The sequence below is a fragment of the Perca fluviatilis genome, chromosome 20 (assembly GCF_010015445.1).
Source record: "Perca fluviatilis chromosome 20, GENO_Pfluv_1.0, whole genome shotgun sequence".
In the NCBI taxonomy this organism is placed as follows: domain Eukaryota; kingdom Metazoa; phylum Chordata; class Actinopteri; order Perciformes; family Percidae; genus Perca; species Perca fluviatilis.
The window spans coordinates 12,794,417-12,865,241 of record NC_053131.1 but is presented as its reverse complement, the minus strand read 5'-3'; the positions used below and the strand labels follow the sequence as shown (position 1 = coordinate 12,865,241).

The window sequence follows — 70,825 nt, the reverse complement described above, 5'->3', positions numbered from 1 at the left end:
CAGACAAACACACACCCCTATTCAGATCATAAGGACACATGTCCAGACACATCTGACCCATGCTCTGTCTGGCCTGCACAATGCCCCATGGTTTCTGGAGAGAGCTGCCTGACAACAACACAATGAGCAAGCCAACTGAACAAAGAAGCCAAAAAAAATAAGCAACTTAAACAAAAACAAAAAAAAAAGAAAAAAAAAAAAAAACGGTGACAGCCAGCCGGTGTATTGCTACTGGCGTAGAGGAAGCTCAATGGAGTTTTTTTTTTTTTTTTTACGAGATTGTGATGGGCTCATCACCTGCTGGAGCTGGGCACGAGTGATGCGTATGACAGAGGGAAACTTGGCGTTTGCAGCACCCGCCGGGATGGCCGGCAGTTTCCTGCGACTGGGTGAGCGGGTGCCGGGGGCAGGGTTTGGTGGCAGTGGTAGGGAGGCGTGGCAGGAGGAGGATGAGGAGGGGCGCTCCTGCTGCTGCTGGTCGGCCGACAGGCTGCGCCTCATGCCCGGCGACTGGCGCAGGTGCAACGGGTCCGACAAGGTGGTCAGGAGTGTGTGAGGGCTGGGAGAGCGCAGAGGGATGGGGCTGGATGTCCGGATCACCACCTCCTCAGGCAGGGACGGAGGAGAGGTGGGGAGCTAAGAGAGGGGAAGGAGAGAAGTGGGAGGTAGAAAGAGAGGAGGGGTTGTGAGACTAGTGAGGAAGTGAGAAGATGGAGGAGGTATGGTGGAAGTGCTGTGAGGTAGGACAAGCAGGTGGGGAGCACGATGTCGAGTTTTTTTGAACGGGTAAAGCAACGAAAGGATTTTAAAAATAAGTGGATGATCTTAGGCTAGGGAAGGAATACAAAGGCTAGGTAGGGCGATTTTGGGAAGGCCGTGTACATTATTTACTTGGAGGCAGTTGTTCTGGAGGTAAGAGAGAATGAGGGGACAGTTATTCCTCTTGTAGTGCAAAAAAACACAAATTGTGTAAAAGCGGTTTATGTTGAACTTGTAGATTGAGCAGGATTCCGGTGGGCTGGTTGAAAGTTATAAAAAGTAAAAGAGAAAAAAAGTAATTTAAACTAAGCATAACAAAGTATATTTATTTAAACTAAGCAAACCGAAGCATGTTAAGAATTTCATTTATGAAGTAAATAAAACCAACCAAACACATTGCAAATGTCGGCAAATAAGATAAAATGATGCATATCTTACGCAAATCAAAATGTATTTCAAAGCCATAAGCTCTCTTGCCCCCCCCCATGCTGTGATCTGATAAAAAAGCTCTGCATTTGTAACACAAATATCTTCTTATTCTAACAAATAAACACAAGCGAATAAGCGAGAAAACATAAAGCAGTAACATTTAGCTTCAAACTACAGCAAGATGCAGCTGGTGGAACTCTGACTGTTGTATGGTATTAGCATTGACGTTCTAAAGCTAGAACTCTGACTCTGTACAGCTTTTTAACTTTGTAAAATGCTGACTACAGTCAGTATCATGTATGCCATGTTGTGAGATGGCCTTCAAATGAAAATGGCTTACCTGAGTGAGTACTCCCTCAGCCAGAGCTTCCGCTGGGCTGGTTGGAGTGACGGGGGGCAGAGCCCCTCCAGGTCCCACGCTAAGCTCCAACTTGTCCACTTTTGCACTTCCCTTGGAGGAAGCCACGCTTTCTTGTTGAGCTTTGCCAGAGTGAGGGCTTGGATTGCCCTTTTCCCATCCAGGAGACTGATCCCCTGGCTGGAGCACCTCTGGCTCCTCATCCTCCTCTGAGGGGCTGGTGGTAACCTTGGCTCCTGGAGAGCCACTGGGCGGATCCACCATCACCCACTCCCTTGAATCAATGTCCTGCCTCCCAGAGCTCAGATTGAGGGCCACAAAGCCCCTGCAGCTGGCTGCCCCCTCTCCCTGCTCCAGAGATCCACAGGATACTGGCTTGGGAGAACCACCACCAGACAAGAACTCCTCATCATAGTGCCAGATCCTGTCAGGACGCTCCCCGCCAGGTACAGCTGGACCCTGAGTGACTGGGATGATTGCAGCCCTGTCAGCCTCCTTCTCCTGGTGCTGGGTGCTAAGCTGCTGCTTCCCTGAGCTGTACAGACACAAGACAGTTGCAAACAATCTACTCTCTGCTCTATCCTCAGGAAAATTTAGGAAATAAATGATGTTAACATACCTGGCCTCCAGGAAGCACTCTGGACTGGGCTTGGACTCTAGGCCAAGCCTCCTCTCCAGCTCAAAACTGTGAATGTTGCGTAGCTTCCTCAGCAGGGGGGCATCACGGTCTGAAGCCACCACCTCAGAGTGCAGTTTGACTGGAGAACCCAGGCTTGGCCCAGCATAGGGGCTCTGGTGTCCGTGGTTGCCCTGGTTGTTGCTGTGTTCCTCCTCCGCCTATGGAAAGCAGTCGGTTTTGTTAGTGACTGATTACAATAATAATTGAGGTATCAATTCTCTGAGAGCGCTTGAGGTGTTTTATCATAGTCTACCTTCCAGACTGCCGTCCTGATGCGGTTACGATTGCGGTCCAGCTCCTCCCACACATCAGCCTCCTGGTTGCGGTGCGGGTGGAGGGGAGAGCCCGGCAGGCGCTCCGGAGCAGGGTTGTTCTCCACGTCGCTGAGCTGCTCGTCCTGCAGAACCTCGTCTGTGTTTTCCCTCATCAGGTCGCCAGGGATCAGGGAGGCATTCGCCATACTGGGGCAACACAGGGTACAAACATTATTTCATGTTAGAGGCTATAAAAGACAGAGGCAAGTGTGATATTGTCAACCATAGTTATCTACAGTATTTAATACAAATAACACCTACATTTAATTCTACTAAAAGTGTTTAACGTACCCCATGTGTGCCGGAGTGAGGCGGGTGTGGTGTTGCGGTGTTGTGGCACTGGCACTGATTGTCAAAGTGCCATCAGTGCCGGTCCGCTCCCAGTCATAAGGGTCATTCTCCACAACATTGTAGGTCTTCATGCTGTTGTCAAACACTGACATCAGCAGCTGTAACAACACGAAAATACGTTATTAACCTTTTTTTTTGGTTTTTTTTGTATTCAGTGAGATTCCACAGGAATCCACAAAAAGAGGGTTTCGAACAACAGGCAGATAACACATATGGACTTCTAGATCATGCACTGCACACTTTACTGAAATGTCAAACTATATCATCACTTGCTGAAACATGCTGCACTTCTATGTAATCAGAAAACACTCTTTAATACTGTAAATCCAAATCAGAGCCATGTGTCACCTGGTAGTCAGGCTTAGTGAAGTAGTCGAGGCTGGAGATGTGTTCCAGGAACACGCCAAACTCTGCCGGCAGGTGTTTGAGCATCAGACGATGGTCGTAAGTATCCTTCAGCTTCCCCACATGTTCCTGGGAGTGAACAAACACACACACACACACACTCACATACCTGTCACATCTCATTACTTGCAGCTACCTGGACAGGGCTGTTTAGGTTCCGTGAAGGACAGCGATTACTGGTTGTACTTACTTTGTCCTTGATCTTCCTCCACGGCAATTGACCGACCAGAAACTCCACCAGCATGTAGAAAAGAGACCACAGATCATCGTGACGACCCATCTCCTGCAGGATTACACCAGGGTTGAGTTCATCTTTATCAATTACTGTATATTTGATCATTGACCACTCATGACAAAAAAGTGTAAAGGCCATGAATGAACACGCGTGGGACAGCACATCAGCTGCAGTAAAGGGAAGATGGATACTGACCTTATTCTTGTGTGCATTGACAGATGCATAGCGGACTGTTCCCCTGAACCCTGCCACTGGACGGGGCTGAAGAACAAATACAGAAACAAATGCTGATATAAATGTATTTTAATTAAAGACGTTCAGCTACAAATAACACCAAAAACTGAAAAGAATTTTCACCAATCGTTCATCTAACCTCCATTAATCTGTTCCAGTTGCGAACAGCTCAACAAGCAGAACAATTTTGAAATCTCACATCATTTCACACCAACAAAAAAAACTAGGCTATTATTCATCAATAATGATAAGTGTAGCTTGAAGCTCAGTATATACTCAGTAACAAAGGAGGGCTCTTACAGGTCGGACCTCCTGGCAAGAGTTGGTGAACTGACGAGCTAAACCAAAGTCCAGCATGTAGCAGGTTCGACAGGTACTTGGGAAGCGGCCCATTGCGAAATTGGACTGAAGTAGAAAAACAGGAGGCAATGGTTAAAAGAAGAATTAAATCACTTATGTTTAAATGCAATATTTATGTAATAAGGTATATTTATATTTGTGTAGCGCTGGCGGAAATAAATGTGTCCCTATGGAAGAATATAATTAAATACAGCAGCTCAGATGACAGAAGATGTTTACATCCAGCTACATTTTGGACGTTTAGCCAACACACACAGTGAGCCAGCTTACTGCAAGTGCAACAATATACTGAATCAGCAACAACACTAGCAGCCAGTTATAAAACAAAAATGCACAGTGTCACAAACACTACCCAGACAGCAGAAATAAAAAATATTCTCATCTGTCGGGAATATGTAGAAGCTAGGTAATGAAATGAGAGCCAGGCAGAAAATGTCCGCTGCTTCACCCTGCTAACTGTGACTCACCGGTTTGATGTCACGATGCAGGAAGCCGACAGAGTGGATGCTCTCTATGGCCTCCAGGATCTGCCGTCCCAGACGCAGGGTGGTGCTGATGCTGAAGGTTCCCCGGGTCATACTCCTCCTCAGGTCAGCCAGGTTACGACCCTGAGAGAGCACACGTACCAGATCAGTTAGTCTGATATTAAGAACACAGCAGCTGTTGATTCCATGTGCAGAAACTGCCTTTTTTTTGGAGTATTACCAGGCCATTGCATATTGGGGAGGAAAATAAGAGGTGGTATTGCCTTTGCATCCTTATTAGCACGTAGAAGGATATTGTTGGAGTGGAAGTCACCATTTTCCTCCAAAGCTTTTCTTCATGACTCAAAGACCTCATATGTACTATCTCTGGAGAAAATTAAATACAGCTCAAGGGGGTCAGCGGGAAAATTCAAGTCCGTTTGGGGGGACACTACAGAAAGGTCACTACAGGATGAAGGCCATGCGCAACACTGATTCCTCCTAAGTACACTTGAAATCATTTTAAATGATATATGATCTATAGCGCCACTGCTTTGCATTCTCTATTCGTGTACCATTGCCTATGTGCTTTAAAGACAAGAGAGGGATTTCTCATTTAATTTTCCTTTGCTTTTTTATTTTATTTATGTTTCTTTCTTCTTTCTTTTGTATATGTGCATAAATGTATACATATGCACATATGTGCATACATGTGTCCTCCTATATATTCATCTTATTGCATTATGTGTACAGACGTATGTGTGTGCACAAAAAATTCCCACTGTTGTTATACTTGCAAAAGTTTATATGGGACCTGGGATTGGGGTGAAAGCATAAGGAAATAAGTCCTTTATGTTTATTGTAAAATTTTCTGTGGAATCATAAAAAAGATTTAAAAAAAATAAAAACTGTCTTGACACACATGTCATAAAAAACTAAAACGTATTTATCTAGTTCTCTTTTGGAAGCAACACACAGTAACTGGAATAAAAATAAAATCACTATTACAAGTTTTACTGGCTGAAATGTTTTGACAGTGGCGAGTGACAGCCAAATATGTTGAGTGGACAGAAAACAAGCCAACAGCGAAACAAAATTCAGCTGCACCGATCACCTATAATTAAACACATGGTGCGGTCAGGAGTTGGTGCTGTACACGAAAACGTACCATTCCTGTGGGTATGCTTGTATCAATCAAAACCACACCACACTTTCAAAACATTTAAAGCTCAGATAAAGTATTGGTTTATTTGTGCCCACACTGAGATGTCTGAAAATGATCTGAAAATTGTGCCAGTCACAATTTTTCAGAGCATTTTTTGACATGTATACATGGCTTGAGGAGTTCCTGAACCGAACCTTATAAGTATGGAAAAAAGCAGCTTCCTTATTGGTATATCCAGATGGGGGTGGGACATTGACATATATAAAAAGGGGTGGGAATGGCTTATGGGCGTCATTCCTTGACTCACAACCCAATCCTAATTTTAGAAACTGGAACCAGCAAACGTTTGGCATTTCTTCTTACCAAATGACCTAAACAATTCATAATTTATCAAATTTGTTGACAATAATTTATTAGTTTGATGTGTCACACTGGGCTCGAAAGAATCTGTTAAAAGTGAGTGCTTATTATGAGGCATTAAGTCCTCTGCATTTAGACCAACCTGAAGCTCCATCACCACGTAGTTAAAGCGGTCGTTGCGGCCACATCCCACAAATCGACATACGTGGTCTTTACCTAAGAAATAAAAGGAGGAGAAGCGAGTTTCAGGGTACTTTCGGAGGAGAAGATGAGGTCACTTCAATAGTCACCTGACGCCGGCTGCATCATTTGACGGTGCTGCTGTGTGAATCATGATGACATGCACGTTCATATTTCCCTGCCCTTGCCTCTCTACAGCTCACTGCCTACCCATCACCAGCGTCCCTGTATGACTACCCTGCTGATTTACACGCTATAGCACATAACACCAGGTCTACACATGTGCATGAACTGCCTTGTGTGTTTGCGCACACGTGTGCGTGTGAGCAAATGCGCGTGTGCTCTGGACCGGTCTCAAAGGACATTGCTGCACTGGCAGCTAAACCGCAGCCACACCCCAAACCCTTCAGAAAGAAAGAGTTACTAACAAAACCCCCAATGTTAAAAACACTACTTTTAAGATTCACCTGATCCTTATAAAATAAATCAAAATAAGGATCCAAATCAAAAACAAAAGAAGGTATTATTATCTTGATGTGACCCATTAGTCTTTTTATAAGGCCGTGGGACGATGTTAACTCCTTACAGCTGGGCGGGTCGGCAATGTTTGGCGGGGTAGGGGCTGGAGTTCAGTCCGTCTCAAGTTACATGCTGGTTCCCTGAGGAAGCAACAAACCCGTGATGCCTGAGGACGCAGCTATTAGACCGCAAACATGATCTCAGCCCATTGATTTTCCTCTCAGAGGGGAGAGGGGAGAGAGAGAGAGAGAGAGAGAGAGAGAGAGAAAGGCGTAGTGGTCAAAAGGCAGGAAGGGAGAGGTGAGGGAAAAAGACAAGGTTAAAAAAAAATACAGAGAGGTGTAAAACTCCCCCTGAAGGAGCTTTCTTGTGTTGATCCCGTGTCTCTGCTGTGAGACGTTGGGAGTGTCCAGGCACACAAACATATACTTCCTCTCGCGCTAGCACTCGGTCGCTGCGGTTTCTGTCATGTGTAACTTTTACATTCAAACTCTCAACACGTAAACCAGGATTAAAACGCGATATGTCAAATGATTTATCTGCAGAAAGACATTGTGTCTGGCACTGCAGAGACTGAAGCAAACTGAGCTGAACCCCGGGACAAATTGTGTTTTCAGATGAGTCGGATGATCTATATCTGGTCTCAGAGAGGTAGATTTTTTTATACTACGCTAATCGATGCACAAAGGCTATCCCTGCATGACGTTTCCTGGATTGCTCTGCTTCTTTTACGTTTGTTTTATCAATCCAGGAGAAATTATTGACAGATAATGTTTCACTTCTCTTAAGCATTCGCTTTTTTTGTTGACAAGAATGATGCGCCCAGTGTCCTGTTTTCAATAGGTCGCACGGTGCCGGGGAGGATCAATCAATTCCAGAAATGTAACCAAATCCACTGAATCCATTTCGACTCACCCTGGAGCTTCTTGAGCACGGCGACCTCCATCTTGAGCACCTGTTTGGGCTGCTGGGCAGACTCCACCTTCAGCGCCACGCTGACCCGCGTCAGCAGGTCCACCGCCTCGTAGATCTCCCCAAACCCGCCACCCCCAATCTTCTTCACCTAGAGGAAGACAATGAAATATTGCATAAGAAAAAAATAAAAGATTTACAGTCTGTGCATGGACAGTGAGTTTATAAAACATAAAAAAAAAAAATGTTGGGCATTTTAGGCCTTTATTGGATAGGACAGCTTAGACGTGAAAGGGGAGAGAGAGGGGGAATGACATGCCGCAAAGGGCCGCAGGTCGGAACCGAACCTGTGGCCACTGCGTCGAGGACTGAGCCTCTGCACATGGGCGTGTGCTCCACCAGGTGAGCCAGCCAGGCGCCCATAAAACATTACATTTATAAAAACTATGGAAAAAATGTCAGCAGGGGAGAAGGCTTGTCATGTAAAGGCTTGAAACTGTCCCCACTTAGCTCCCCCATTGAGGTTTCAATGAGGTTAGATAGCATTATCAATATGAAATCTCGTTTTTTTTTTTGTTTTTTTTTTATTTGTTTTTTTATTGAAGGAAGTACAGAGTGATGCATCACATACAGAACAAATTTAACAATACTCCTTGTTTTTACAGTTTTTTCCACTTTCCCACAACCCACCCACTGAACAGAGAAGAAAAAAAACATAAAAATAAAAAAATATATAAAAAAATAAAAATTTAAAAAAAAATTTAAAAAAAAGGGGAAAAAAGAAAAAGAACAAAGTTCTTATGTTGCAAACAGTGAGAAAATAATTGACAACATTGTTAGCCAAATGTGTCGGATTACCTCATCCGATCGAATGTATACAGGTCTTTTGATATCAATAATTATATTATATTAGTTTGGGGGAAGAGTTGCATTCTTTTCAAAATAAGAAATCATTGGGGTCCATACAGAATAAAAACGTTTGGTGGAACCTCTAAGAAAATATTTAATTTTCTCCAGTTTTAAAAATAGCATCACATCACTAAGCCATAGTGAAACTAAGGGTGGTTTACTTGACTTCCAATCAAGTAATATTCTTCTGCGAGCCAAAAGACATGCAAAAGCACATGCGTCTTATGAAATCTCCTTTGATGACAACACTGTCACCATGGCATTAATTTAGGCACTGTGCAATACCTATGTATGATACCCTATGTGATTATGTATGCATGCACTGTAAAACTAACTTTATTTTTAACCATCCACACTTATTGCAAGGTTTTTTGTATCGTTTGTAGTTATAATAAACCAAAGATATTATATTTATATACAACTTAAAGTGCTGCACTATAAACTACTCTATGTACCCACTATGTAGAACTGTAATATACAGTGTGTACTGATAGATTAGACTTGGACTTCAGATATTGTGGTCAATCATTTTCAAAAAGAACTGCCTGTTGTGATCCGAGTAAAATACACAGGCGACTATTCAATTGAAAACCTTAAAAATATAGTGTGTTTCAACCTTCAAAGCAGGCAGTCCAACAGTGTAATAAACTCTTAAAATCATTATGTCCAAATTCATTACAAAGATCAAACAATCAAAAATAAAATCAGAAGTGCTCTGTAAAGCAGTACAATTTAGTTGTGTGCTGGTCAAATGCAGGCAACGCAAAAAATGAAATTGGTTGAGTCTGTTTTGGTGCACTGCATGTCAAACCTAGTCATTTTGTTATAATTTAGGCAGACCTACCTCTTAATGGTGAAGAGTTAGAAATATTCTTGCAGTTTCTCATTGGGAATGCAGCAAATATTGAAATGTCAAAAGAGGCCACTGCAAAATTACCTCGGTAATGTTTATCCAGATAGTTTAAATGAGAATCTCCAGATTGCACTTTTAGGAAACAATGAGAGAGATTAATACAGACTGGTGTAATAGAATGGGCATGGGTAATGTAGGAAGCTGTATGTGAAGTCATTTGTATTTTCTGAGGTTTAGAATATCCTGGTAGGGAGCAGTGTGAAATATTGTTCTTATAATATTGTTTTTGTTTTGACTATATTCAACGGTGACATCAATATTTATTAATGAAACTACCTTTTTTTAGTTGGTTAGGCTGCAACAAAGATTATTTTCATTACAGATTAACTTTGACAATTATATTCTGAACGCATCATTTGGTCTGTAAAATGCCAGAAATATGGTGAAAGATGCTTATCACAAGGTGACATATTCACATTGCGTGTTTTGTTCCACTAATAGTCCGAAACCCCAAAATATTCCCTTTACTATCTACTACAAAAGAGAAAGTAGAAAAGAAAATTTGCAGAGCTGACAGGAATAAATGGGACTAGGTAATTCGCTCACTTGTGAATAGTTTGTGTACCTGGTGCTGATAGCATTTGCACTGATAGAGGCCTAAAGCAGGGCAAAATGGTTGCATACTTTTCTCAATAAATATGACACCAAGAAGTATGTGATGAATTACCCAATGCTCTCTTCTTTATTTCACTCTTTCAAATTGCCCCCAACAGTTTTACTGTTTCCCTCTCACCTCTCAGTACTAGTAGAGCTTCTCCCACGTGTCTTTCACTGTCACACACACACACACACACACACACACACAAAAAAACACACACACACACACACACACACACACACACACACACACACACACACACACAGTCTTGTGTCGCACTAGGAGCTAAAATCGTGGGATAAGCTGCAGCATTCTTATGTAACTCTGCTCCGTAGAAGACAGGAAGTGGTGCCAGGCTGCCAGTAAGGAATAACAGCCTCACATGGCACCCAGGCTGGCACAGCAGTGAGAGACATGAGCCCTCAGGGAGCACTGCTGCTGCTGCCTATAGCACACTGCACTGCCACAAATAGCTTTACAGTCTATTTTTGGATCTCCCATACTGCAGCCCTACCTGGTCAGAGAGATACACGACCCCAAACTGTCCGAGCCACAGGTGAGATACTTTAAAAAGGAAAGCAGGACTCACAGGCAGCGGAAAGCATTGTTTGATGAACAAGCAGTTGTTGTTGGGGGGGGTCAGAGGGTGAGCCAGGGACAGGCAGTGATGGGGCTGGACAAACACACTGCCTATTGTTTCTGAATAACACGTCACTTACCACTTTCCATCGTTCCTTGACCAGGGAGAGCACGCTTAGGATGTCAACTTGCTCCACTCCCCCGCTCATCCCGTCTGCGGACCAGGGACGCTGTCCTCACTGCTTCCCCCTCGATCAGCAGGCCTCAGACTGGGACGGGCATTTGGGCCTTGATGGAGAACCCTATGGAAGCCCAAGAGGCACACAACTGTCAGAAACTGAGGAATAAATGAGTTGAATTCTGGTTATTTAGGCTAATCTGCAGTAAACTGATCATCTTGAGATAATGTTGTTGGGTGTTTAACAAGGATGTTTCATAGAGTTGAATATGAATAAGGACTGGTTGAACTATATGTGAAGGTTTAAAAGTCTCCCCAGTTGAGAGACAGAGTTAAATGCCTGGCTTAATGGCTGGAGCTTTCTGATCCTCGGCCATCCCTGCAGCTGCCACACCTGCTGCCAGCAGCTGCCTTTCTAGACAAACTCACCCCACCAACTCGCAGACAAAAGTCCTGCATCTTAAATTACAAAAAGGCTTCATCTCAGTATCATTTTCCCAGCCATTTATCTTCCGTGTATGACAGCCAAGGAGCAGGTCTTATAAAGAAACTATTTGTCTAATTTTGCATTAGCTCTGGTTGCATAATAGGGCAGACACAGTTTGCATCATGGTAAAAAGAAAGCATTATTTTGAACTAAAACAATATCTTATCACTCACACATACAGCAGCATATGTTTTGTATAAATACATTGATGTTCATCATATTGAACTGTATAAAGTTGTATTAATATGCTTCAGATAGCATTTTGTTGAGTTTTTGATAGAGTTGTACTTGTATTCCTAATTTAAGGTTATAGAAATGTGTATCACAATAACTCAAATTCATCATAATATAATTATTTGAAGTGAGGTTACACTGTACCAGCAGATTTTTGATTTTTTTTTTTTTTCAGATTGTGAAACCCCAAATTCACAGATGTAAATTAGTCAGTTATGCTAATGCCCCCGTATAAAAGGTTTATAAGTTGGCTTACTGAGCTTTTTTAATTATTAATGGTTTATGAATAATTTACTTACAGTTTATAAATCAGTTATATATAGTTATTTGCCCCACTTTATATTTCTGAATTATTGTGTCCACTAACCAGGGTGAGATCACTGGGATCTGCTGACCCAGGTCTTCTGGTTGTCCCGATGTCTAGGCCTAAAACCAAAGGGGACCGCTCCCACCCTCGGGAATAGTCTTTCCCTAGTTATAAAAATTGCAGAGTCAGTCGATGGTTTTAAGAATCTGTTAAAAACTCATCTGCTTAGTATGCACTTTGTTCTGTAATGTGTGTTGTGCCTTTCTGGATGGTTTTTATTGTTTAACTTTTGTTTGCCTTTTATTTTATAGTTTTTATTATTAGCATTACTTTGTTTTTATATTGTTATCTCCCGCTTTTATAACTTTCTATTTTTAATAAATGTTGACTAGTACAGTACTTTGTAACCTTGGTTTTGAAAGGCGCATTATACATTTATAAATATAAATTACTTACTTACTTACTATAAGCAATGTTTGGGTTGCCAAATTGGAAAAAATCTTTCTTCCTATCCTCTAAGAAGCCACCAAGTCTGCAGTTATACACGTTGATAAGTTGTAAATACCATAACTTGCAGGTTTTTCCAACATGTGAATAAATTAAAGAGCTTAAAACACAATTGTCCTGCTGGAGGGTTTCTTTGCTTCCTGGACACCTAAAAGTTGATCTTATTTATGGCGTATAACTGATTTACAAAACAGTAGTAAATTGTTCATAATAAAAGCATCAGATACAACTTGCAAAGCCTTTAGGAAGGGTGACTTATAAGAGTTCTGAACACATGTATTGCCATGTTGCACAATCAAGCTGTCTGTACAGCAAGAATTAAATGGAGTTTCCCCTGGATAAAGCTGTGTATACACTCCTGTATTATACAACATCTATGGAGAAGCTTTCCTCAGGAGAGCACACGCTGGTGATTTCCTTCAGTCTGGCTTCAAACACTCGCAAAAAGCAAACCTCATTTAAATTCATCATTCTGCACACTGCGTGCAGGCGTCTACTGTTATGCAACGAGCCTTCAAAACACTATTTGGTTACGGGGCATGATCCTCACATCAAGGAGGCAATCAATCCCATCATGCACCAGGAGGAGGTTGGAAGATGAAAGAGGGCAAAGCGTGATTAGACTTAGATAGCATTGAAATGACAAGCATGAAATGTGACCCAGGGTTGAGAGTCAGCAGTTAGAGTGGACTCTAACACACAGACGACACTACTGGACGTCAGGTCTCAGGTTTATAAATCTCTTCTTAAGACATATTATTCTAATAGCCTTTGAACTGTATTCTATTAGTATGAAGTTAATACGTATTACCATTGCCTATCATAATGTCTGGACTTATGTGAATTACTATGAACACTGATCAAGATTATGATAACATTTTTATATACTATAAATGTAAAACACACAATCTATATCTATATTTTCATGGATAATAAAATATCCCCCTCTTAGTGCAACTTTATTAAGATAAAAAAAAAAAAATGCACTATATGGTTGAACTGAAAAGGGAGTTTAAGAGGAGACCTTGAGAACAGTGAGCCTTTTTTTAACCATTATGAGCAATCCACAGAAAAATAACACACAAATGGTATTTTCCTTTCGAATCTTATGAAGATTGTGTGCTTAAAAATGAGCAATACTTATAGTCTACAGCCATGCTGTTGGTTCTGTTAGTCTACTTTAGGCACAAGGCTGCTTTGAGCTAAATGCTAACGTCAGCATGCACAAAATAATGCTAACATGCTGATGTTTAGCAGGTAATGTTTGTTAACCATGGAGGCATGGACACTGTTTAGCGTGTTAGTATGCGATCATTTGCTGATTCGCAACGTTTTTCACATCCCTAAACATTTTTGCACATCCCGCACTAAACCATTCAGCCTCTTTCTTGTGTTAAACAGCTATTTTGTATATATTTGTTTCTGTATTTATTGTTAATTTCATATTAATGTTTAATATGTTTATGTATGTACCAACCACCAAGGCAAATTCCTTCTAACTGTTACTTACTTGGCAATAAATCCTTTTCTGATTCTGATTCTGAAACAGAAAGTACAGGTGAGGCTGAGGGGGATATCATTAGTTTTGTAGGTATTTTGGCAAATAAACCAAAGTACAATTATGACCTGATGGCATTTGATACAAAGTCAGGGGTCACCAAATTTATTACAGGTCATCCTATGGGGAACGTGGGGGTGTGTGTACCAAATGTCAGGGCAATCCATCAAGCAGTTGTTGAGACATTTCACTCTGGACCAGACCAAGTGGTGGAGCGACCGACAGACATCGCCAGAGAAAACAAAAGGGAACAGAAGTTGTATTGAATTAAGCTTTTGGGCCGTGTTTTGTGCAAATGCCTCTCTTTAAAGCCATACTGGCCAAAGCTGAACCAAACTATAACAGTCTCTTTCTGGCAACATAAAACCCTGTATATTCTCCTCATGTGTAGCATCTGCAAATCTTTTTATACACACAGAAACCAAGTGAGAGGGGTCTTGTTAAAGGTCCCATGACATGGTGCTCTTTGGATGCTTTTATAGACCTTAGTGGTCCCCTAATACTGTATCTGAAGTCTCTTTCCCGAAATTCAGCCTTGGTGCAGAATTACAGCCACTAGAGCCAGTCCCACAATGAGCTTTTTTTTTTTTTTTTTTTTGTAGGAGGGGGGAAGGGGGGGGGGGGGGTTCCCACTTTGCTCGTTTGAAAGCCATGATGTCTCTCTCTCATGGGTGGGTCAAATTCTCTGGGCGGGCAAAGCAGAGTAAGGGGAGGTAACCTTCCAGATCGGCCCATCTGAGCTTTCATTTTCTCAAAGGCAGAGTAGGATACCCAGGGCTCGGTTTATATCTATCACCATTTCTAGCCACTGGGGGACCATAGGCAGGCTGGGGGAACGCATATTAATGTAAAAAATAAAGTGACATTTTCATGTCATGGGACCTTTAAAACACCAGTGGAATTCTTGATATTAATGCCAATCGGTGACCAGGCAAACACCTGGAGCCCGCCATAAATACCATAGAAGATACAAAACCCTTTGAACCACAGAGGGATGAGAGAGACTCGCTGTAAACACTGATTAAATAACCTCTGCTGCGAGTCTAGTGTCAGGACTGCAAGGTCACCCCACCTTCTAGTGTTTTCCTTCTTTCATAGAGAGAATCACTTGTTCTATCACATCACAACTATCGTGCGCAAGACATTTCTTTATTTATAATCACAGTGGGATGAGTGGGTAATTTGGCAGAGATGGCTGACATTTAACCTTTACAGCTTAAGAGTGTGAATGTGAGAAAATCAGAAGCTTCTGACAGAGGCGTGGAAGATATAGGCTTAGAAGAAACGATGGATGTCTTGGTAGTTCTCTGCTACCTAACAACCTTTACAACCTAACCTACTGTATACTTTTAGGTGAAGAGTCTGGAGATGTCTAAGCCATCTTGTACCTTTTTTTGAATCCCTCAAAAACAGCCCAGGTGTGTCAGAAAAGCAGGAAAGATACTGGGTCGTAGGGAGCACAGGGACACTACCTGCCATTCAGCCCCATAGACTGCATATAACAAGCCACTTTGCTAACACACATGACATGTTCGTACACACATTGCATAAGCACACACGCTTATGCACACAAGGCAGGCTGCCTCCCGCTGTGACTAATCTCACACCTCATATGGCTCTGCTCTTCCTCCTCCTCCACCATACAAACCACCATCAATGAATAAAAAAAAAAGACTTTGGACCAAAAATTAAACCAATCTGTGACAACCAGTTCCAGTCTCATCATGAATCACACTTCCTGACCCCCGCATCTCCACGGAGACGATGGTGCAGTGCCATTTTCATTTGCTGACTGCAGCTTCTCTCGCCTCTGTCCTTTCGGTCTGCTACGAAAGCTGCAAGTTTTTTACGGCTTCATAAAAGAATCATGACATGCCAGTGAGTGATCCCACCCACAGAGGATTTCTCCTGCTCCTCCACTCAAAACTGAATTGTGGAAATGTTTTGTTGGTAAATATTGACAAAAAAAAAGAAGCAGTAATCTACATGTCCAACACACATGACTGGAGTGAGAATAACTTGACCGAAAATCAAACATCTGCTTAATTTTCTGTCTAATAGGTGTGTGGCCTGGCTCAGTATAACAAGACAGGGAGACCTGTCGAGCTGCTGCTGGATGAAATAAGTGTCTGGTCAACTCTGTGCAGGACAAGCCCTGGAGAGGAGCCAGCGTGGGGAGGCCCTCCACACTCAATCACAGCATGGATGCAACTGATCCAGTCTGAAGAAACAGTGAAGGATGAGTGTGTGGATTTATATGGCATAATGGCTCCACTGAAGCCATCAAGAATGCACTCACCTAAAGAGCAGTAGGCCTACTCAGTTTGGGTTATTGCTTTAATGAACAGTGCCTCAAATCCTTCATTTTAAGAGCAATTTGTGCAAAACAGAAGCCAAAACACAAACCTCGGGTACGTTGTTTTTAATGGGATGTGACAGGTAGCAAGCTGCAGCAATGTCCCCCAACACATTTGTCAAGCCAGCTGTCATGCTGGTCTCCAGAAATCAAACCAACCAACCTCCCCGCAGTGGACTGACTGACTGACTGACTGACTGACTGGCTGGCTGGCTGGCTGGCTGGCTTTGCTGTGGAGAGCTGTTGCATAGCGAGTTGGTTGCCACAGCAGATTACTCAGGCGCGTCCACGCACATTGGCCGTCCACACAGGCCACGCAACCTCATCTTGCCTGGCGTGTGGGAGGTTATACTGTAAACTCTGACAACATGCAGAATAACAAACTCAACGCATGCAGCGGCACGCGACAACGATTTTGGGTGTCAAGGGGTGGTAGAAAAGGGACGAAACCGAAGAGGGAGAAGCATAGCACGGCCTCTTGATTTCTGAATCCTCTTACCTCGGGTCTTTTGCTGCCAATCCTTGATCCAAAGAAGAGCCGGGTGTGGTTACAAAAAATCCTCTACGTTTGGAGGCGGCGGGAACGACAATGAGCGGAATCCCATAGCGAGCAAACCGTCCATGGAAAAAAAAAGGTGGCGGCGGTGGTTAGAAATAAACGAGCGGAGGGTGAAATATGTCTGAGTGTGATCGTCCCTTTTCTCCTTCTGCCTGTCACCTCAGCATCTCTATCGGGTCGCTGCGGATCCGTGACGTGACGAGTCTCTGTGATGATCATCAACCTTCCTGCGCGCGCGGCCCCGATTCGATCGCCCCTCGCAACAAGCTCGGGCGCGCGCACCGGGGTCTTTAAATGCTCGTTCGCGGTAACAGTCGACGCGCGCGCCGTACACAATCACAGATCAACGTTTTATTTTTTTACAGCTTTCACATTTTGTCGAGTATTATACCATATACACGTCGTGCAACAAAACCCCCTAATGTTTTAGATATCAAATTAAGCTAAAAAATCTAAAAACAAACAAGTAATCTCTGTTGTGTTTGAGGATACATGTTTGGAACACGGCCACTGAGGAAAAAAAAGACACTTTTCGCTAATACCACTGGGAGGCGACATTAAATCAAAGATGACGTATGTAACTGATGGTTATAGTTAATACATCCATTCACACAGCGATTTAAAAAAACAATCCCTCACTTTGCAGTGTAAATTTTCTATTCCTCAGTCAATTTTAAAATTTTAAAATAAAATGCATAGCCTATTTTAACTATGGGTGTTCAAACTGTTTCAACTTGGATGCAGAAGCCTAACAATCTCACCACTTTCCCATTAGCACCAATAAATTGACATGACATTGACATTAATGGCTGAAATATGTTCAAAACCACAAAGCTAAGAAAATGTGTATATCTTCCATTTGATAAAAAGCAGTGTCTGACAGACACATTGTAAAACTCAATTTCCTAATAATGCTGATTTGTTTTTGGAGCAGACCTCTATAATCAGAATCAGCTTTATTGTTAAGTTGGCTTGGTTTTTTTTGTTGCTCTCAGTGTACTTACACAGAAACAGACATACAGCTAAAAAACAAGGACAACAAAGCTGGACAAGGTAAACATAAACATTTGACTACTGTGTACATATATACATATAATACATATAAAAAAAAGAAAGTATCTATATATTAAAAACAACAACACAATGAAATTTGTAAACAGTACGACATTAGTGCAAAGGTGCAGAGTGTGCAAAGGGTGCTGGAATAAATATGGAATGATTAATGTAACAGGTTGCTTTATATACATGATGTGGGTTAATATGACAGTGTGTACAGTGTATACAGCATGCTTGGATATATAGGCTATTGATATGCCAAGTTCTTTGGGAGTTTGTTTCAGATACTGGTGCATATAAATTGTGTGCTGCATCTCCATATTGCTAATAATAATATTAATTGGAAATACATTGTACAATAATAGGGCCACACTACTGTAATACACTGACTGAACATTAGTTCACAAAGGTAATATTGTGTATTATTATAGTAAGGTGCTGGATTGAGTTTGCATAGATTAAAATCAAGTCAACAGTAGGTGGTGATGGCGCAGTGGATATGACACATAGGCTACCTTTGGTGTGGGAGATTTGGGTTTGATTCCCACTTCGTTACATCAACCAATGTGTCCTTGAGCAAGACACTTAACCCATAGTTGCTCCAGAGGCTTGTGACCTCTGATCACCTTTAAGATTATTAGGAACACCTGTAAGATTTCTCATTAATGCAATTATCTTATCAATCAATCACATGGCAGCTTCTTCAATGCATTTAGGGGTGTGGTCCAGGTCTAGACAATCTCCTGAACTCCCAACTGAATGTCAGGATGGGAAAGAAAGGTGATCTAAGCAACTTTGAGCGTGACATGGTTGTTGGTGCCAGACGGGCTGATCTGAGTATTTCCCAATCTGCTCAGTTACTGGGATTTTCACGCACAACCATTTCTAGGGTTTACAAAGAATGGTCTGAAAAAGGAAAAACATCCAGTATGCTGCAGTCCTCTGGGCGAAAATGCCTTGTTGATGCTAGAGGTCAGAGGAGAATGGGCCGACTGATTCCAGCTGATAGAAGATCAACTTTGACTCAAATAACCACTCGTTACAACCGAGGTATGCAGCAAAGCATTTGTGAAGCCACAACCTTGAGGCGGATGGGCTACACCAGCAGAAGACCCCACCGGGTACCACTCATCTCCACTAAAAATGGAGTGGGGGATGTTTTATTGGCACACATTAGGGCCCTTACTACCAATTGGGCATTGTTTAAATGCCACAGCCTACTGAGCAAATTGGTTTCTTGAACAGGACAATGAGTTCACTGTACTAAAATGGCCCCCACAATCACCAGATCTCAACCCAATAAAACATCTTTGGGATGTGGTGGAATGGGAGCTTCGTGCCTTGGATGTGCATCCCACAAATCTCCATCAACTGCAAGATGCTATCCTATCAATATGGGCCAACATTTCTAAAGAATGCTTCCAGCACCTTGTTGAATCAATGCCACAAAGAATTAAGGCAGTTCTGAAGGCGAAAGGGGGTCAAACACGGTCTTAGTAGGGTGTTCCTAATAATCCTTTAGGTGAGTGTATATACCAATTGTAAGTCGCTTTGCATAAAAGCGTCTGCTAAATGTAATGTAACAGTACATGAAATATATATGTGATGTAAAGCAAAAGAAAAAAGATAAACAAACGCTTATTGAGCTATGTGAGATAGTTCAATGGAGATATATATATATATATATATATATATATATATATATATATATATATATATATGCCTATATATATATAGCCTATATATATATATATATATATATATATATATATATATATATATATAAAACATTCAAAAAAATATATAAGCTGTTAATCAATTCAGAAATCAAATTCTTCTCATTAAAAAACAGAAATTACTTAGAAACCCACCACTCCTCAGGATGTGAGAGTGACTGTTCCGTTATTCCCAAAAATCATCGCGATGACTGGTGCATAAATATTGCGGGCGATTCTGCGGTACTCGTAAAACACTCAAAGTGGGAGCTCTTTCTCTACACACTCTCTCGGTGACGTTTTCACTTTGCATCCAACCATTCAGAGTATTTTTTTTCCCCAGGATGGCGAAGGGCTCTGGTCCTGCCCTACTCTGTCTTACTCTGCCTCTGATTGGCTTACCCTAACATTCTTACCCTAACCCTAACCAATACCATTCATCTTGACTAAACCTAACCAACCCAACCAACCACGACAACACGTACGAGCCAATCAGAGGGAGAGTAGGGCAGGTCATACTTTTCCGATGCCTTCGCTATCCTAGGAAAGAAAATTGGCCGACCGGTCAGTATTCTGTGTTGGTAGCTGGTAGGTTGCAAGCTAACCTGCTGAGTTTCCGCCTCTGAAGGCAGCTGAGCCGAGCCGTGAATGAACCCCGCACCTCAATGTATCTCCCGTGGCCGCGATGGCAGCGACAGAAACGGTCTGAGTCTAAAATCTTAGCTATGTAGCTAAATGGTTCATACTACCTGTAGTTAATGTCAGTGGGATTCGTGTCCTTAGCTATTTCCACCAGTAGCTAGTTTTTTTCTTTCTGGGACACACGGCGGCAGCTAGCCCCCTCTCTCGCCACTACAGGAGGATGCTGAAGCTGTTCGGTGCACTGGTTATCCTCGGACTGGTCCTGGCGTGCATCACCTCCTGGGTGCTGGACAGCTATGACACGGCTTGGCACCCGAAACGGAGCGTTCAGCACCCGACTGTCCGTGATGGGGATGACTCTAAGGGGAGTTCGCCACCATTTCCCGGCGGCGAGTTGAGCAATATATTCTGGTTTATACAGGTAGGCTTTATTTCATCTCGCTAGCTAGCTTTGTTTGGTCTTTGGTCATTTACCATAAAAGGAACGATGAATTCCAAATGTAACCAATATGTCAATTTTTAATATTACTTACATTTAACATGAATGTAGAATACCTACCTTTGGCTTTGCAGTGTTGTCATAGGAAGCTAGCGGCGGTAGTTAACCCAGTGAACTCTCTCTGAATGATTGACAGAAAGAGGTCACTGACCACAGAAGTGTGTAAATGTAAGGTAAATGTTTGGTAATAAGGTGGTTCAGCAACACATTAAGTTGTAGTCAGACGTCATACCTTTTTGTGTTTTACAGCTCTCATATTAATGGAATAAAAAGGCAGATTTAAGACCCTTTTTAGCCCCTTTTTTATTTTGTATAAATCTATCCCTGATTCAGTTTTTTATGTCTGGTTCAAGGTGTCCGACATTCACATTAGCCGATTTCATGACCCAAGACGTATTCCAGATTTTGAAAACTTCTGCACTGACACAATTGAAGTGATTAAGCCAGTTCTAGTGCTTGCAACAGGTACAGTAATCTTCCCCATCTTTAACTAAAGCTATTATTATGTATGGTATGTTGTTCAAACTGTGTGTGTGTGTGTGTGTGTGTGTGTGTGTGTGTGTGTGTGTGTGTGTACGTGCGTGTGTGTGTGTGTGTGTGTGCGTACGTGTGTGTGTGTGTGTGTGTGTGTGTTTTTGCACCATGTTTTTGTTGTATTTTCAGCAGACCCTGTATGTGTCCAAGACAAATTTCCAATGAAGGCTATCTTATTATTATCTTATTATTATCTTATTAACTCTTGTAATTGAGGCCGACTGGCTGTTGCCATGTTGTTTCTCAGATGTATCTTTTCCACCTCCACAGGGGATCTGACAGATGCTAAAACAGAGAGTAAGGTGGGTTCCCTCCAGCATGAGGTGGAGTGGCAGGCTTACCACAACATCCTGAAGAGGTCACGTGTGATGGAGCGCACTAGGTGGATAGACATCCGTGGAAATCATGGTGATTAACCACAGCATTTTGTTATCTCAATGCTCTCTTCATGCTCAGTGGTTCAATGGAAACATCCCAGAGTACAATTATCAATTATCTGATGAATCCATTAACTGTGGTTCGCTTTCCCCTCTGTTATTGGATTGTAAGCTATTAGATGTGAAAGAAGATATCTTTAATTTGTAACTGTCAAAAAAAGAGGAGTGCTAATGTATGGATCTAGAGCTCCTCTGACCGCTATTATTGATCGCAGTTGTTGATGTGTGTCTTGTCTGTTTATCTGGTTCTATGGCAACAACATATTTTGTTCGATATCTTGCAGAAACATTAGCAAATCTGATTTGTGGATTGAATATGTGTTGTTCCTTTGGGAATTTCTCCATTAGACATTCTGCTCCTTAGCAGTACATTTTAAAGCTGTGGACTTGCCTTTTCTAGTTTATATTCTGCCAAATCTCACCATTATTTAATTTCTTCTGACAGATGCCTTCAATATTATTTCATTGGACAGCGTCAACAATTATTACCGGTCAGTATTCAAAGTTTAACACTACAGTAAATGTCTGATTTACATCCAGTCACAGTCTACTGCATGTCTTATACTGTAGCAGCAAGCTGAGTGTGAAGTCGATCAGAGCACACAGTAACTTCAATGCCTCTGAAACATGAGTAGTTGCAGACCTATTTATTGACAATAATCCAAGCTGTCTGAGCTTCCTGAGGACTAAAATAGAAGCAGAATCTGCATGAACAGAGACTGACTCTCTTGTCTTCTGATACAAATTATGTTTTATGTGACATTGCAGCTTCTGTTAATGCTGACTGATCTTTTATCTCCTAATGATGTGGTCATCCTCTGCCAGACAAAGTCTGTCTCCTATGCAAGCCTAATTTATTTATTTAAAATGCATCAAATTATCTCAGGACTCTATTAGGATTGGAGCGGCTGGCTCCATCCCAGACCACCGTATCTTGTTGATCACGTTGAATTTGTTCATTCCCTAGGAAATACTCGGCCAATCAGAAAGTAGGCTCTTTCCACTATGTTCACAAAACTCCCTTTGGCAACTACTCTTTTGTCTGTGCGGATGCCACTCTGACTCCAGGACCCAAGAGGCCGTACAATTTCTTTGGTATTCTCAACCAGGTACAACTGGCGAGCACCTTTTCTTGACAGAACATAAACATTTGCTGAATATTGTGACAAACTTCAGAAAGCAGAGAAACTATGAATACTGCAAGCACTCATTCTTTTATTACACTTGAAGATTAGAGAAGACAAATGATTTAAGGTTGCATTATATTACAAGGCAATGCATTGAATAGTAAACAGAAAAACAAAATGTGTTTATTTAAGAAATAGGCAAAGAGAAGGTTGTACTAACACACATTACAACCAATACAGATTCCTTGTACTTTAAATGGTCAACAGTGCTGTAAATGTGAATTTACTGAAAGGAAAACATAGTTCACAATCATTTTGGGGTGGCAGTAGCTCAGTCAGTAGGGAGTTGGGTTGGGAATTGGAGGGTTGCTGGTTCAAGTCCCTATACGGACCAAAGTACGGTGGTGGACTGGTAGCTGGAGAGGTGCTAGTTCACCTCCTGGGCACTGCCAAGGTGCTCTTGGGCAAGGCACTGCACCCCCAACTGCTCGCGGCACCTTTCCATGGGCAGCTCCCTCACTCTGACATCTCTCCATTAGTGCATGTATAGGTACTGAGCATGTGTGGGTAATTCAGGCATGTGTGTAATAACAGAGTGAAAACATTCTAATTTCCCCTTGCAGGATTAATAAAGTATACATTATTATTTTTCTGTGTTCAAATTAATAAATAAAGCACACAGTAGACGTTTTTTTCTCAATATATGACAGACTCAAATGGACTTGCTGGACACGTTCAGAGCTGAGAGTCTGAAAAGCAACCAGTCGATCTGGTTTGGCCACTACACCACCTCAACTGTCGTCTCCCCGTCTCCAGGAGTTCGGGACATGATGAGGTAAGAAAATGCTAACAGGGTGTGTAAATACATATTGTCATGCCATGCCATGACATAGTCTGCAAACATTCAACAGCCTGCTCTTTCGACATGCAAACTAACGAGACATTTATAACACAATCTCAGAGTGATGAACTCAAAGGTTGGCGGCATTTGACTGGCAGCAGGTTTTAATTTCCTCCTGTTAATCCTATTCAAGTACAAGTGATGGGACATTTTTCTTTTATTTTGCATTTTCAAGAATATTCAAAATATTTGTTTTGGCATATTATGACTAAGTTCTTACAGTTCTTACATTTTGACCTCTTGTGTTTAGATCTGCAGTTGCATATCTGTGTGGCCACCTGCACACACTGGGCGGCCTGATGCCCGTCCTCCACAGCAGACATCCCCAAGGCACCCTGGAGCTGGAGCTGGGTGACTGGATGGACAACCGCAGGTACGGAAAACAAAAAAGGGCCTTAGTGTTACAATTCAGGGGATTAAAGGACCCAAATGCAGGGAGAGGCAGGCAGGCAGGAGAAGGGCGGAGCTCGAGGATTTATTAATAAAAACACTAAAATGAACCAAGGGAGTCGTGGGAGAAGCAGCAGGCAAAAAAACAATTCCAAAATAAGTAAAAGGGATCCAAAAAAACCAAGGGAGTACAAAAACCAGGGAAATACAGGAAGGATAGAAATTGACCAGAACTGACACAGGGAAAGCACACAAACACACACACAAAACTATCTGACAAGAGACAAAGGGAACACCAAGGCTAAATACAAGAGGTAATGATCAAACAAGGAACAGGTGATACAACAGGTGAAACACATCAGGGCGGGGCAGGACAATCAGACAGACGGGAAAACACAGGAAGAAAAGACAAGACAGAAAACCAGACTGCCAAAATAAAACAGGAAACCGAAATAATCATCAAAGAACAGGAATACACAATACAAACAGGAAGACTAAACATAAACAATCCATGGAAAATATAGGAACTACAAACAGAAATACATACATAATAACATAAAAAACAGGGAAACAAAACCCTCAACACCACAACACTTCAATCAATGAATTCAATCGGTGGCCATAGGCAGTAATGTTTAGTTGTAAAAAAAATAAAAATAAATAAATAAAAATGTGTACCCCATTGCAATAATGCAATGTGCAACAATAGTGGATTATGCACATAGAAAATTGTTAAATCCTTTTTTGTCACGTTTCAGTCAGAACCCAACCAAAAAGTCACTGCTGCTCGCTACAGTAGCTAGGAAGCTCATCCACTCATAATAGGCAAGTGTCAATTTTAGCAAAAAATGAAATTTACTTAAATTAATTCATCATTTTTAATTATGCTGTTTATTCGGGTCCAGTTTGCCCTAATGTAATTAATTGTATCAGTCTAAGTATAAGTTTAGCTTGGTGAAGCTTGCAGAAACCCCGTCTCACATCTGTCTCCAGGTACAGGGTTCTGGCCTTTGACCACGACCTGCTGAGTTTCTCCGACCTGAGGTTTGAGCAGTGGCCTGCCGTGCTCATCACCAACCCCAAGGACGCACAGTATCTGCATCCTGGAGTGGAGCCGCTGGCTCGAATACGGAGATCAACACACATCAGGTGTCTGTTCTGTGTGTGTTGAACCATGAGGCCCTCACTGGCTCTACTACACATGTTTCCACAACAAACATTTTTACAGAGCACCTGCCCCTGTTACGTAATATACCCAGCTTGCAGTGTGGGATATTACATTACCGTTAAATAAACTGCAGTTACCTCTGCCTAGGAGGTTTTGGTTTTGTTACTAGCAGTATTGTATATGTCAAAATCTTGGTTTTTCGATGCCATTTAATAGACCGTTAGATCATGGCCCAGGGAACAAGTTAGTTAGTAAGTTAATCTTTTAAAGGACAAGTTAACGGGGCCACCTCTAGCTCACCCAGTAAGAGCGTGCGCCCCATGTAGGCTGAGGCCTTTGCAGCGGGTTCGAATCCAACCTGCGGCCCTTTGCTGCGTGTCATGCCCCATCTCTCTCCCACCGTTCCTGTCTATCCACTGTCACTCTGAAATACAGGAGAAAAAAAATTTAAAGTTAACATTATGAGACATGATGTGTCTCATGAATTAGTGCACTTTAAATGAAAATAACAAGCATGTACACCCTGTAATTGTCAATTATTTAATGTATCATGGTGCAGATTTTTGTCAGTAACACGTTTACAACATCGGCAGAGGTTGATCATAAAGTGTTTTTCACTAGGCGACAAGTAAGCATGATAACATAGCCTTTATCTTATTTTCAATATTACAAAATGTTAATTTTCTTTGTTCTCAATAGGATCTTGGCCTTCTCAGAGGCCCCAATCAAAGCGGTGCATGTAAGCGTAGATGGGAAACCTCTGGGGAAAGGCCACGCAGCCGGAGGGCCTCTCTATGTTCTGCTGTGGGATCCATCTCTCTACCTCACTGGACTGCACACCATCAGAGTTAAAGTGGAGGTCAGTACTAGGGCTGCACAATATATAAATATATAAAATATCATTTTTTTATTTTTTTATTGTTATGGCAATATCAACTGGCGCAAAAAAAACATCCTGAATGGCTGCGACATATCGCAGAAGACACTCCTGAGTTAGTTGAAAAAGCGTATCAGTAGAAAACTACACTTTAAAATGTAACTGTCATTCTTTAGTGGTACCTTTTATGTTAAATTCTTTCAATAAAATAATGTTGTGATGTTTTTTTTTTTATTCATCAAGCAATTTGCTGTATATTAGAATACTGAAAGCAGCAGAACTGAGCAGGGGAATGTGAACGAGTGGGAGGAGTGAGTGCTGGTGACGGTGGGACCCTGACACTGGGCACTGTGACGTTTTTTTTGTGCACATTTTCAGCCTTTATTTCGATAGGACAGCAGAAGACACGAAAGGGGAGAGAGAGGGGGAATGACATGCAGCAAAGGGCCGCAGGTCAGAGTCGAACCCAGGCCCGCTGCGTCGAGTAAACCTCTATATATGGGCGCCCACTCTACCAACTGAGTTATCCGGGCGCCCGTGTGCATGTTAAAATCCACTAAGTAGACAGGAGAGGACTTAAAAGTTTAACAAGTATATTATTTATATTAAAATCATAAATAGCATTAAGGTAGGTATACGTTGATCATTTATAATTCATATAAATCAGACTATTTTTATGTTATTAAAAGTTGGAGTTTAGTTGTTTTTATCAGTTGTAAGATCAATAAGCACTGTTGGTCAAGATCAAAGTAACTTTTGGAAGAAAATAAAATTAAAATGATGAAAAAAAAAAAAAACCCTTTTTCATAAGAATTACTTTCATGGTCAAACTGATATTAACTTTGTTGCTGCGCTCTTGTTGCTTTCTGACCACCGTCATACAGTGCTGCTTTCTGCACACACAACAGTATCCTTTTCTCATTTTGCCTGACTAAGCTGTCACAGTGCTCTTCCACTAAACACACTAAACACACAATACTATTCAACTATAATTTGTGTCCTCATACAGCACAGCCAGCTTGACTGATTATTTTTATTTCTTACACCCGGCACTGTGACTTTTAAAGTGCTGATATTATGCTCATTTTCAGGTTCATAACTGTATTTAGAGGTTGTACCAGAATAGGTTTATGTGGTATAATTTTCAAAAAACACCATATCTTTGTTGTACTGCACATTGCTGCAGCTCATCTTTTCACCCTGTGTGTTGAGTTCTCTGTTTTAGCTACAGAGTGAGGCATCTCACTTCTATCCCATCTTTGTTGGGCGTTGCACATGCGCTGTAGCTAGGTACGGCGCTACTAGCTAGAAGCTAACGCTGCTAGCGGTTAGCCACCTCGTTCTCAATGGCAAAACACTGCTACAACACACACGAGTTCACCCTATATATAGATGTATAGAGATGTATATGTATAGAGAGATGTATATGTATAGAACTACTTACGTGTCCCTCGTCTGCAGGTATTCCCCGTAGAGATGTTCCGATACCGATGCTGCCTAAAACGCTGGTATCGGTATCGGGAAGTACTGGTGTTCATGCACTGATCCGATACCTCGTAATAAAGCCCTAAAGAAAATCTACGTTAAAGTAGTTTATTTATCTTCTTTTTCCATTATAACTGACTGTCAAACTGCATAATAAAAGAAAGTTATGTGGCATTCAACAACAAAGATAGAAATAATATCCCATCCATACAGGGATAGTAGTATACAGTTGTTAAAACATAATAAAATATATGACACACTGGTATCGGATCGGTAGTCGGTATCGGCCGATACGCAAGTTCAGGTATCAGAATCGGTATCAGGAAGCAAAAATTGGTATCAGGCCATCTCTAATTCCACGCAAAGTTGGAAGTGCGCCCTCGTCCCCCGGCTAATCCTGCCTTGTAACTGACCGAAGTTGGAGAAACAGCTAGCTGATGTGGCATTAACTAAAGTGGTTAGCACACACCAAATGTTTCGGCCGATGACGTAGGCGGCCGTGCCGATTTTGACCAGCTCACCCGGAGACTGAAGGCAGGATACATTCAGAAACCCGTATCTCACTCAAAACAGCATGGATGTATTTTTTTTTTCAAGTTTGTATGCGTGTAGAAGCAACAGAGACACAAAATAACACCCCAAATCCCTGAAAAAGTGATTTGTTTTATTTATTTATTTTTCATAATATGGGCACTTTAATGTGGACTTTCTCATAGAACTTAAAAGTTTTATAAGACTTATGGAATTAACAATTAGCTCCTTTCTTACCTTTTTGTGTGTGCGTGTCAGGACTCGGCAGGCCGATCGTCAGTGCGGGAGCAGCACTTTACTCTGGAGGACGACCTGACTCCCAGCTTTGGTTTCGTGCAGTCCTTCGTCCTCCTCACAGACCACTACATCCTGGCCCGAGTGGCCTTCGTTTTTATCACGCTGCTGAATGTCGGGGTGCTGCTGGCCTTCAGATTCCTGCGTGTTCCAAGTGGAAGAGGTTAACTGTCACTAAATACCATTCATATAAATACATCATCATAATTTCATATTGATTACAGGCAAGTGAAGTGCAATTAACTGATGTTAGGATCTGCATGTGTGTGTGTGTGTGTGTGTGTGTGTGTGTGTGTGTGTGTGTGTGTGTGTGTGTGTGTGTGTGTGTGTGTGTGTGTGTGTGTGTGTGTGTGTGTGTGTGTGTGTGTGTCGAAAGGGTGTGTCAGATGTTTGTTGGGTGACCGTACAGATGTTTTTTTGTGTTTGTTAATGTTATCTGTTGATTGTTGGAGCAGACGATGCAAGAAAATGTCTGAATGTCTGAACAGACTATAAAATTCTATCTTATCTTAACATGTAGACTAAATGTTAGTGTATCATGTTAATAAATATAGGCTTAAGTAATTATTTAAATAACAATTGTTCTTGATATATTCATACATTTTTGTTTTGTCTATCATGGCCAGGATTGACCTCTCAAGCCTGTGTGTCCCTCCATCTGGTCAGCACAATGGACACCTTCTACTACTCCCTGCTGCTGTTTAACCTGTGTACAGCCTTAGGTGGGTCAACTGCTTTGTCTCATTCCCTCTTTGTCTGGCGCGTGACATAGTTCTTTCAAAATGCTGCTTTGCTTCACAGGCTTTCCTTGTAATCTTGCATCTGTTCCTATATAAATAACTCCTTGCTGTGCGGCTTCCCTCAGGTCCGTGGTTCATAGGAGAGATGATAGATGGCCATAGCGGTGCCTGCTTCGCCTTTGGGGTGTTCGTCGATGGACACTTCCTGGAGGGCAGTCTCACTTATGTTATTGGAGTCGTTCAAGTAAGTAAATCAATTTTATTCAGCACTTCTACATCTCAGTAATGTGTGTACATTAGCAAAAGGTCATATGACTACTTGTATGTGAAAGGGTTGGCTCGTAGTGATGAACCCACAGAGGATTATTATTACCCGGCTTAGCTCTACAGAGCTTTATAATGATTTCAGTTAATTGTTTTGTTTTTTTGGCCCACGATTTTACTGTTTTTGGTTAAGTCTCACCGCTCTCCTAGTGTTTTCTGCTACAGCAGGCAGGCTATTTTTTTTTTATCACAAAATCCTTTAAAACCAACATGCATGCTACCTGCCCAGCACCAAATGGCAGACAGACGCATTTAGCGACTAGCTGGTGAACACAGTGCAGCATTTAGCAACTAAAGAGGCAGATATTTACCTCGAGAGAGTGAATGTTGAACTTGCATTCATCAGGTGAAACACAACCCCAAATAAGTGTTAATGTTTCTCCATATCTGTGTAAGGCAACTGTTAAAAAGTTTGTAATATGTAAAAAAACAAAAAAAACAAAAGCACTTATATGTGGCTCTCTGTAGTTGGGCTTATTAGAAGCTAATGTACTTCTATATGATTCTTGCTGTTCTGAGTTTGTCCCTTCATGGTTGAATGCACCTACTGGAAGTCGTTGGATAAAAAGCGTCGGCTAAATGTAATGTCAAGGTGGTAATACGTCAGTGTCAGCTTGTTTCCGCTGCACCCAAGTGGCCCAAAAATAAGTTCTTAGAGTTTTAACTTTTTGAGTTTCTGACATATTAATCATGAAATAAATTAAAATCTTTTAGCGTTTTCTTGTAAAATGCTGAATACTTAACTCTTCAGCCTATACAAATCATGTATGAGCTGCTTATAAGTCATATTTACTCTAACCTGTGATGAGAGCACACAGGTAAATATCTCTTCATTTTCAGGGGTCACAAGCCATACAGGTTGTGAACCAACTTGCACTTAACATGGTCCGTCCCCTTGCTGTATTAGTGCTTCCTTGTACTACCTACATTGATAATCAAGAACTAATCACATCTAACTGGACTCATTTCCTCTCTGCCAGCTGCTATTCTTCAACATGCCCCTCACCTGTTATCTCTGCTGGTGCCTCCATCACCGTTGCCGCGGCAACACCTTCCGATCCCACTTCCTGGGGCCGGGCTGCCGCTGGCGGACTCTGGCAGTTCACCTCTTAATGCTGCTGCTGCTCACCTGGCAGGTTCACTCCTGCTATTTTCTCTTTGAGACCTACGGCCTTGTGGCATTTTTCCTGTCTCCAGTCCGCACATGGGCGTTAGGGCTCAGTCTGCTATTGGTCTACCGCGCCTGGACAGGCCCCACCCCTCTTGTTCGCGACAACAGCAAGAGCGTCTCTCCCTCTTGACAGTAATTGTGCCGCCACGATTTCCATCAAGTGTGACTCAGATATATTCTGCTGTCTCTATCCAACCTGAAAGCCCCCCACCTCCTTTCTTTCTTTCTCTCTCTCTCTCTCTCTCTCTCCCCCCCCTCTTTCCAAAAGCCAATTCACAGTACATCACTCAATATCCTGTTTAATGATAGTATTGTTTACTTAATATGCATGTTATTGTAAAGCACCGGTGAGCACATTTCTGGCCATATTCATAGCAATGTGTGCAAAATAGCCAAGTAAAATAGCCTATTTGAGAGGACTCGTCCAATGTGTGCCGCAGTTAACAGTATATTCTGCTGTGATTTAAGCTGACTCATTTACTTGAGCATTAGCACTTTTTTGGAAGTGTTGCCTAGGCCTAATGCCACTTCACCACTGCCAAAGGATGAATAAGCAAGATTTCACCTTTTATTCTTCCCTCTGAAAATCATTGTCATTCACTAATATAGGCTGGACGTGCCAAACCGATCCTCATGTTTACCTTCCGACACAAATTGGGTGGATAAGAAAGCTTCATTTTGTACACTGTAAGCTTTCCTATTTCCCCCATGGCTGACAGAGCATGGTAGTGACAATAACTCTGGTGAAGATAACCCAGGTAATGCAAGCTAAACGATCAAATTTTCAAGTTTTATTCTACACAATTACAGGACATCAAATTAGGGAAATTACAGATCTGTAGTTGATCTGTGTACAAGTAGTTATTGACTACACGCGTTTTTAATTAAAATGAATTTGTGGAAAATGAATGAAACCATTGCACACAACTGCCACTTAAAAATTGTCTCAATATTCGCATTGAATAGTTATATCAAAAACTTAAATGCCACTTGCCACCAAAACACAACAACAAGTTGGCTAGACTCTTCGTGCTCCTTCAAACGTGACTACAGAAGCAGCTGTTTGTTTCTCAGGAATGTGAGCACTTTAACAAAAGGCTGGTCCCAGTAGTATTTCAGGACAATGTTTTTATACTCCATAGTAGCTCAGTGAACTAAAACCCATGTTAAACAATCGAGATGTGTGGTGGCTAAAAAACAAAATGAATGTGTTATAGATGTGGTGAAATAAGATGAACCAGTACTATGCTGTTTTAATTTATTCTTTCTGATTGTATTGAGTGATTTCTTTTTTTATAATCCCTTCATGTTATATATCTGCACAGGAAATGGGCATTTCTTGCATTGGAAGGTAATTGGACCGCTCTGTGTGTAAAAAAAAAAAACTGTTTGTCTGTAACGTTCCAATTTCCTTTTTGTGAAGGTGTGAGCAGTAAACTGTGTCTGTTGCACTCTTTTAATCCTTTCTAGTCAGTAGTATCAGGTGCCTGGATTCCCCAAGAACAAACTGATCTTAAAACAAAAAGGGTGAAGACCACATTTATCAAGTGTTTTAATGGAAGCAATGTTCCAACAGTTAGAGTTAAATCATGGTTGTTTTTTAAGCCATACCCAGTGTGTGTGCAGAATAATTGCTGTGTTGTAATAAGACATGCAGTTTAATATTAGAACAGCTGCTAGACTCTGAGAAAACAAAATTATGTGCACTCTTGATGGCAATGTTTTTACTAACTTTTCCTCCCCCTTCTCTGCAAAAACAAGTATTTTTGTACAGGAGCACTACCAAATGTATAATTCCAGCATAAAGACGGATATTAAAAATGTATGGATTTTTGTTATTGGAGAGTTCTTCTCCAATGACGCTGAGTACCTCTCACAAGCTATGTAATCTGTCCACAAGGAGGCAGAATTGTGTTGCATTTCACTCCCACCCTTCGAATCATGCATGGAATTTTATTTTTATTTTTTTCCTTTTTCTTTTTGCAGAAAAGCACCAAAACCATATCTCGATGAGACAATTGTGATAATGTATTAATGCTCACTGAATATGTTTAACTATGAATCTGGGTGTGATGGGTCTGTACTGTACATCGATTTGACTGTTGACAAGAAAAACAGACATCGACCCCACCACCATTATGTCTCTGAGAAGGAATATATGGCAATTGATACTGGTACTGGTGTTCACTTATTGACCTATTCTGCATCCCCTCCTATGTTCAAACACTAAAAGTGTATGAATGAAAAGATGATGATTTTACACCAGCCACATATTTTTCTTGTGACTACTGAAATTGGAGCCAACCACAATTTTATTTTATTAATGGTTTATAGTGCTGTGGAATAAAATGTTCATTACAGTAAATCATATACATTGTGTTTGTCTTTACGTTATTGTCACATAATGTCACACAGGAGTGTACAACAAGAATACAGAGCCCAACACTACCCAAACATGAGTAAAAAAAAAAAATATGATTTTGTCAATAATAGGCTACTGTTAAATAAAATGGAATGCAAAATAAATGAAAAAAGAAAATACTTTATATTTCTCCTTTGAAGTCCAATCAGCTGCACTCTTATTTTACTTTTTCTAGCTCTTTTTCCTGTTTGTTTGATCTTGGTACCCATTTAATAATTTATCTACATCTAACATGTCCTACTTCATGCATATGATAATGATACTGGCATTGGTATGTAGCTTTACTGAAAACTTTGGCAGGGAAATAAATACAATAAGCACCAGCATTTTCAGCTAGTTATAGCTCTTCATGAAACTAAACCTGCTAGTTAATGTACTATTTATCATCTATACTGCTAAAGCATCAGTCTTATAGTCTTTGTTGCTGAAGCACTTTAGTTGAAAAGCTTGTGCAAACAAAATTAAGTTAGCTAATGCTACTTTAAAATCTTTAGTTAAAACAGTTTATTAAGAAACAAGACATTACTTCTTCACACAGGCAACATCAAGTACCTAGGGATTCAGATTTCCCCCAAGCTATCAGAACTTTTCACCCTCAACTATACTGCCCTTCTCAGGAAAATCGAAGACGAATATAAACGCTGGTCTTAACACCCACTCACACTCATTGGAAGAATAGCTGCAGTCAAAATGAAAACCTTACCCCAGATTAACTACCTTTTTTCTATGATCCCCATCACTCCTACAGACAAATGGTTCAAAACTCTCAATTAATTAACAACACAATTTTATTGGAAAAACAAAAAACCGAGAATATAACTCTCAACACTACAAAATAAAAAATCACATTGTGGGCTTGAGGCACCAAACTTCTATCACTACTTCCTGGCAAATCAATTACAGTACATGGTTAAATGTATCAATATACATAAGCACAATTACCCATGGCTGGAACTGGAACAAAACCAATGCACAAACATCCCAATTGCAGATCTCCCCTTCCTCTCACAATCAATCAAGAAATCCAACTTCTGCCAACGCATTACCATCTATTCAACTCTGACAGCCTGGTGGAAAACAAACCAAATCACAAAATCATCACTAGAATTAAACAAGTTCACCCCACTCTGGCACAATCCAGTGTTCATGTTACAGAACAAACCTTTTTACTTCTCCATATGGGCACAAAAAGGAATCACACACCTTCACCACCTATTTGAGAACAACCATTTCATGTCATTTAACACACTCACAGAGAAATATGGGGTTGGGAGAGAACAGTTCCTTCAATATCAACAACTTAGACTTAAAATAAAAGATAAAATCCGAATCACTGGAAATTCAGGAATCCGTTGTTCATTTCTCTAGCTGGCCTCCAAAACTGGAAATCAAAGAATTCTTGCCACATCAATCACTGGACAAATTTAATCTCAGAATACATCTCAATGGAAAAACACAATGCACACAGAGAGAAGCAAATATCAGCCTTTGAAGATACCTGGTCCCCATTTCTAACATTTCTAAATTCAACAAAAATATAACTACAAGCTGTACATTATTTATATAATTTAATTATTCTAATTTCTCTTTTTTTTCCCTTTTCATTATTTTTTTCCTTACAGTTATCACTTTACTCATACACACACTAGCAACACCATCCACACTTATGCATAACATGTTTTTCCAACTCCCTTCAAACACGAAAACCGTGATCAACCAAATATGAATCGTAGATCATTCTACCCAATTATTAATAATACATTCTGGGGTGGTGGTAGGAAAAAAAGAAACAAGACATTAAATCCCATCTACACAATGTCAAGGATACAACAATACAGTCCAGTTTTCTTCTTAAAACTAAGCCACCCGTAATGTTAATTGGGTTCATGCTGTATTCTGCTGGCGTCACTGTATTAACTCTTGCACTTTTTTTGTAGCTAAAAGCACTTTAGCAAGCAAGCTGCAAAGTTAGCTAGCTAAAATATCTTTCACTTAGTTATTATAACATAACATTATGAGAGACAATAAATCACATATACACAGTAAAGTCCAAAGTTTCCATTGTGGTCCAGGAGACATGACAATAATGCTATGAAGATAGAAGCTACTTTCAAATAGTTTTTGCACACTAACTTTTGTTATTAGCTTGCCAGCCTTTTGCTGCATATTTATTTAGACAGTGATGCTTAAGCAATATACAGTATATGGATGATTAACATTAGACCTTCATATACATAGTTTTATGATTCAAGTTTGGGCTAGGTAGCTAGCTGAGAAGGCTGGTAATTTGTGTGTTCATTAAGCTAGCAGTGTTTTCAGCTAAGCTAACTAGGCAGTGTCCTTGATTGCTACAGTGACTTAGTTATTTTACCTCCAATCAGATATTTTTTCAACTGATTGAAAGTAAAAGAAGAAGAAAAACTCCTTTTGTATTATTGTACTAAAAATTTTTGTCATTGACCTTTTACTGCCTTTTGTCAGTTTCGGGGCTCCATACAAGAAGACATCTGCTGATGTCATATTATGGTACTGGTACAGTATGGGCAGTGATTTTGTAGATTATTATCATTAGGCAGTACTGGAATATTGTACTCTACAGTATTACTGCTACAACTATTTCCAAAAGTCTAAATCAATAAGTATTCAATTCAAGACTTAGATTGAACTTTTAAATTTAATTTATTTTTTCTCAAGAACACAATTTCAAAGAACATTGTGCAATTTTTCATTCATGGTTTATAATTGTAATCAACTGGCATCAGCTAATCAATGCAATATATTACTACAGTTCATTAAGTTAATGTTAATGGTGATAGAAAGGCAACTGTGAGTTAATTTCCCAAGGCGTCCGTCTTGTCAGAGCAGCTACAGTGATTTTCTTCACTCTGATATCTTTATAATTTGCTTGCCAATGTTTCCCCCTTTCATCATAGAGCAAAATGCATCTGCAAGAAAATGAAAAGAATGATTCAACTCCTGTCACGTTAACAAAAAAAGTCATACAAAATGCAAAAATTAAAACCTACATACCTCCCATATTTTCGATGCCATTAACCACAGTTTCCAGCACCTGCAGAGTGAAAGCAGAATTACTAAAGGATGTGACGAGACAGACGGGGAAGAGGCATGCATTTTGCAAACGAACAAGGACACCCACACACTCAACCACGCATCATCACCATTTCCTCCTTACATTGATTTGGCCTGATTTAACTCGCTGGCTCAGTTCACAGAGGGCAGCTTCTGCTTTGTGCATGTAGTTAAGCACCATAAATCGCTCCCGGGTGATGTTCTTCCTTCGCAGGGTTTCGTGTATCTCCTCGCTCAGGGGCGGAGGATACGGCACGTCCTTGTTGTACTGCGAGATCTGCCCACACAGGATCACATGGCCGTCTTTGTTCATCTGGAGGTAAGAAGAGTTGGAGAGGTCAATGTGTGAGATTGAATTCATAAGACACAAAACACTCACTTCAGAATCACACTTCTAATTTGCTAATGTTGCTAGCACAATGGACCTTTTTCACAGCAGACATTTTGACTTGTCATAGTAGGAAAAACACAGCTGAAATTAGTAACCTTAACACTGGCTCAATTCCATCAAGTGTCCCAGTAAGCTATTTCAGTGAGTCAGCATGCACAATACCAGGGCCTCTCCTAAGTGGAATGCAGCCATCAGTAATGGTTTGGAATACACCTGTGCTTTTCCTACTATGACATGTCAACATGTGTGCCGTGAAAAAGGTCTATAAGGGAAAGAAAACAAACTAACACTTTAAATTCACATATTTTCCAGCCAGATAAACCACAAATGAAAGTACAACATACACTACATTATTCTCTGCACACGCAGACACAACTCAAGCAGTACCTGTGCGATTACAGTATCACTGATGGCACCTCCCACGTTATCAAAGTAAACATCTATGCCATCAGGGCAGTGGTCCTTGAGCCTTGTAGGGACATCCTCTTGACGGTAGTTGATGGCTGCAGAAAAGCCCAGGTCATCCACTAAAGCTCTGCACTTCTCATCAGAACCGCAAATCCCAACCACTCTCACACAGCCATCCAGCCTGCCAAACTGGAAAAATGGAAGCAGGGTGAAATGATACAATCAGGATTTGAGTTCCTTTTCTTTGTGATCTAATCTCGGTTTATGTTAGCATATGTGGTTAGCTAGATTAGATCTGCTATCCTGAGTGTGGTATTTGGAATATAACAGTTATATCTCCCACCAACCATCTTGCCTTTATCTTCCTTACATTTAAACCCATTAAAAATCTGAAATATTCTTACCTACTCTAAGAAAACTTGGTATACCACAAAGTAAACGTGTAGAAACCCTACAATTTTAAGAATGCTGTTTCCATGCATTTGGCTAGTATCTCAGTTAGCTACAATTGTGTGCAAGATACTTATTGGACCCGAATGTGAAATACGCTGTAGTTACCTGTCCAGCTATGGAGCCACAGGCCCCAGCTGCACCGCTCACCACCATGGTCTGATTGGCTCCTTGGATCACATTACCCTTCTCCCTTATGCCCAACAGTGCAGTGAGGCCTGTCATGCCAACTGCACCCAAAAGGTAGGACAAGTGCCCATCAACCAACTGTGGGTCAACCTGCAATAGACAGAAGGTAATATCACAAGCGTTGGTATTAATTATGTCAGTATTCACAGACGGCTTGCTTGTCATATGCAGGTAACTTTTAGTTCATGCATGCATTTTAAAGTCATTCTCTTTTTTTTTGTGCAAAATATTAACTATGTCCCCAATGTTGACAAACATCAATATGCCACACCTTCTGTAAGACACTTCCTTTCATAACAGCATAGGTCTGCCAAGGCCAGTTGAATGCAGTGACCACACCTCCCTCACTGCAAGTAGTGCAGCGGCTGGACTCAACCACGCCGACACCTCCACCATCCACACTCTCAGACAGCTGCCATGGAGCCACATAATCAACACCGGTGTCTTCATTCATTCTGCATCGCTGAGAAGCAAAAACAGATAGATACGTAGAAATTATGGAGATGGGAAGCTTTGCGTGTGTTTTTTGCTTGAGTCTTGCCTTAACCTTTCTATAGATAACACATATAGACCACTAGCTGACATAACTTTGGTTGTTTAATTGCAGTGACAAAAAGAAGCTTGAGTCCTAGTTTCTTCACTGAAAACCTTTTGTTTCGTAACTTTAAATTTATACCAGACAGTCTTTTTTTTAACCAGACAATCCTTAATATGCATAAGCAGATACAATAACTTCAAATGTAGGTCCATTCTGACTGTATCAATACCATGTAAGGGTCTACAGAGAGGCAAAGCGTCCGAACAAGAACCTCCCCATCTTTCAGGTCAGGTACCAAAGTCGTCTCCTCCACACGGAAATTTTCAGGAACTGGCGCCCCGTTTTTACCTTAGGGTATAAATAAGTGGTTAGAGGGAACGTTAGCCGCACGGTTGCACTAATGTTGCAGCACGGGACACAAGACAACAGGTCATCTTCTGTTATGAAAAGTTTCCTACCTGGTCGTGAGTTGAGAACGACTCTCTGCACCTGCATCCTTGAAAAGTGACGTTAGCCTTAATACGTAACGTTACGCCGAGTGGTATCTAACCAGACCTGGCAACAAACGTCAGGCTTAACGTCAGGCTTTTATGTGTGCAAAGGTCACAGCGTTAAAAAAGTGTTAAAAGGTGGATGCAACACGAGAAAATGACCAACTAATTACAAAACCTTTTCTAAATACTGTGTTTACGGTGGACGGGTTGCTTTTGTTGTCTGTATGGTCTGTAGGCTAACGTAGCAGAAAGTCTCATTAAGTGCAAAGCGAGAGGCTTCCCTGTTACCAACTTCTGTCTTCGTTTAAATCCCGTTAGGCACTTGGAACAATATTCTGGGAGCATGCTATGGAGCATCTCATATTTTATTCAGTGTCTATTTTTTTAAAACATATTTAATTAAACAGTGAGCTAGTGACCGTTGCCGTGTGACACCCACTGTCGATATCTTTTTAAAAACATGTCTCTTTAAGTTTAGCAGGCAGCCGTTTCATTTAGCGCATGCGTAATATGCCATATGTCGAATTAATGGCCAACGTTAGCTACATTTCTAAGCTCTAAATGCTAATGTTAGCTATGAAAGTGCGACATTATATTCCCGATGCTCTAGTGTAGGGGGTATTTACTATCTTGCCGGTCCTTGTTGGTCTTTTCCTATGTGCAGTTGAGCCGTTAAAGCAGCAAATCAGAAACGGTACGCGTCCTCAACAACCTTTTTTTTTTTATTAATTCAGCTCATCGACACTGCAGCTATGGAAGTATATTTAGCAGTGAATTTGAATACATTTACAATCTGTGTTGCCAATGCAATCGATCCGTTTCTCATCAAAGATTGTAAACGTGGGTAGGTCCCAGTAGATTGCAGTATTGATTGCTAGCTGAAAGTGTTTCAAAGTGGGAAGTGACGCTTTGTGGAGGAATCTGAGGAAAAAAATAAAAAGTTTACGGTTTCATTAGTAAATCGCTGCCGTTACACTAGCTTACTGTCAACTTTAGCTGCAGCAGGACACCGTCAAAACGGGGAAATGAAGGCGCATGTGCCATGGAGGAACAGAGTTTAATGTAAGTACTGTAGCTGAAGTTATTCGCTTATGCATGCCATCTATGCTAAGTGTTTCTGATGGTTTAGTACGCTGTCATTAGCCACATGAATGTGTTGTTTCTAGACAGCTAGCTTTAGACAGAATATAGCGTTAGCTAGCTTCGCACCTGATCTGATCTCTCTTCTCTTCCCCCTCACACACGAAATGTCAAGTTCCAAGAAGGTCCCAGAGGAAAGACACCCATTCATATAGCTACATCACCAGTAACGTTAGCTAAGTTTGTATTATAGATCCTTGATCTTTGCTGTGCAGAAAAAAAAACCCTCCTACAAAATATGTCATCAACATGATCAGCATGATCAGCAGATAACATGCTGAGTTTGTAAGTCAGTTCTAAAAATCAAGTATTTCCAGTATTATCCATATTATTCTTTTATAAAAAAAAAAATCAAGCCCAATCAATCAAGGGTTTGAACTATAAAATGTCGTGGTCCCTCACCATATCCTTTAAAGATATTATCTTTACAATGAAATAAAACAGAAAAGGGTAGCAAAGCTATACTTTCAAGGGTATGCAAACGTCAGTTATTTGGCATTTTTGCTTGAAAAATAAGGATTATTTGATTATTACCAGTTTCTGAATAATTGTTTGTCAGTTGACTTTTAAACACTATTGGTATCAGCTTCGAAAAAGCATGCAGCCAAGAGAAAAGGCTGTTTGACACAAACACATACACCACAATTCCCAGTGCAGTGGCAGTGTCATCAGTGGCAGACATGTCAGTCTGACTCGACTTCTTGTCAATGGCATCTGTGAATATTTTCAGGCTTTGCACGTTATTTTAAGGGTCACAGAGAAGAGAGAGAGAGAGAGAGTCTGGGAGAGCCAGACTGCAGTCCTGCAGAGTCTGGATGACACATGCCTGGTCATGTCCAATGCCGTGATATTGTAACATTTCCAACATCTTCCCATTATACTTGCTTTTTTTCACAGCAGACATTTCACCTTGTCGTAGTAGGAAAAGCACAAGTGTCACTAATAACAGTATGTGTCCCAGAAAGCTGTGGCAGTGTGACAGTAGTAGCATGACCCTTACACTGAAATGGCTAAATGAAATTCACCAATGGCATCAATCATTTTATTATTTACACCTGTGCTTTTCCTTTTGTGACGTGTCAGAATGTCTGCTGTGAAAAAGACCTATGCAGTCTTGTGATGATCACCTACATTCATTTTCTATTTAACAACTAATCGATACATCAACTAACCGTCTAAGCCATGAGTCTTCAAGGCCAAGGACCCCTTAGCTAAAAGAGACAGAGCTGGGACCTCCTCCTGCATATATTGTATTAAACTGAGCTGCACATTAAACTGGGTGGATGGATGGATATTCACACATTATTTATACATCATATTTTAATGTTAAACATAGATGGGAAAGGCACAGTGTTTAATTTTAATGTATATTTTCAGACAATTTAAAAAATGTATCAAACAATAATTTGGCGGCCCCCTGGAGTAATTCTGAGGACCCCCAAAGTGTTGCGGACCCCCTGTTGAAGATCTCTGGTTTAAACTCTATACTGAATTATCAATATTGATTATTTTGTTTGGCTGACTGATTAGTCAGCAAATTGTTTCCAGACTGCTTTACAGGCGGTTGTTTGCCTCATGATGACCAGGGTCACTTTTTATGTAGGCTACATTACATCACTGAATAGTCCACAGATCTCCTTGCAACATTTAGGCCTGGTTAAGGATTCATCAGGTATGATTTTAAAGTGCTCATATTATGCTCATTTTCAGGTTCATAATTGTATTTAGAGGTTGTACCAGAATAGGTTTATGTGGTTTAATTTTCAGAAAACACCATATTTTTGTTGTACTGCACATTGCTGCAGCTCCTCTTTTCACCCTGTGTGTTGAGCTCTCTGTTTTAGCTACAGAGTGAGGCATCTCACTTCTGTTCCATCTTTGTTGGGAGTCGCACATGCGCAGTACCTAGGTAAGGACTACTAGCCAGCCAGCAGCAGAGTATGAGGGAGTGCCACGCTAGCAGCTAGGCGAGCATTATAACGTGTGTTACAAAGTGACGCACGTTTGTCTCTGAAGTAAAGGCTGGACTACAATAGAGCTGTTTGGAGCAGTTTGTGAACAGTGTTTTCTGTTGGAGATGGTAAGTCCCTTTGGGGTGGACTTTGGGCTTTTTCACTTTGTAAACCTGTAATGTGCACAAAAAGATATATATATAACCCAATACAGGAAACGGAAAAAGCCAAAAAGCATAATATGAGCACTTTAATTCATCCTGAAACTCACACGCACACAGGTTAAGGCCAGTTAAACACTAAGATAATACTGTTTGTAACTATCCTAAGTTAGACATTATGTCTTTCTTCTTGTTATTTAACAATATCTTGTATTTTGATAATCTATTTTTTTTTTAAACAAGCAAAAATGCTAGACACTATCTGGTATATTGTGAGGATTTGCTGCTTATCTCTGTTTTCTATCATTTTAAGTAAACGTGAAGGCATTAGACCTTAGGATTTTTCACAATTTTATGAAATTTTCGATACCAAATGATAAATTGAGAAAATAATCAGCAGATTAATTGATAATGAAAATAATTGTTTGTTGCAGCCCCAATGTATTCGTTGTGTATGTCATTTATTAAGTAACATCACCAAACTAGCTTCTTCTTTTTCTCTGTCTCAGTATAAATTGAGTACCTTTTAGGTTTAGGGCTGCAGCTAAGACTTAAAAAAAGTAAACCTTTAAAATCATTTCGGGATTTGATGTGTGATGGATATGTACGTGTATATGTGATTTTTCTAAAATTATTTAGAAACACTCATTTCATACTGAAAGTATCACCAGCAGCTTTAACATAAACAAAATGTGTTTTCATATTTTCTCCCACACCCTCATGGGGCCTTTCTGCAGCTGCTGCTCGCTGTGTCATGTGCATAAACCACGCGTGCATTTCAAGAGAAAGTTGGTCTGTAAAAAGAAGTGTGTGACTTTGAAAGAAAAGTCCATTTAAAACTGTACTGTGCCCGGTGCGTCCTTTCCCCTCCATCCCCGCGGTCCTCCCATATGTGTCGGAATTTCCCGCATGGACTGAGAGGGATCTTGCCCCGTAAATTACAGCGCCTTGCATGTCAGAGGAAGGCCTTTTATGGGCATGGAAGTAGGTGTGGCCAGCGAGCTGGCGGTGGAAAGGGGGGGGGAATCACAAGACAAGCAAGCAGAGAGACACAGGGAGAGTCGATGTGCAGCAAAAGGCCGCATTGCCAGTTTGAGTTTTTTTTTGTGTGCAATCCTATTGCACTAACGTGCAACAGACAGCGGCGGCATTGCGCCCGCGTTTCTGCAGATTGGCGTTGCCGACCGGGAAGGACTCTGTTTACGCATCGACCCTGTTTTCCTGTTGACTTTATAGCAAAGGTGGGAGGGGGGCGGCTTGTTGAAGGAAAAAGTACCAGTGAGTGAGGTCAGCAGCATAGCATGAGTCAACCTTGGGGATGTGTGCAGTCATCATCGGAGGTCTGTATTGTGCGGGCTTGCTGCCGCTGCTGGCCGCACAGAGCTGCCAGTGTGCGACCCTGCGGGCTGGGCTGCCCTTAGTAGCAGCTTTCATCACTAACACAGTAAGTATCGGGACAGACAGTGCTGCAGCTGCGGTGTCGATGACTGTGGCGGCGTTGTTGTTGTTGTGGTCGGCAGTTCATGTTATTGTTGCCACATCTCGCTGACAAAGTTTTGTTTACCTCGCTGAGACGCACTGCTGTTGACCAAGCGTCTGTGGGATGTTTTTTAATGTCACGATCAAGGCGGATTGACTGCACAGAAAGAGACATGTGACTTATCAACCACCTTTTTGACAAGTTGAATCGATCCACGGTATGTGTTAGTTTGCTGTGCCACCACACTTTTTATCACGCGGGCTGCATTGTTGGCTCGGTTTGTTGCAATGGGACATGGCATTAGTGACTGGATAATCCGTTTTCTGCAACAAAGGGTTTCTCGTAAATAGCGCTGAGCTGGCTGGCCACAGAAAGTGATGTGTAGGGACGGGGACGGGGGTGGGGGGGAAGCGAAGAGTCCTGTTGTGGTTTTTTTCTTCTCATATTTTCTTTTATTTGTCGTCTCTTGCACGCTGCAGGCCTAGCATGCCCGCTGATGTGCGAGCAGTGCAACACGGGCTGGTTTTAAATTAGGAAACAGCGATGGATTAGGGCGGCTAATTTCCCTTGCCATGTATCTTTAGCCGATTTGAACTGTTAGCCTACTTTGTTTACTGGGATAAACCCCAGGGTTGTGTAAGGTTGCACTGGTGATGCGTCACGATGATCCTTTACCTCGGATGGAGTCTGTTTGATGCACAGAGACTGCTCACACAGCATGGTCGCTCAGTGAGCACCACTTGTGTTTTTTGCTCATTCTGCAAAGAAATTGTGAATTTTGTGTGTGTGTGTGTGTGTGTGCGCGCGCGCGCGCGTGCACCTTTTTTTTCATAGAAGATGTTTCATAGGATTTGACAGCATGGCTTTAGGCATGTGTAACATCACATGGTATTGCTGGTGCACCCACACACTGTTTGTTAGCAACATAGCATGGCCATTCAGTTTCCTCAGTCAGTGGTGCCCCTGAGCCAGTGCAGGATCTGAACAGCTGCAGCTGTCTATTTTAAGAAGTGTGTGTTTTACTCATGGATGTATTAAGAGAGCGGTTTTACTAGGCCACCAGAGTAAAGGGTGACTTTTATCAGTTGCTTCCTCGGTTGCTCTGGCATGTCCGTGTTGTAGAGATTCTAGTATTAATTTACATAATCAGCATGACAAACTGTTTAGTTTTTTTAAACACGAGTGCTGCAGATTAAAGAGAAAAGGCCTTAATGGTTGTCTGTTTAGGCATTTGACTGCTGCACAAGAGTGGCATGATTTCTATCTCATACAGATGGAGCAAGGATTGCGATTTTAACAGAAACAGTCGGGATCTGTGTGCTTCTTGAAATTTGGCAGACTGCACCGTGTCAAAAATCTGCTCCAAAACCTTGCCATCAGATAATATTTTTGATAATCACCACGGGTTACCATGGCAATTGTCAAGAAGCAAGCTATGAAAGCCTGCAAGGCCATTTTTACTTTTTCCCCTCACAGAAATCGTATCCCTATGACTCAATGCTTGCTCACTTTCAGTTGCCTTTCCTTTTTGAGTCTGCAGCCACGGTTCAAAGGGCACAGGTTCCCTTTTTTCACCCCAGATGAGTCACAGTTGTACAAAGAGGTTTCTATCACGTTCAACCTGCTGTCTGTTCTGTAGTTTGGCGGGAAAGAGAGCTTCTGTTGAGGTTCAGTCGATTGAGCCATGAGTGGTTTTTGATTGTTAAGTTGGAGGCTTCAATGATTTTCATTTTTTCAGTGTGTGTATGTCCTCCAGTGCTGATGTCAGGGCCCATCATCAAACATGGCGCAGTAATATCTTGTAATGACATTTCCAGGAACCATTTATTAAGCTATCTCTACCAACTACCTTCCAATAATATTATGCAGGTCAGTTATACGTGTTAGCCTGCATGCAGGAACTTATCCCTGTCATGTGAGCTTAGCGCATAATGACACAGTTTAGGCCTTCCCCCTCCCTTCCTCTACTCTCACACCCAATACCTTTCAGTAGAAGTCTATTGTTGAAAAAGCAAACAGCAGGTTTTTACATGGTTGAGGCAGGGGTGATAATGAGATGCCCCCTGTTGGGACCCCTTTAGCCTGTGGCTCAATGCTTGACCTCTCTCTCATTTTCTCTATACAGAGTGTTGCCCATGAATGAGAAAAACGCCGACTTCTTCAGATCTGCCCACCCCAGGCCGGTGCCCTCTGAGTGGGTCACGAAGAACTTCAGAGGGGAAGAGAAGATTATCCTGGTTGACCTTATTACTGCCAGCTCTGATGTCAATGTAGTTTTACAGCCTTATTTCACTGATATTTGGATTTGATATATCCAAGTGATCCAGTGGAGCATTACTAGCTGGTTTGGTTGAAAATATTCACCTGGCTCGGCTTCTTCATGCCCGTCATGAGTGTACCAGCCCAGCAGAAACCCAGCGCCAAGAGAACAGGCAAACGCATAACGTTTTTCAACGATCAAAGCCTAGCAATGAAGGAGACTTCTCAACACCCCGAGGGGTCCTACTATGTCCCGGGTGGCACTGCCTCAGACCCCGGACAGAGCGAGGCTGCAAGAACTGTGACTTCCAATCCAGAGGCCCCTCACATGTACCTCAACTCTGTCATCTTCAGCCCAGATAAGGGTGACCAGAGCAGGGGTCATTATCAGCAGACCGTGCCTATGAAATGGGCCCACCAGGAGCCCAGTCAACAGCAGCCATCTCTGTCCCAGCAGCACAGAGCTGCCTCCTGGAATACCATGACAAACTGGGGACAAAACTTTGCTAATTACATCGGAGGAGTTAATGTACCAGACTCAAGGACCCAGAATGCATTTGTGAAGTCGATGCATGAGACTTCTGGCTTACAGCCACATCAGCAGCCCCCCACCAGAGCTGCAGACAAGCAGCCTCTGGGGCCTAACCCTGCAGTCGAAGTGTACAGCGATGCGGTTAAGGCTCGGGGACTGGATTGGGATCAGCAGCAGCAGTCCCAGGCCTTTCAGGAGACATTGAAACCTGGGGTGCTGAACACCCAACAGCACAGCACATCCCATCCAGGAGGAAGCTCGGTCTTGCAGCCCTTCCAATTGGCCTTTGGTCAGCCCAAGCAGCACCTGCCAGCGTACTACCAGACCTTTCAAGGCAACAGGACAACCCTACCTAACCCACCTAACTACTCAACACAAGCAAAAACCCCACACCAGTTGCAGCAGAAGCAAGAGCAAATCCAACGCCAGCAGCAACATCACATAATCCAGCAGCAAATTCAGCAGCAGCACCATCAACAAATGCAGCAGCAACAAATCATTCAGCATCAACAGCATGTACAGCAACAGCTTCAGCAACAAGTACAGCACGAGCAGCAACAACAAAAGATACAACAGCAGCAGCAGCAGCAGCAGCTTCAAATTCAGCAGCAAATGCAACATCAGCAGTTGCAACAACAAAACCCTCATGTGCTTGACTATTACTCCGGTGCACAAAATGCCCACCCCCACCCGCATCCACAGCCTGTGGTGGTACACTCCCAGGAGTCCTCTGCTCCAGCTGCCCCAAAGATCCCGGAACCAATTATCCAGGACATCACCCCAGAACCCCAGCAGCCTTCAGATCCGCTGCTGCCCCCGCTCCAGTCCGAGCCCCTGTCCCAGTCACAACCCCAGACGCAATCCCAAACGCAGCTCCGCAGATCACGACGGCTCTCAAAGGAAGGCGGGGCGCCGTCCGACAACCCTTTCCTCCCGGTCTCTTCGGACCAGGCTTCCCTGGGGCCGCAGGGCTCCCAGAACGGGGGCCTCGACATCCAGGCAGCCCCAACAGGCGTCATCCAGAGCACGCGGAGGAAACGCAGGGTCTCCCAGGAGGTCAACCTGGAGACCCTTGCTCAGAAGGCCTCGGAAATGGAGTCTCTACCGTCACATGTGTTAAAGGTAAGTGCTCAGTTCAATTTTGACACTGTCAAAATGTTTGACCATTCTTTGACTCTTTCTTTGTTTTGGTTTCTTTTGACTTTGTATGCCTCCGCCCTGGCGACAGCCGTGGCCGAATATATGTTGTTGGTTTTTTTTTATCGTCATCGCGATATCCACTAACCACGGCTGCATCATAGAAAGACCCGCTAGGTTGAAAGAAAATATCAGTGGAAAACTGCACTTCAAAATGTAACTTTTTTTTTTAGTGAAGTCTTTTATGTTCAATTCAATCTTCAATTTGTTCTATAAACGAATGTTGGAAATGAGTTCCTTTCATCTGTTTTTAAATTCAACAAGCTATTTGTTGTATTTTATCAAAATACTGAAAGCAGCAGAACTGAGTACACTTTAAGTACACCGTTTATGTATCGCAAGTAATATCGTTATCGCAATATTCAACAACGTTAACGCATATTTTCCTCATATCGTGCAGCCTTTTGAAGGCATTATGTATTCGGTTTGTCCATCCGTACGTACGTCCCATTCTCGTAAACGTGAGATCTCAGAAACGCCTTGAGGGAGTTTCTTCAAATTTTGCACAAACGTCCACTTGGACTCCAGGATGAACTGATTGGATTTTGATATTCAAAGGTCAGGTCACTGTGAACTCACACAACACATTTTTGGTTATAACTCAATTATTCATACGCTAATTATGACATTTTACACAAATGTCTCATAGGAAGAAAAAAAAAAAAACTGGAGTGATGGCATTTTATATCCAAAAGGTCAAAGGTCAACTTCACTGTGACATAGTAATGTTCCGTTCCGTTCACTTATTCCCTTTTTTATTTAATTCCTGTCAAAGCCTTCACCACTAATATTCTATGAGCCTGGGCGGACATGGATGTAAACTGCAACTTGACATGTTTGCAGAGGCATATAACCGCGAGGCAGTAATTCTTCTTCTTTCTGTTTTCCTTGTTCTTTTGTGTTTCTTAGCTGGTGTTGGACTAAGTGTTCTAAATCCCGATGATTACATATCAGTTTAATATCTAAGGCTAGAAGCCTTAATTGTGAATATCTCGGCGAGAGCTAAAAAAATCTATTTTTCTAGTGTTATCCCAGGGTATAATTGCAGTGGGATTTTAGCTCCCTGAACAAGAGCGGGAACTGGAGCAAACTGCCTAACGCAACTGCCAGGAAAACTGTGCCAGAACTTGTGTTGTTTGTGATTAACGTGTTGCTGGAAGAGAAGCTGAATTTAATCAACGCCCAGCAAAGTTTACACCACAGAACTGGGCTGCTCAGCTCTGCCTTGTGAGGAAAATCTGTAGCTAAAACCAAGACCTTGCATTGTGAATTTTGTCACAAGGTAAATATATATTTCACAAATATGTGCTTTTCGGCTCTCGCTAGATGAATCAATAAAGTCATACACTTATCTATGTTTATGTGCTGAATATCTTGATTGTGCAACAAGTTCTGTTGCCAAACAGCACTGAGTCAGTATGTCTGCAGTTCAGCATGGCTGTGCCCTGGATTCGCCTCACGGGTAGCTGATCATACAGCCAGTGTGTTTGGTTACATGCCTGCACACCTCCCCCGCCTCCCCCCGCGCCCCCCCATCCCATCAAAGGAGAGAAACTCCAGCCTGGCCTCGACTGCCCTCCCCCCTCTGTACAGGGAGGGGTGCAGGGTTGACCTGCCTGCAGTGCTCAGCAGAATATCTCTCCACCGCTCTGGCGTAGGGGCTGGAGTTTTCCACCCGCAATAACGAGCACAGATCCAGCGTAGCCACACTGCTGCATGCCTCCCCTGCCCATGAAGAAGCCGTGTGCAGTGACAGAATGCATCTGTCTTCAATGATGTGGTGGTTTAGATGGCTTTAAAGTTGCACACAGGCTGCCCATGCCCACTCATTATGGCTTCTCAAAGAAAAAAATGTGGAGAATGCTTTTCGGGACGGGTCCTTTGGCATGTATCTAAAGTCTGTCACTTAAGTGCTGCACCTAACAGTACTGTATCAAGGTGCGGACGTACAACATTCTTGTTTGGTAACTGAGGCTTTCGCTGAAACATCCAAGGCCATATTTTGAATTCCAGTGTCTCTTTTTTTTTTATTTTTTTTTTATGTTTATTCTTGATGATGGATGATGTTGATTCTGTCCCTTAGAAATCCATCTCAGGCTTGTTCAGTGCTGTATTGACCCATCTTTTACACTCCATTTGAGTATTGACATGAGTTTCTCATGTTTCTCTTTGTTTTTGCGCGAGGTAAGGAACAAGCTTTCAGGGTTCCCCATTTACTGTTGTGATTATAATTTGGCAGGCTGCTCTGGTACATTTCTGTTTAATATTCATTGTGCTGGTGCTAAGCTACAATTACTTACCTAAGTTGTTATTCTTTGCACCAGTTGCGCAGTGCTCTGTATCCACTACACAAGTTGCTGTGTTTGAAAATGTGTCACCCGAAATACTTAATGTGATGAGCATTTAAGAAGCTGCGACATAAAGTATTGCAAGCAACACCAGGAGGAAATTTCTTTTTGTCTATTTTTGCTTCAAATCAGTCTTTACTGTGGTTTACTGTGTAGAACTTTTGCAATGTGCAATTCATGCATTTGCATATCCTCTAGGTGTTTTATGTTAAGGAGAAATCAATGAATAAGTAGCATTGTAACCTTTTTCCTCATTCACTGTCTTTCTCAGGAGCCCCACAGACCGTGGAGTCCCTCTGAAACAGGGGGTCTGAACGCCAAGCGTCCTCGAGACGACAGCCTCCTTCCGCTTGTCATCCCTGTGTCTGTTCCAGTGCGAAGGCAGGAGCCCTACTCTCCAGACAGAGATGAAGCAGCCCTGGCCTCCAACTGGCCCCCCAGGCCTTTAAACCCCCACGACCTCGGCTGCGCCGACCACAAGCCCTCGGTCATCGTCACCCGGAGACGCTCACTCAGGAACTCCTTGTCGGAGAGCTCAGAGCAGGTACATACTTATATCTATATATGTGCTTTTGTTTTCTTTACTTTTTTGGAGTTGGTGTACTTTAATGCCATTTTTAACGGGTATATTTTTATATATTTTTTTTTACATACATTATTTGTTATCTGTCAGAATTGATGTTGGTGGCGGTAAAGTAGTAGGTTGGCTATCCACTGTCTTCCTTCATCTGTTTTCAGTCTGTCTAAACTCCGGCTATTAAGTCCTTGCATTTATGCCAACACAACACTCCCTTCCCCCCAGCATGCTCCACGTCTCCCCTGCCCCCATTCCAGTCCTTCACACTTTTCTGCCTTTCCCTGTTTTATTTGGGGGGTGGGTTTAGTGAACTGATTGCCCTGTCCCAGATCAGGCAGATTATCAGGGTTTAGCACTGCCATACTGTACACTATGTACCATACCGTCGAGGGTTGGGGTGCCTTGTGGTGCGTTCCATTTGAACATGGAAGTCAGAATTTACAAATTCCCAGTCGGAAATTTTAGCTGGAATGCCCCCTGAAGTCGGATTTCCGACTCGGAAAGTCGGAGAACCTCAAAATCCAACATGTCTGCTCTGTGCATCAACAGTAGTGAAAGCTGTAGTAATATACTGTTTATTAGCACATCTGTCGTATTTGTGTCTCATTAAATTAGTTGTACACACAGTACTGTCCAACTTCTATCTGGGGACATGTAGCTATGGTGTTTGTATGAAACAAAGTACAGCGTAATGGGTTGTTATCAACTGGTATTGCTAACAATGGCTAACCTGGCTAGAGCAAACCCCACTGTGAAATAATGGTTAATTCTGACTTGTGCTGGAACGCGGTCAACCTGGGTGTGACGTCATTCCCAGCTCCGACAATTTTCCGAGTCGGAAATTGAACGCAGCGTTGTTCTACTAAATGAGCGTGCATGCGTATCTATAGTTGAGTTGTGTATGTGTGTGTGTTCTTGCGTGTTTCACAATGCACTGTGATAAATCTAGCTCCCTAAAAATATGTTTTTTTCCTCACCAGAATGGAAGAACTGAAGGGGAGAAAGACGATGACGGCAAAAAGTCTAAACGGCGTCCCCGGCCTGAGCCTCTTTTCATCCCGCCGCCTAAACCTGGTTTATTCATCGCCCCTCCTGTCTACTCCAGCATCACGCCCTACCAGAGCCACCTACGTTCCCCAGTTCGCCTCACCGAAAACCCCCTCTCCATTCCCCCCTACACGCCTCCGCCAATCCTCAGCCCTGTCCGTGAGGGCTCTGGCCTTTACTTCTCCACTTTCCTGTCGTCTGCTGCAGCCAGCGGCCAGGGCCTGCCACCTCCTGCGACACCCAAGTCGGCAACACGCAGCCTGTTGCGCTCCAGTAAGTAAAAAAATAAGACCTCCCCGTATTATCCACAGGACATCTGAACTGTAGGAATTCAAACAAGCTCTGGACACGTGTAATAAGCATCTGGCAATGATTTCCCATAAACCATCTGATATCAGACTATATGTATGATTTGTAAGTGAATTAGGATAGTTGCTGTATAAATATTAGTTAAGACTGATTTGTGCATTAGATGTTCTTGTTATCTTTGCTCTAACCCTAACCCTTGTACTGTATATCACAATATATCCAAAAACTCCTGTGATTCCAGCAAAAAAAAAAAAAAAGATGATTTTTGTTTTGCTGCTCTTTTAGACAGCTGCGACATCACACCACCAGTTCTGTCCGCGATGGGCGAGGCCACTCCAGTCAGCATAGAGCCGTGAGTATTATTTCCCCCTCAACATCCCCAATTCATATCTTCCATTGTGGAACAGTTTTTGGGGTTTGTGTGTCATATTGCATTGGCACTCAAAGCAGAGCATGCATTACGAAAGCTGGAGTAGGAGCTCTGCAGTCAATTATTCTTACCTCAACACTGGGCTGCATCATGAAATGTCTTGAAAGAGAACACAGACTTCTTGAAATACTAAAGCCATCCTTTAAGGCGGCGCTCCTCTCCGCCACTGTTACCACTGGAATCTTTTGCCCTGTCATCCACAGCTAGCCTTAGTGGCAGCGATCGCCTTCTCATCTGACTTTGCAGTCTAATGTCTCTCTCAACAAAAGTGCATCCTGTCATAACGGCTCCATAGTAACTGTCAAATGAAAGCCTTAAAACCTTTTGAAAAGTTGTGGCAGTAAGTACATCAGAGGCCTTTGCTCTTTAACGTACATGCACAGAGAATGTAGTTTTGGTTATATGTAAGTATCTGGAGTTTAACCGTATATCATATGTGGCTTTTGTTAACCTTGCAATCCAACAACAAATGCGGGTTGAGCAGCTACTTTGTCAGAAATACAGACACGCCACTGGTGCATCTGTTAGTGTTTGCACTGCAACCATACAGACCCACATTGTTTTAATAAAGACGTCAGTAATAACTTCAATCTGATACCTGTTACACTGCTGAGGAGGAAATAAAGAAAAAAGAAAAAAGATCCAGTGTCAAAAATAAAAGTAGAAAATGCTTGTCTTTGTTTTGTAGATGGATTTTTGATAACAGACTGTGGTTAGTCCTAACACGGCTGACAATGTTAGCTGTGGCTGCTTCACAGTAAAAACCACCCTGTGTTTCACATGTTGAATACTTTTAATGTAAAGCAGCGGCAGAAAGACGTTCTGTTTGCATGAGCAGTGACTTAATACGGCCCGGACAGTGTGTAAAGAGAGTAAACAGCGATGCTGTTATCAGTGAGATACAATTACGCTGCATTACATGCTGCACGGTCTCCTGTGACTCCCTCATACTTGCGTCGGTAGGCGCCTTGACAATAACAATAATAACAACATTAAGAGGTGATTGCTGAATGTAAATACATATGGATAAAAAATAAAATGCATAAACATACCGATCATAAATAGTATCAGAAATTGGGTTTGATTTCAATAAAAAAAAATTGATTATAACTTTAAACAGCTTGAACCAAACAAGACCTTTAGTAGAACATGGCCAACAGCCACGTTACTCCATACCATCAGTCAGGGATTCTTTTTTTGTAGTTATTTTTTTTTGTAGTTGCATCAACAGTTGCAGTTTTGTAAGCTGCATTGAGCAAGCTGTTTGCCCAACCTGTGCCAGCTGCTGAGCAGTTAGTCAGGGACGAGGCAGTGATGCTTCCCATAAATCATGCTTTCAGCTGGGCCTGTTGCACTCCCAAACACACTAGAGCCATCGCAGTTCAACTTTTAGCAGCCCACCTTCACTGGGGGAGGCTGCCAGAATACTAACACACACTCAACTGGAAATACTGCAGGCCTACTGGAAATGCAGGGGTGGGAGGGGGCATGCTGGAACAAGATTGTCTGTCTGTTAATGTAAAGCGGCATGATTTTCACAACTATAGCACTGAGGTCTCTGGTTTGATTTTGAGTCTGTTTTCCTACTTGAACATAACCTTTGTCCCACACCAGGATGAGGATCCATTTACTTTCAATTCAGTGAATTCAAGAAGTGCACTCTGTTTCAAATATAAATTTTGAAAGGAATTTGCATTTTATTCACTATGCTGAGAGAACAAAGGAGAGGCTGTATAACAGGCTGGAATTCAAAACAGTGCAAGGATTTCAGTTCTCAGAGCCACAGTGCCTCAACAATCTTCCTGTGACTATTTAAAGATCACGGCAGAAAGAAAAGCCGAGAAATTCAAATGTGATCTCAGAAATAAAACAAGCTTTACTCTGAAAAGAAATGTGTTACTGATATATGAGGTCTTGACTGAAATATTCAAGAGTGATTAACAGCAAAGGCGCTTGATGAATTTTGAATGGATCAAGTTCAAGGCCTTGTCGCTCACACTGATGTCCTGTTCCCAGACGGATAAATATTGGGTCGCGGTACCAGGCCGAGGTGCCAGAGCTAAGGCAGCGGACAGCTGTCGAGCTGGATCATCATCGAGCTGAGCTGGTCTGGGCTCCACTGACTGAACTGGAGGAAAAACCTGACTTCCAGCAGAGAGGTAATAGACAGTCGTTACATCACCTGAAACTGATTATTTATTGTGAAACTGACCTCCTGTTTCCAGAATTCCTTTTTATTATGATCTTTTTGTATATAAATAATCAGGAAGAGACCGACTTTCTTTCTTTTTTCTTAAAACTAATTAGTTTGTATTGAGTAATTTCCTTGTTTATGAAATACAGAAGGAACTTCCTGTTATCATCTTAAAGAGTGTGTGTTTAAGTACTCACCCTAAAGCTGTTGCAACCTTAATATGTCTCGAGCAGCAAATTGCTTTTTAATGTTTGCTATATTACATTTGGACACTTGCATTTTCAGTGAGAAGCTGCAAGCAGTTTTCTGGGCATATGATGCAATCTAATATAGTAAAACAGACTTAATTGTCACTGTGGGGAGGTTTGTTTTTTGGACTTGGAGCACCACTGACACTGCATAATTAAACAACAACAACAACAACACACGTTTCACATTTTAATCAATTATCTTCTAATTACAGATTTTTCAGATTTTCATTCTCTCACTCACAAGAAGAAAATATCATCACCACTGTATGCAAAATAATAACTAACTTAACCTTTTTTCCTATGTCTTTCAGTGGAAGACCTCATGCACCTGGCCTGCTCCAGTGCTTTGTGTGGAGGAGGCACCAACCAGGAGTTAGCCCACCATTGTCTGTACGAGTGCAAAGGGGACATAATGGTGAGCACAACAGAACAATCCACAAGTCACGGACTTCTATTATTGAATAGAATAGAATAGAAACATGACAGACAGCTGTGTTCAGCACTGTGCAGACATGAGTCAGGTTCTAACTCACGTGAGCACACCAAGCTGTTTTACCCTTTTAAAGACTGACTTTCACGTTTGAAAAATTACTTAAAGGCCCTGAAAACTTTTATTTTCTCTGAGTAATGGGATCTTACATAAACATAGTATTTTCTGCCAAAGTTGGACAACAATTGTGGTTGTTTGGTATGAGAGAAATAGCTGCATCTGTGTTTTCCTCTGTGCTCTTCTCACTGGGTTGAAGTGAGAAGGGCTCAGTGGGAGAAAAAAGGGGACGTCACGTACTGCCGTGTACCAATCAGGATTTAGCAACGTGCGTTGTTTGGGCACTGTCGATCAAATCATACTTTTATCAGAACTGATAAAACAGATTTAAGATTAAGATTGGTGAAATGCATAATATATAACAAGAAAATATGTTTTATATAGTCATTCATATTTAAGGTTCTGGAGCAGAGATCTTCAACAGGAGGTCCGGGACTCCTAGTAAGACTCCTAATAAAAAAAAAAAATTGAATGAATGTATGAAAATGTCTTAACAACATATTATTAGCAAATATAAATCCCCACTGAAGATAGCCCAACTGACCTATAGGTAAGACAGTCACTAAGGTAGCCATCCAAAGATACAGTATATCCTAAGGATTCACTGTGCCACATGTATGTTTAAAATTAAAAGAGGATTTATAAATCATGCCAGAAATTATTATTTTAATAGCATTCCTGTCATGAATGGAAGAAATTGTAAAGCCTCATGCACATAATTATTATTAGAAATGCACCGATTACAACTTTCTAGGACGATTCCGATTTTCTTTGAGTTAGGCCAGCCGATACCGATTTTAGCCGATTCCGATTTCATTTTTTCTAACCACTTTACAGCACACACAAATTTGCAACATACAACATTTTGCACAGAACATGAAAACATTTTTTGAACAGATAATGGATCACTATAAAATAGAACTATATAAATTACTCCTGGTGTGTGAAATTCACACACATCTAAAGTGCAATGTTAGAACCATTTCCTTCTTTTCGCATCCAATATCCAACAAAAAAAATTTGGTTTGATTTTGGTTTTTGGTGTTGTCCCTCCACGCCCTACTTTTTCCTTGTCTTCTGCACACACCATCCATCCATCTTCGTCCGCTTATCCGCTGAAGAATTTCCAAACCGCTGACATGTTGCAGGTTCATTCACGCAGTTCCCTACATGTGCGACAATAGCACGGACACGCGGTTTCACACCGCGAGCGGGTACACGCCACACACGGTGGAAAAGTATTATTATTATTATTATTATTATTATTATTATTATTATTATTATTATGACCAGTCGTTAGTGCACAGAAGCAGATTACACCAGATTGTAAACCCTTAACATTGTTCTATCCGGGTTTTTATACGTGCAGAAGTGCTCCAAGATAGTGGCGTTGTGACTTTATTCATAGTGGTGCGTCCTTGTATCCAAAATAATGAAATCCAAAGCCCAACCAGGACCGAAACGTGTCAAAGCATAGCTTCGAATCTCTCTAATGCACTGAAAGTATGCCAGGCTTCGTTAAAAACATATTCATAATCAGATTACTGACAAGCTGAATGCAAACATTAAAGTAATGAGGTTTGTTGCAATGCACGTACGTGTGTCCTCCGACTTCCTGCCTAAGCTGGTACCTTCCACTAACCTGGTTTCTCGTGTGCATGCCACGGTAGTAATTGAATGCCTTTATCTTAGCTGTCAATGATTTCTGAACGGAAGTGACTGATCTGTAGACTTTCATTATGCTATGTACTGAAAGTGGTGTGGTGGCCTGAGACGACTGAGATAGTGAAATGATTTGGATATATAGCCCAAGGTGTGGAGGCCACTATGTAGAGAAGAAGAGCGGCACATGCTTTCAGTGAGGTGTGATGCACAGTTTTAACTGTGCAGCAGAGATAAGTAGTAGATTAAACGATAGACGGAAAATTAAATGGCAACTTTCTTGATAATGCATAAATAGTTTGTCATTTTTGGTAGCTCAGTTGGTAGAGCGGGCGCCCATATGCAGAGGTTTACTTCTCGACGCGGCGAGCCTGGGTTCGACTCCGACCTGTGGTCCTTTGCTGCATGCCATTACCCCCTCTCTCTCCCTTTTCATGTCCTCAGCTGTCCTGTTAAAAAATAAAGGCCGAAAATGCTCCAAAAAAAATAATCTTAAAATAGTTTGTCATTTTTTTTTAAGCCAAACATGACAAGAATTCTCTTCCAGCTTCTCAAATCTGCTTTTCTTTCTTTGTCTTCTGTGATAATAAACTGAATATCTTTGGGTTTTTGGCTGATTGTCAGACAAAACAAGACCTTGGAAGATGTCACCCCAGGCTTTAGGAAACTATAATGGGTATTTCTCGCAATCTTTTGACATTTTGAAGATTTTTCGATGAATCAGAAAAAATAACCATCAGATTAATCGATGATTATGAAAATAATCGTTATTTGCAGCCCTAGTTAAGTGGTACTGTGTTGTAGCCATGCGGTGCTAAAATGGCCAGCATTATACAGTATATTGCCCTTAACTAATGAATGTAATTATATTAGGTTTGCATGTACATGTTTATTAGCTGTACTTGAAAGCACCTTCAGCAACCAGACAAAACCTCCAAGTCATAAATACGCCTGTGGAAGGTTGGGAGTAAGTCATACATTTTTATGAGTTTACAATCAGTCATTGTGTCACCAAGAAATTGATTGGTCAGATGGGTGCTCCACCTATACTGCAGCAATGATGCACGCTGTGTCTCATACTATTGCATCACCGCCAGACCACTAATAACATCAGTGCTCATCGTCAGGGCAGAGTGCCTTGACCTCGAGTATAAAAGCGCTATTTCAAGCACATTGCCATGCTCAAGTAAAACACACTTTATTTATAATAATAAATCTGCCGTTCCACTGATTACATTTAACAAAAAAAAGGAACAACGTGCTGTTTGTGGTAATGAGGCCAAATAACGGTCACTGTTAAACGTTATGCGGCATATCGAGTGGCACTTTCCTGGTCACATTATATGTATCATTATTTAAGAGAAGCAGACGGATGCTGGGATAATAAAAAAAGGAAAAAGGGAAGCTTGCCATCTCAGAATAGCCTTGCTACATGGGACCAGCTTGTGTCTTATGATGTTAATAATTAGGGCTGCGACTAACCGTTATTTTCATTATCGATCTGCCAGTTTTCTTCTGGATTAATCAAATATTCATTTTGTGTTTCAAATGGTGAAAAATACAGTTTCCTGAAGCCCAAAGAGATGTCTTCACATATCTTGTTTTGTCCGACTCAACAGTCCAACAACCCAAAGATATTGAATTTATTATAATGTTAAGACAATATAAAGCAGCAAATTAACAAATTTGAGAAGCTGGAACTACAAAATGTTTGACATTTTTGCTTGAAAAAGGACTCCAACAATTAACTGTTTATCTAAATAGTCTTAAAAAGTCTAAAAAAATCTCAAATTTAAAAATCTAATGTAGGCCTTTAAAAAGTCTTAAATTCGCTAAAGTATTGTGTTCTAGGTCTTAAATCATTTTAATCGGGTCTTAATTTCCCTACGTCCATGTAGCATTACCTCTAATGCTTATTGAAATGTTAATTTTTTAATTCTGTGGTGTTGTAGTTCTTTCGCCCGTCCAAATATAATTACCTGTATATGTATAGATTAATATTACTGTGTAGCTTTTATTCAATTTGAATACATTTATTCACTTTACAAGTACTTTTGAGACTCTGCATTCTGTTGTACTTTTATGTCGTGATATAGGTCTTGAATTTCATTCATAAAGGTCTTAAAAATTCTTAAATTTGACATGGTGAAACCTGCAGAAACCTTGTTAATATTTTGTTAATCAATTTACTGATTAATTGACTAATCGTTGCAGCTAAAGGTTACAAAGTGCTTAACAATATAAATCCAAATAGCAATATAAAGCGATATTAGAACAACATTATAAAGTGCTTTTAACATGATTGCTAAAAGAAAAAATACATGTTTAGATAACTGAGGCACCTAATCTTTCTAAGTATCAAAGTCACATTTTTAAATCAGATTTGTAACCCATACACTATTTTTGTGTGTTTTGTAAAGAAGACCGGTTTCGTAACGATACATTAGGGTGTATCTATTAGATGAATTATTTGACAGTGATCAATAAGAAAAGGCCCTTTAACTTCACAGAGAAAACAAATCTTTACAATGTACATGACTTTGTTTTTACAGTGACTTGATCCTAGGCCGTGATCCTAAATCAATATTTCCATTATTGAAGATGTGCAAGTTGCCTCGCAGAGTAACAGCAGAGCTGTAGTGATTTGTGGTACTGGTGGAGATGTTGAAGCGCCCACTCTCTGCAGCAGTCCGGCTAAAACAAACTGCCGTCTTTCAACATTCATGCACAGTCGAGACTTTTTCCGTCTTAAAGAGCACAAAGTTGATTCTTACTTTGACCGTGCCAGAGAGAGAGTATAATCATGATATGATGCACACTAGTACCTGATACATGCAGGAAAAATGAGAACGATGGTTATCTCGCTCCCTGGTTACCTGTAAGCTATGGTTCATTGTTTGGCTCCGTGTGTTTTCACGGGTTTAGAGAGCGCAACTGGAGCGCCTAAAGGACCCATGAGTCAGCTGGCTTGGCAGGAGCGACCTGCTCTGTAGAGGCTCATAACAATCCTGTGCGGCTAATGTTTGTTCCCTTTCAAGCATTGTTAAAATGTTGTTTGTTTCTCAGGCTGCTCTTTCCCTCCTGATGCTGAGGAATCCAATTTTCCCCAAGTCTCATCCTATTGCGAACTACCACTACTCAGGTAAGTCATATACAAATAGCATTTATTCTGTCTTTATTGTTTATTATATAAACTTTATTTTTTAACCTGCAATATTAAATGGCTGTTTACTGAGGGATGAAACAATTAGGTCACGAGTTGTTTGGCAGAAAGTCAACTATTTGGGTAATCGATCAATTGTTTCTGTCATTCTGCAGCTTCTCAGTCTCTTATGTGATTATAAACTGATCATATTTGGGTTTTAGACTGTTGAGCGGACATAACAAGTTATTTGATTATATCAACTGTCTTTTTTTTTTTTTTTACTTTTTTTCTGGACAAAACAATTCATTGATTCATTGAGAAAATAGCAATAGGCCAGTTGATAAAAAACATAATCGACATTACCAGTCACAGAAAGTTGACTTAATTGATTCTGATATAATTGTCATAATTTTCTGGCTGCAAACAATTTTCTGGCGTCCATTTTTGCCTTATCTGATAAACCCCACCCAGCTGGCATTCAAATGCTCAAAACAAACAAAAAAAAATTAGTTTCAAAATCCTGATTTCAGCCGAGATGTATTCTGAACACGTTTGTGTTTTGGTTCATAATAATGGGACTGTCAGCAACCCTTTTCCTCCCACTTTTTCTTTTAACCATCTACTGTATCAGGGATTTTCTAAGGCCTTGCCTCAAATCAATGGCAGCTGCAGTAGTGAGAGTGTCAGGGTGGTGGTGGGTGGGGGGAGTGGGTGACTGTGGAGGATTGTCAGGGTCAACAGCATGAGGGAAGGAGAGGAGCAGGGAGGGGGGTTTACAGCATGTGGCTAATCCCAAACAGAAGACAGGAGAGCCATTGTTTATCGTATGGGTGTGTGTGTGGTGTGTGTGTGGTTTTAAGGGTGGGATTAAGTATGTCAGGATCTGCACCCATTCACAATATAGTCTGGAAGCAGATACTTGCTGATTGTTTTTAAACTGCTGCATCCCTCTGTTTTTAAATGTCTGTCCCTCAGGATCAGACAGCTGGACCGCAGCGGAGAGACGCCAGTTCAACAAAGGCATCACTGCATACAAGAAGGACTTCTTCATGGTACAGAAACAGGTAAATTGGGGTTTCAAGCACAAGAACGGGAAAATAGAAACTCTTTGTTTTAGTGTAAGCCACACATTAGCTGTGGACTGATAAACCTTCCCAAAAGAAAACTGTGCTTGCACAATACTGTATTTTTCCTGAGAATCTGTGGATGGTGATAAGGAAATACAGTCACTCTGGAACAATGTTTCCTTCTAGTTTAATCTTTTGCCGTGTCTCAGTCAATTATTGTTTTTCCACAGGACTGTATAACTATTTAATTTTAACCACTTCAGTGATCAAGAAGCAGGCCAAATTATGTTCACTGTTCAGTTGAAATTTGATTTCTGAATGTGCTTTAGGCTTTCGTTGTTGTCTTTGCAATAGCGAGTAGCTGCAATAAAGCTTCTCAAAACAAATCTCATTTTATTGTATTATCTTAAAAAAAAAAAAAAAGGACATTTATTCGTCAGGGCTACAAAAAAAGACAACCGTAAACAATGAAAAGTATACAGAATAAAAACAGACGATACATATAAAAGCTGCATGTCATCTAGGAGGTTCTGTGTTTTTTTTCCTTCTACTTAGCAGCTTTAAAATGACCTGAAAAATGATCTTATCTGCTCAATAACATGTAGTGACATTTAAAAAAAACCAAAAAAACAGAGAGAAATTAAAATGGTGTGACTGTGTGTGTCTTGGTTTACAGGTGAACACTAAGTCAGTGGCGCAGTGTGTGGAGTTTTACTACACGTATAAGAAACATGTCAAGATCGGGCGCAACGGGACGCTGATCTATGGCGAGGCGGAGCCGCTTGAGAGCAAGACCACTGAGGAGGAGACGGATCACAAGGTTAGTCAGTGCATTTACATGCACAGCAGTAACCGGGGTATTACCCCGGTTAAGTGAATAACCGGGTTATGCTTGTTCTCCTCGTATACATGAGCAGGGGAGAATGGGGAGAATACAGTAGGTGGCGCTCTGCCAAACGCTTTTTTTTTTCTCCGCTTGACCTATGTCAACATTACACAGACTGGCCACTAAATTAGTCAAATGTAACTACTTCACACGCTCTTGTCACAGCGTAGGAAAGCACAGTGCTCTCACCAGATGACTGACAACTTTGTTTGGCTCGTTATCTGTAACCAATGTCGCCCAGTGCCGGGTGGAATTGGCAAGCTAATGTTAGCTAACTCACATTAACGTCACATTAGCGGCCGCAGCGCGGGGGGGGGCTACTCGGGCCCTCCACTTTTTTGCTGAGACACAGCGTTTACAGCCCCTCCCGGTGTTGGCCGCTACCTCGGCGGGGAGTAAAACAGACGGGCCATAGGCTCTTTGCTGCAGAGGGCCCACCGCTGATTTGGGCCAACGCCGTTTTGTTGTATCACAGCAACGATTTGTATTATTTCCGGGTCAAAAAACACTCCAGCGGGGCGCCTGGGTAGCCCACATGGTAGAGCGCGCACCCATATACAGAGGCTCAGTCCTGGACGCACCGGCCGCGGATTCAGTTCCAACCTGCGGCACTTTGCTGTCCCCCTCTCTCTGCCCTTTAATGTCTAAGCTGTCCTGTCACAAATAAAGGCCTACAGAAAAATACTTTGCATATCTACAACGTGAGACATGTGCGTCGGAGGGGGACAAGCAAGTCAAAAGTTGCGGAGAAAATTCCTGCACACTCTACCTTGCAAAAATATATTACGTTTAATAGTAGGCAACGTTTCGGTACTAGACCATCTTCAGGCAAAAATGTGTTTGCATTGAAGATGGTCTAGTACTGAAACGTTGCCTACTATAACAAATAAAGGCCTAAAATATAATAAAAATAAAAAACACTCAAGCGGAGTGGGGAGGGGCAGTGGGAGCATGCGCAGACGTTTAACCCGATCTTAAGCTAAGTTTAAGGTAGCTGTGGTGTGGCATGCGAGTAGAACCAAAGCTTTACTCTGGTTAAGATGTATACATGCAGGACTGGTATCATGAGTGACATGCCATGTTTAAAATTTGTTGTTGCTAATGTATAGACGAGCAAAAGGTCATTTTGGAGAACCAAGACCCTGACATTATGCAGAACAAACCTGTTACAAACAACAGCGTACAAAATATTCATTTGCAATGATTTTTCCTGACAACGGGGTACAAGCTTCTGTCAAAGTGATTTCAGGAGCCGGAGTTTGACTGCAGGGTGATCTGATTTAAACATGGAACAGCAGAGGTTTGATTTAGATGTGAAGCTGCAGTGTGTCGGTTCAGAAATAACGCAGCTCAGAATATCTACGATGACCACTCGATTCTTAAAATAAAGCGTGCAAACGGCTGCAGCTCACGCCAGCTATGTCACCATAGCACCTTCAGCAGAAACATTACAGGTACAGGCTGGGTGGTCGGCATGGTGACTGTGCAAAGCTACATGCACGCATGGAAACGTAGGGTTGCAACTAACGGTTCTTTTCATTGTCGATTTTAATCTGCTGATTATTTATCACGATTCATTGATTGGGTGTTTGGTCTATAAAATGTCAGGTTTTTCCAAAACCCAAGATGACGTCCTCAAATGTCTTGTTTTGTCCACAACTCAAAGATATTCACTTTACTGTCGGAGAGAAGAAAGTAGAAAAAGAAATGACTCAAACCGATTCATCGATTATCAAAATAGTTGGCGATTAAATGCATAGTTGACAACTATTCCATTAATGGATTGATCTTTGCAGCTCTAATGGAAACTCATGTTCAAGAGATGCAGTTTGACACTTCTCATGTAATATCGCCCCACTGCAGAGCTTTCTAGACCCGCATCACGCTGTAAATGTATCTCCTTTGTGTCTCACACTCGTCTCCTTTGGGGCCAGCAGGGCTCTCACAGATTGGAGCCACAGAGGGAGGAGGACAGCAGGAAATGGGAAGGGTCAGCTGACAGGAAACAGGATGTCGGCCCCACCAGGGTGACACACACGCTGCATGCCGCTGAGAATGTGAGTGTGAAATGAATTATGAGCTCTAAAGGAAAGTATAATAAAATAAAGTAGACCAAAGGATGAATGGTCATCCCACATTGCAGTGCGTCTTTGCCCTCGACGATAACATGAAAAGGGTTAAAGGATATGATTTCATTCTGTAAATCATAACATCGCTGTTTGTTTACTTTCCGGCATGAACCAACTCCCAGTGTGTAACCATTGTCATGGGCAGAGACATTTATTTTTACGTGTTTTTTTGTCTGTGATCAGTTTGCCATGAACCCTCGTTTTGCTTCTTGTATTTACAGCTAAGGAAGTGTCTTCTAAAGTCTTTTTAAATATCATTCATGGTAATGAAGTATTTTCCTGTATTTGCCCCATATTTAAGATGACTCTCCCTTTTCCAACACCTGTTTTGGACACCTGTTTTTTTGTTCTGTGTGTCACCTTACACTTGCCATCACAAACTCTAGAAGACTCAGCTGGGCTTCCTGAACACTTTTAGGGCTGACAAAGCTTGCCAGCCTAGCTCCTTTTTTTAATGGCTACAAACAACCCATAATGCAACACTCTCTGTAGTTACACTGTGTTTCAAAATAACACTACTTTTTTCAATTTCTTTCATTTCCAGAATAAATAATGTTGTCAATGATAATAAAAAATAACATGGTCATGATATCATCATGATAAACTAGAGAAGTAGGCCAGTACTCCAGAGGGATTACTGTCACTGTTTTCAATTGATTAATACTGTGGTGGTGGTTATAGTCTTAATTACCATACTGTTGTTATCTATGCAAAAGTGCAATTTCTCAAAGCCAAGCCTCAACATGTTTGTTGACAGACAGACAGACAGACAGACAGACAGACAGACAGACAGACAGACAGACAGACAGACAGACAGACAGAGAGAGAGAGAGCTTAGAAACCTCATTTGGCCTCATCACACTTTGACACACTTGTCCTTCCTGTGTTGTCCTGGAGGCTGCCTGTTGGATTTGCTTCCCCCTGCTGGATATTGGAGAGGAGAGAACTTGGCTGATGTCCACCTCTCTGGATTGCGTAACCCCCATTATGTCTGTTAGCAAACAATGACTCGACAAGAAACCTTTGTCATTTGCATTGCATTTAACCGTTTAGCACACATAATAAGTTGTCGATCAAAGTGCCCGGGCTATGTGTAATTTAGTTTTCTTAAACTGTGTGTACATATACAGTACATGTTAACGGGCACATTTGTGCATGCCATTGTAATGCTGTCCGACATAAAAGGTTCTCATAAAGTAGCTTCAGGCTCATTATTTATATTCTAATTGCTCTCCGTGACCGTGTTAAACATCTTTTGGAGCTTTCATGTTAACAACCCCTCTCACTTTTGGTGTGTGTGTGTGTGTGTGTGTGTGTGTGTGTGTGTGCGTGTGCGCGTGTGTGTGTGTGTGTGTGTGTAGCCTGGGACCGTCCTGATCATGAAAGGCCAGGAGGACGTGGGGAAGGAGCAGCAGCAGCCGCCGCCGTCCTGGGTCATCCACCCCCCTCAGCCACCCCCTCCCAGCTCCAAAGCTCGCAACGACAGCAACGTACGCAAGACCAGCCCTCCAACAGCCAACAAAGGCCCAGCTGGTCAGGAGGGCGAGTTCCCCTGCAAGAAATGTGGCAGGTCAGTGATCTTAAACATCCCATCAGTCACTGCTGTCGTGTTGGAGACGTTGGCATGGCTCTGGGTACTCATGCAAAGCTGACAGCAGCAATTTACATGAGTGGCGTTCCACTGAACTAGCTGGATATAAAATACCACATTTCTGCAGGAAATGTTGCTACTGCTGTTGCCCACTTGGACTATGCATTGGTAAATAGAGGCAAGTGTCTCATGGTGTTTGAAGAAATCGACCCCTCCTGTAAAGCTTTGATTAAATAACAGCCTGTACTCTGACAACACCGGGGCCTGTTGTTATTGCCAACTGTGTCCTAGCAACCGAAACACAGAGTAGAGTAATACAGCACATTGGGCCTCTCGTCAGTGCAACTCTACCCAGTGACATGACAAGAGCTTCACTCGCCCCTTTAAGTTCTCACTTTAAAGTGTGCTCATTATAGATGATCATGATCATCACCACTTCAGAGTCTCATAATGCATGTTTACTGGATCTCCAACCAGGCCGAGTAGCCATTTTACAGTTGTTTGATACACATGGATGCACATTTCATGCAGCTGCAGACCCACTGCTGTGAGATCCATTGTTCTGGTATAGCCTGTTATTACTCAGCCTATATTTCCATACATCATACTGCACTTTGATCACGGTCTTTATGAAGAGACTTAGGCAGTGATAATTATTATTTAGGGCTGCACAATATATCGTTTTTTTTATCATCATGGCAATATCAACTTAAATTCACATTGCAAAAGGCTGCAACGTATCGCAATAGACAATAGACACACAGAAAACTACACATTTAAAATGTAACTGTCATTCTTTTTTTAAATGGTGCCTTTTCTGTTTAATTTAATGTTCAATAGGAGAATGTTGGAAATTATTTCCTTTCATTAGTCTTAAACTCAACAAGTGATTTGTTGTATTTAGCAGAACATGAAAGCAGCAGAAATGCAGAACTAATTATACTTTAATATCTGTTAATTTATAGCAAGTTATATCATCGCCATATTCAACAATGTTATTGCATATCGCATATTTTCCTCCTATCGTGCAGCCCTACTATTATTACAAAATGACTGGCTTCAGAAACAGAATGTGTGTAAGAACCTTGTACTTGTAGTGTCGAATAATAAGCACATTTTGCCAGTTTTAGCACCCAACTAAGCCCAAAGTATTATTGCCTATATGATGAGGGGGCTCCCAGTTGGTATTTTCCAGAATTCGCTGTTCCCATTTCTAAGTCTGGCTGATGGATGATGTTGATGCTGTGCGTTGGTATTCTGGGATGTTTACAGAAAGTCACCAAACTCCTTACACTAATAAGAATGATAGCATTTTACCCTTTCAGACACGCACCTCTTTACAGAAATGTAAGGACTATTTTTAAATGTCGGTCTTGTGTCTCATCAAGCGACAAAGTTCAGTCACACATCACACACGTTCCAGTCCCACTTCCTACACGGAACAGATCTGAATTGAACGCTGTCCGATTGACGTCCACAGCAGCACAAGGGTCAAATATGCAGATCAAAGGCACGTCCTTCTCCTTAAGTGCTCTGTCATAAACATATCACTCAATTGTCATCTTCTTTACGCAAGTATTTTATAAACTGACTGTGTGCGAGCCAACATTAAGCCAAATGTTTTTCCCTCTTGTGTTACGGGGCAAATGACACAACCCTAATAATAAACAATCAGACCAGCTGTCATCCATGACAACTGCAGGAAATAAACTGACGTCCAATGTCCGATATCCAATCAAATGTTTCAGGTACAGCTGCTGAGTGAAAAAAGAATAATGTGAAAGTCCCAACTTAACAACATGTCATTTTAGGCAGCATGATTCTTTATCATAGAAATGATTGAACTGATGAAAAGGGTTTTAAAAGAGGATTCACCGGTGGGAAGTAGGGAAAGCTTCCTGCGCACCCACCGTGGGTATTAATTAATAATTAATTTCCCAACAGCTTTAAAATCTTCCATCTTTGATGGAGCATGTAAGAGAACCGAGACCACCTCCTTTTGATGTTGTTACTTTTCCGCTTCCTCTGGGCCACCAGGTGAAAGATGCAGCATGTGAGCACTGTGGCTCGGACAAAAACGTCTCAATGACCAAAAGGCCACGACCTCACCAGCCTGATAAGCCCGTTAAAGTTGCATATCCCAGGTCTGAAAAAGAGCTTCAGCAATAAGCTCTTCCCTCTTTTCCCCGCAGGATTTTCTACAAGGTGAAGAGCCGCAGCGCCCACATGAAGAGCCATGCCGAGCAGGAGAAGAAGGCGGCAGCGCTGCGGCAGAAAGAGGCCGAGGAACGAGCCGCCGCCGAGGCCGCCGCCCTCGCCGCACGGCAGCAGAACGGGACGCGACAGTTGGGCGGAGACAGCACCAACGACGATTCGTCGGACGCGGAGGACGTGGATGATGAGGACTGGCAGTAAGAGAAAGGCCGCACACACTGACTGCACCATGCAGCGTGGCTTTACTCTCTGGGACGGAAGGAGGGAAATTAAAAAAAATAAGAAGAAGAAGAATCCCCTTCTGTGAACTGTGTATTTTGTGGAACAAGACTTCTGTTGCTTGGCGCTGTGTGTGTGTGTGCGTGTGTGTGTGTGTGCGTGTGCGTGCGTGTGCGTGTGTGTGTGTGTGTGTCAAAGAGTGTGTATGTGCTTTCCAAAACTCACCAAGGCCCCCCTTTACTCTGCTTGAAAAGCTTTTCAGGAGTTACCTCTCTTGGTCACAGGGCTCGGTAAAAATCAAAGCCATGCTCTCGGCGCTCTCCATGCCCGGCCGCGGCCTTTCTCAGCCCTTCGAGTCTCGCCCTGCTTCTTTCGACGGGCGGAGAACTTGTTGGATCCCTTTTTTTTTTTTTTTTCTGTCTCTAGATGAGCCACAACACGCGCTTGCTTAAGCTGCATCCCAACTGGATGAAGTTTTGGCGATATGAACACTGAAATCTTGACAGCTGGGGGAGTGCGGCGAGGCGAACAAACGGAGGGCCGTGCTGTTGGCGTCTCTGGTCTAAGACGGACGGAAGGACGGACAGTTTGAGAGATGGCATGTGCAAACCGTTGCCTTTGTTTCGCCGTTCTCCTGCACTCTAGGCTGCCAAAAGCTTTCTCAGACGCATGATGTGCACCAAATGGGTTCTCTCTCTCTCTCTCTCTCTCGGTGTGAGCGTTGTTCATTTGGGCTTTAGTTCTGTGAATCCCCCCCTCAACCCCTGTCACTTTTTATAGTTCCCAGTTTGTTCCTCACTGTTGATGCCTTGGATGTTTTGATGCTTTTTATCTTGAAATGACAATCAATTTTACACTGTTGTTTTTGTTTTTTATAAATATATATACAGGTAAACGTTACTTTTTCTGCCTGTGTCGCTATATATGGTTAGTGTTGTTTTTGTGAATATTCTTGTTGGTGATTATTATTATTATTATTATTATTATTATTATTATTATTATAATATCCTGGTTTTGGCTGCAATTTAATTGAGCGCTTTTCTTTACTTTTTTTTTTTTTTTTTTTTTTTTTATTTAAACGAAAAACTAAAATAATGCTACTTGCTGCCTGTTTTTAACTGTGAGATTCTTTTGGAAGCCAGAAATGAAGAAAAGGCAGAAACGTATGTGCAATAGAACAAGTTGACCCCCTGTTACCAGAGCGTCCAAGCCCCCCCCCCCACCTCTCTTCTGCTTACGATTGGCTGCTCTGGATGCCTCGTTGTCAACCCTGTAACTGATAGGAGGTACCGACTCGGACAGTTGAAAACTGCAGGTCTCTATAGATACACACAACGAAGTGGGAAAGACAAGAAACAGCACAAACAAATTCAAGACATGTTTTGACACAACAGAACATATGTCAAGGTTTATGACACGCTTACTACCATGACATTTCAGCCAGAGGGAATCATTTGCTGAGACGGGCATTAAGAGAGGCAGAAGCATTCTTGACTGTGAACCAAACTTAACCCAGATTTTGCAGCTTTTAAACGGGAGATTTTAAATGCAGACATTAAAGACTTGATGTGTTTTTTTGCTTTTTAAAACCAGAATATCAAATCTCACTAAATTATTTACGGTCATCAACAAACTGACCTTAAGAGAAGCAAAAGCATTCTTTACTGTAAACCAAACTTAACCCATATTTTGAAGGTTTTAACAAGAGCTTTTGAGTGCAGACACAAGACATACATTTTCTTTGCTTTTTAGAACCATATATCTACATCTATAATATATGTTCCCTACTTAGACATTTCAGCTTGACTTTTTTTACACCCTCCCTCGGACTGTGAATATGTCAGTAAATGATTTACTCTCATCAACAAACTATGAATTAAGATTAAGAGAAGCAGGAGGATTCTTTTTAATATGTACTTTTAATCAGAATATTGCAGGTTGTTACAGGGCTGTCGTGAGACGCCCGCTAAAACCCCCGTTTGCTGATATTTGGTGACTCTGAAGTGAAACCTGTTATTCCAGCAAATTCGGGAGAATGGATTCTCTTGCATCTCAAAGTGTGTTACGGTTGTTGTGACACTAACCCGCTCTGTTGAAACCTTGACTATGTGGGTCAGCGGTTTACTGAAGGGCAGCGTGACACATTTTCTAAAAACACATTGGGACAACTATTGAATGATTTAATGGAAAAAGATGTGTAAATATATTAAAAAAGTAAATGCGGATAGGGGCGGTGAGGAAAGAATTCACAACATCTTGAGGTGGACAGACTGCCTGGCTGTTACTAGCGGCTCAATATTTCCAGGTCTAACCCTAACATGTGTATCTATAGTTGACTTTATTTCTGTTTACCTTGTTGCTGATAGCAGGCACTGAATTGGACTATGGAAACGGCATGTTTTGATCGGTCTATCTCTACATATCTTGACATTAAGCCCTTCGGCCTGGAGACAGCTTATGTTGCCATAGCAACAAATGGGTTAAAGGGTTATTTTCCTTTCAAGGACAAACCACAGTGGGGAATTTTGGGAAGAAACTGCTCCAATTACCAGTTACTCCACAAAGTTAAGCAGTTTAAAAAAAAAAAGAAAAAAAGAGCAGAATTATGGATGAAATCGAGGCCGTCGACAACCACACAGCTGTAAACTTTCCTTATTTCATCCAGTCGGTTAAGGGAATTTTAAGGGGACAAAAGGTTTATTTAGC

The 70,825-nt window shown here is 41.6% G+C and overlaps 4 protein-coding genes across 10 annotated transcripts in view; 2 read left to right on the top strand and 2 right to left on the bottom strand.

The window, feature by feature from the left end:
• ttbk2a (tau tubulin kinase 2a) overlaps positions 1-17,158 on the bottom strand; it is a 21,517-nt gene extending 4,359 nt beyond the window's left edge. The window contains exons 1-14 of one of the 3 annotated variants that reach the window (XM_039786385.1): positions 16,850-17,158; positions 10,864-11,025; positions 7,728-7,875; positions 6,256-6,329; positions 4,592-4,732; positions 4,065-4,169; positions 3,726-3,791; positions 3,486-3,578; positions 3,239-3,364; positions 2,831-2,988; positions 2,479-2,686; positions 2,166-2,383; positions 1,529-2,081; positions 298-636 (exon numbers count right to left, since the gene is read on the bottom strand). In XM_039786385.1, coding sequence (XP_039642319.1) covers positions 298-636; positions 1,529-2,081; positions 2,166-2,383; positions 2,479-2,686; positions 2,831-2,988; positions 3,239-3,364; positions 3,486-3,578; positions 3,726-3,791; positions 4,065-4,169; positions 4,592-4,732; positions 6,256-6,329; positions 7,728-7,875; positions 10,864-10,932 — 2,298 coding nt within the window. In that variant the 5' untranslated portion in view covers positions 10,933-11,025; positions 16,850-17,158. Of the gene's footprint in view, positions 1-297; positions 637-1,528; positions 2,082-2,165; positions 2,384-2,478; positions 2,687-2,830; positions 2,989-3,238; positions 3,365-3,485; positions 3,579-3,725; positions 3,792-4,064; positions 4,170-4,591; positions 4,733-6,255; positions 6,330-7,727; positions 7,876-10,863; positions 11,026-13,946; positions 13,977-16,849 lie in introns of those variants that run through there. The other 2 variants (XM_039786386.1, XM_039786387.1) reach the window with 2 other exon arrangements.
• Positions 17,159-20,243: 3,085 nt separating this feature from the next.
• Positions 20,244-33,170, top strand: tmem62 (transmembrane protein 62). Its single transcript, XM_039786295.1, has 13 exons — positions 20,244-20,743; positions 21,175-21,286; positions 21,626-21,763; positions 22,238-22,283; positions 22,760-22,901; positions 23,630-23,754; positions 24,071-24,193; positions 25,204-25,359; positions 26,078-26,237; positions 28,530-28,728; positions 29,192-29,287; positions 29,431-29,549; positions 30,610-33,170. The coding sequence occupies exons 1-13, from the start codon at positions 20,543-20,545 to the stop codon at positions 30,928-30,930; spliced, it is 1,938 nt and encodes a 645-aa protein (XP_039642229.1). The 5' UTR covers positions 20,244-20,542; the 3' UTR covers positions 30,931-33,170.
• An 822-nt stretch (positions 33,171-33,992) lies between these two features.
• On the bottom strand, positions 33,993-39,191 carry ptgr2 (prostaglandin reductase 2). The gene is made up of 8 exons (XM_039786296.1): positions 38,747-39,191; positions 38,518-38,636; positions 38,022-38,213; positions 37,670-37,840; positions 37,091-37,300; positions 36,416-36,625; positions 36,253-36,292; positions 33,993-36,167 (listed from the first exon to the last, which is right to left on the bottom strand). The coding sequence occupies exons 1-8, from the start codon at positions 38,781-38,783 to the stop codon at positions 36,103-36,105; spliced, it is 1,044 nt and encodes a 347-aa protein (XP_039642230.1). The 5' UTR covers positions 38,784-39,191; the 3' UTR covers positions 33,993-36,102.
• Positions 39,192-39,284: 93 nt separating this feature from the next.
• mideasb (mitotic deacetylase associated SANT domain protein b) lies at positions 39,285-69,019 on the top strand. Of its 5 annotated transcripts, none has more exons than XM_039786289.1 (13): positions 39,285-39,844; positions 45,641-47,428; positions 50,123-50,395; positions 51,409-51,748; positions 52,070-52,136; positions 54,231-54,373; positions 54,971-55,074; positions 59,935-60,010; positions 60,989-61,077; positions 61,757-61,900; positions 63,901-64,023; positions 65,457-65,665; positions 67,879-69,019. In XM_039786289.1, the coding sequence occupies exons 2-13, from the start codon at positions 45,896-45,898 to the stop codon at positions 68,099-68,101; spliced, it is 3,324 nt and encodes a 1,107-aa protein (XP_039642223.1). In that variant the 5' UTR covers positions 39,285-39,844; positions 45,641-45,895; the 3' UTR covers positions 68,102-69,019. The 5 variants fall into 5 exon arrangements, with proteins under 5 accessions (XP_039642223.1, XP_039642222.1, XP_039642226.1 ...); XM_039786288.1 differs by lacking the exon at positions 39,285-39,844 and adding an exon at positions 43,079-43,479; XM_039786292.1 differs by lacking the exon at positions 39,285-39,844 and adding an exon at positions 43,080-43,479 and having other exon boundaries at positions 63,904-64,023.
• Positions 69,020-70,825: the final 1,806 nt, after the last annotated feature.

Bases quoted from the DNA above. Each gene is read 5' to 3' on its own strand.
- mideasb (XM_039786289.1), top strand. From the start codon at position 45,896: ATGCCCGTCATGAGTGTACCAGCCCAGCAGAAACCCAGCGCCAAGAGA. The intron at 50,396-51,408 runs GTACATACTTAT...TTTCCTCACCAG, and splicing joins TGTCGGAGAGCTCAGAGCAG to AATGGAAGAACTGAAGGGGA. The intron at 61,078-61,756 runs GTAAATTGGGGT...CTTGGTTTACAG, and splicing joins TCTTCATGGTACAGAAACAG to GTGAACACTAAGTCAGTGGC.
- ptgr2 (XM_039786296.1), bottom strand. From the start codon at position 38,783: ATGCAGGTGCAGAGAGTCGTTCTCAACTCACGACCAG. The intron at 36,293-36,415 runs GTAAGGAGGAAA...TTCACTCTGCAG, and splicing joins TTAAATCAGGCCAAATCAAT to GTGCTGGAAACTGTGGTTAA. The intron at 36,168-36,252 runs GTATGTAGGTTT...ATTTTCTTGCAG, and splicing joins TGGCATCGAAAATATGGGAG to ATGCATTTTGCTCTATGATG.
- tmem62 (XM_039786295.1), top strand. From the start codon at position 20,543: ATGCTGAAGCTGTTCGGTGCACTGGTTATCCTCGGACTGGTCCTGGCG. The intron at 21,287-21,625 runs GTACAGTAATCT...CCACCTCCACAG, and splicing joins AGTTCTAGTGCTTGCAACAG to GGGATCTGACAGATGCTAAA. The intron at 21,764-22,237 runs GTGATTAACCAC...TTCTTCTGACAG, and splicing joins AGACATCCGTGGAAATCATG to ATGCCTTCAATATTATTTCA.